A 72,089-nucleotide genomic window follows, 5' to 3' on the forward strand; every position below is an offset into this window, starting at 1 on the left:
GGGAGGGGGCGGGCTGGAGGGCATCTATGGGGGGGAAAAGGAGACATATGTAATATTTTCAACAATAAAGAATTTTTTTTTAAAATTCACTTAATGGAACAGTTAAAAATAACACAACAAATAGGCTTTTCATTATTCCCAACAGCTTCCTTGAGCTCCTTTGTTTACTCCTAGAAGCATTAGCGTGTTGTTTTAAATTTATTTTTATTTATTGATTAGAGAGAGAGAGAGAGAGAAATGGAGAGAAAAAATACACATTGCTTTGTTGTTTCACTCATTTATGCATTCATTGGCTGAATCTTGTATGTGCCCTGACAGGGGATTGAACCCACAACCTTGACCAAGATGATGCTCTAACCAACTGAGCTACTTGGCCAGTGTCTAAGGTTTTATATTTAGGTCTATGATCTATTTGAGTTAATTTTTGTGTGTGATCTAGTTGTTCAAGCATCATTTTTTTCCCAAAACCAATTAATGTTTATAAATGTGGGCAAGTGATACAAGGTATATTTAAATACTTTACCTATAAATCTCAGTAGGATACCTGAGTGAAAGAGCAGTCTAAATAGTAAGAATAATTTCCGTGGTTATAATTCTTTTTTAATCCAATAGTTTATTTAAAATTTTTTCTTTATGTCTATTCCAGAATGAATGGAAAAATTTCCTTTGATTCTAAAACCACATGAATGGTAGCATTCATAGTATAGCAGAAATCATCCTTTCCTTAAAAGTACAGGCTTTCTGGTGAAGAGAAGCCTTACTTAGATATTTGGGTTTGGTAATGTTAACAGATCCCAGATTTTTCTTCAAAGGCAAATACACTCTGAAGTGACAAACGATAAAAATATACACAACTTGATTTTCCTAAAAAATCCAGATCTATGGTATCGATAAAATGACTCTATATTAGGAGTGCCAAGATAAGCCCCTATTTAATTTTTTATAAGGAAATATGAAAAAGAAAACCCAGTGGCTATGAAAACACAGATCTAAACAATTTAATGATTTAAAATAGCTTCTACATACACAATAACAAAGCGAGTATACAGATTGAAGATTTTGGTTTTACAAACATGAAATGTCACCACTTAGAACAAATCTGTCATCTCCTCATGACACATTTACAATGAAATCTTCAAGGACACACTTTTATACTTTTCAAGTGTTGTCGATTTTCAGCAATCCCCTTCCTCCCTACACATTTACTTATCATATCACAATACAACTTTTAATCCTATTTTGGCAGAGCAGAACTTTGAGAAGTACAATAGAGGTTGTTGTGAAAAGCACCTTCTGTGATAAGTTTCACTGATACTGAGATCACACATTCTTCTCTTTCAATCTTGTCCTGTTCCAATGATTTGGTTGTTTAAAACAAGCAAGCTTAATTCTGTTAAAGCATATATTGTAAATAAAAATGTTTTCAAATAGGCTGGAATAAAACCACTAAATAAGAACTGGATTGAAAGACTATAGATAGTGTGCTTCTTTCTTATTTTACATTTTTTATTGATTTGAGAGAGAGGGAAAGAGAGAAATATCAATAAGAAACATTGATCGGCTGCCTTCTGCACTTTCCCCCTCCCCATCTCCCCGTCACTGGGGATCCAGCAGGCAATACAGGCTTGTGCCCTGATCAGAAATTGAACTGGTGACCTCTCAGTGCATGGGATGATACTCAACCAAACTTAGCCACACTAGCCAGGGTGATAGCAGGCTTCTTGACTTGGTAATATGTGAATGCATTTTTTCTCACCAGGCAGGAAGTATTTTATTTGCCCTCTGATGAATCAGGAGGCTTGTGGTGTGTCTGTGCTGTGCCAACACCAGCAGGCGCAAGGGGACAGACTATGGAATGGATGCTGTGCTGAGTGGTGGGCTGTGTATGCAGGATTGTTGTCCAGACAGAGTTGTAAAGATGAAATGGGCTCAGTATAGCTACCCTAAGCATCAAGTCTGCCTTATGGTTTATAGAGGGTGCACTATCAATAAATAAATTCTCTTAGAGTCGGACGTGGCCTAGTGGCTCTAAATTCTGGTGACCAAGGAACTGGCCTGCTTCTCTCAGGCAATGGAGTAGCACCTAAGTGAATGCTGAGAGTCAGAAAGGCCTCTACTTACACCAGCAGACGGAATCATCCTTCTTTTTGTGGATTATTACAGCCTGATGAGTCTTTATCAACTCCTGCTGCAAATAATACGGTTTTTGCAAATCTGAAAACATCATCTAGAAAATCTCACGACAAAATCACTCAAAAACACAGACCATTAAATAGTCCCAAGAAACACGCTCTCTCCTTTTATCGTGCTGTCTTCACAGTGTTGAAACAACCCAATCCTAACTGGGATGTGGCTTCTTACCCCACAGGTCTCTTCCCTCTCCAGCTCCCAGAATATAGGAACTTTGATCACTTTCTGAAACTTTTTCAACCAGAAGTGAGACTGTTTGTAGAAATGTGTCCAAGATAGTCAATTTTGGAAGGGGCTTCAAAAGAAGGAAAAGTTATATCATACCTTGTTATGTGGGAGGGGAGCATTTGCAAATAAACTATCCTTCCCAGACGTGGAAGTGATAGGCTCAAAATAAATTGCTAGTATATGTAGGTATATTACAACCATCTGGTATGTTTTCTAAAAAAAAAATTAAAAAAAATGCAGCATTAGGAGGTGCTTACTAAGGTGCTTCTTAATTCATGTTTGTGAATGGAATGTATCAGACAAACATCTACAAACGAACATGAATACACAGGCACACTCACATGTGTACGTGTTTCTGTACAGTTTATGATCTGGGTGCTTCCATGTTTACACAAGAACCACACACACACACACACACACACACACACACACACACACAAAGTTCCCTCTCTAGCTCCCTGAAGTTCTGAATGTTGTCTAACTCATTAAATGTTAAAATATTTCATTTCCGTATAAAATATATACAAAAATAGATACCATTTACAAAAACCAGATAGTATTTCCAGTTTTCCTTAGGAGCCCACTCAGTCCCCAGGCCCGTCTTTCTTCTCAAAATGTTGCCATCTCCAGCAGAGAGCGCTTGAACTGCAGCGTGTTCTTGGACAAGTCTGTCACCTGGTGCACCATCTCCTGCAAGGCCGTGGTGCTGGGGTAGTTGAGGGCGGCCTTCTTAGTCGCCAAGACTATGGTCTTGAGCTGCTCGCAGAGCTGGTTGCTAGAGTTCATCACTTTATTGCGAATGTCCTGGGCAGCCACCTGCCTGGTCAGCGTGTCTCCGATGAACACCAGTTTGTGCGCGCTCAGGATGACAAACTTGCTGTGCGCCACGAAGATGCGCGGGGGCTGGGCCGAGCTGACGCAGCTGAAGAGCGCGTCGATGGCGTTGAGCAGGGAGATGTAATGGGTCTCGCACTGGTCGTAGTAGAAGCAAAGCAGCTGCCTGTCCTGGGCGCCCACGCTGCTGCTGACGGCGGGGAGGCTCTGCGAGGGCTTCCACTTGGACATGTCGTTTTCCACGGGCTTTGTGATCTCTTGTTCCAACAGCTGGAACTGACTTAGCTGCAAGGAAGACAAAAGCAGATTTCATTGCGGGTAAGGCAGTGTGCTGTAATGGAAATTAACCAAGGTTTGGTGTTCAAAGACAGAGGTTTTAATCCCAGGTGCTTGTTAGATGTGAAGCCTAGGTCAAGTCGCCTTGCTTTCCTAAAGTGTAAAATGTAGAAGCTGAAAAAGGTGATCCCTAAGAAATCCACCAGCTCTGATTTTCTAGGATGGGATGATTGGCCTCCTCTGCCCTTAGACTGAAGGCCGCACAGGGTGGTAAACCCAGCTCTGTTACCTATACCTGTATGAAAGTTCAGTGAGTTAATATTTACAAAGGGCTTAGAATGATGTTTGGCATAGTACAGCCTCTATGTAAATGTTTATAAGTGTTGAGTGGTGCAGGGAAAGCAAAGGTAGGGAATCTCTTTATCAAGTAAATTGCTGACAGGAAAGCCTTGACTCTGTCCTTCAAGATGCTTAGACAAATGACAATCCCTGACCCATTTCTTGGTACAAATGACAACCCATGACCCATTTCTCAGTACATATGATAACTCATGACCCATTGCTAAGATAAATGACACTTCATGACCCACTCCTACTCTTTCTGTCCAGATTTATATATGCCACTTGAGGTTTGATGCATGGATTCGTGCACATTGAAAGGAAATTAATTAGAAGGTGGTCAGCAGGGTGAGACAGGGCGAGATGGGCCAGACACACCCTGGAGCCAACCTCCCGAGGTCCCTCCCTGGCCAGTTGCACCTGGGGCGGTGCAGGAGCTCAAAGGGCATCTGCAGAGTGAGTGGGGTCCCTCTGGCAGGTGGGGCCCCTCAGCCTGGTCTTCGGGGATAGGGCCGAAACTGGCAGTCTGACATTCCCTGAGGGGTCCCAGAGTGTGAGAGGGCACTCTGCAAAGTTGCTGTCACTTGGCAGCTCCTGCATTGAGCATCTGTCCCCTGGTGGTCAGTGTGCACCATACCTACAAGCCAGGGGGCTGGTCGGCCAGTCACTTGTGCTACAGGAAAGACTAATGCACATAACTATATATGTACTATGGAAAAGAACATCTCTAAGAAAATCTGAATGCTAATTGTGCATCATAACAGTTCCACAGAGAGCTGTTGAAAGAAAACGACAGCCACAGAGTCAGACTGAACAAGTGTTAGCTTTCTTCCTTCTCCTATTACAACCCCCAGATGGTGTATTACTTAAGTTGCAGCTATCCCACCGACTCTCAAGAGAGACTGTCTTTTGCAGGTAAGGACTCTCTGTAACCTGAGCTTAGGACTCAGTCAATCTTTCACCAGGAGGTAGAGCAGGGATAACCTCGCCCGCTCCTTCCCCGAGAAACACACAGTGAGCTTTACTTTTCTACAGAATCTGTTTTCTTCTTAGAAATTACTATGGTCTCAATAAGTTACCTAAAGTCCTGCAGTCTTACTTGAATTAATGCCAAAACGAACATAAACAGAAATAGGGTGTTGCTTCAGGATACTGAATTTATGCTTTTGAAAATATGTCTATAAATACATCATCTTGTTAGATAGAGGGCTGAGGGATTTCTCGTTTTATAGAGAAATCACTGAAGTTTAGAGGGATTAAATGACTTGTCTAAGGGCTCGCGGCTGGTTAGTCAGAAAGGAAGGAATAGAACTCCGGTTTCCTGAGTGCAATTGCCATTTCATGTCTCTACATGCCATTCTATTTATTTATTTATTTATTTATTTATTTATTTATTTATTTATTTTTAATGATTTAAGCTGTGTTTACATGTTTATTTACTTTAAAAAATATATTTTATTGATTTTTTACAGAGAGGAAGAGAGAGGGATAGAGAGTTAGAAACATCGATGAGAGAGAATCATCCATCAGCTGCCTCTTGCACACCCCCTACTGGGGATGTGCCCGCAACCAAGGTACATGCCCTTGACCGGAATCGAACCAGGGACCTTTCAGTCCGCAGGCTGACGCTCTATCCACTGAGCCAAACCGGTTTCGGCTACATGCCATTCTATTTAATCTAAAAAGGGGCTTATAAACCCTCAGTTGGTTCCTCTTTATTTTTATGCCCTTGCACTAGCAATACCCATAATTATCTGCCCCACTCAAACTCTACTTTTGAATGACTCTGTCTTGCCCAAAGTCCTTAGTAAATGGACTTGGGCATATTTTGAAAATGTTGGATTCTGCCCTCCTACCCTTTGATTTGAGCAATAGCAGCCAACCCAGAGGCTTGTGTTGTAGGGGAGAGATAGGTAGATAGGGAAATAGATTGATAGACAGACAGACAGACTGATAGACAGAGATAAACTAATCAGATTCTTTTTTTAGGAATTTGATGAAACACAGCAGCAGTCGACTAGGTAAGATGAAAAGCCATTTACAGAAAAAGTTGTGAGTGGCCATTTATGCGTTCTATAAAGTTATAGGGGAGCCAAATGAGCACATAAGAAGGGGAAACTATAAGAAAATATGGAAGAAGGAAGCAAACTTAAATAGAAGCAAAGGAAGTACAAGAAGGAGAAAAAATTTACACTTCCAAATGCAAAGTTATTACAAAGTCTCATTGGACTTGGGCATATATCTTCACTTTCTGTTCCAGAATTTCCCTGACTAGAGAGCCTTTTTGCATGGGCTAGCTTGAGTGGGTCTTGTTCATTGAGATCAACAGCCTTAACCCAAACAGTCCTAATATGTTAGATGTACAGGCTTAGCCTGGAAAAATTGTTGTTTGGATGTAATCCAGGTATACCAGCTGGATTACTAAGAGCATAAACCTTCTCTTTGTTCTTATACCCTATTATATGCCTTGGGGCTTATTTATACTAAAGTGTGCTGGAAGGATCAAAATCCTGATCTTTTGAAGTTATACCTTTCTTATTAAGCAGGAAATCTTTTCAATACCAAGTGGTTTTTGTCCTGATTGAACTTACCTGATGATGTTCCAGCTGCATCTTGTTCTGTTTGATGATATTTTCTTTTTCCAGCAGCTCCTTCTGTTGCCTTTCAAACTCCTCTTTACCCTATTATTTTTCAACATAAAGAAAACATTACATCACCACTATGATTCACTTATGTTAACAATTTCATTGACAAATGCGTAGGTACTGTTTCATTTTCCACTGCCTTGGTAATTTCCCACAAGCCCAATTAGACTCCATGAATCCTAGACAGGGATGATGTGCTTCTCGGCCAGAGCTCCACAGTAACTGTGTTAAGTTAGAGCTACATGTAGGGTGCCACCTTCTCGGTTCCACTTTACCGTTTTCAGAGAGCTATTCATGATCCCCTTCAAATTCCCTTATCCAGTACTATTTCTTAGGTTTCTTTTCTAATAGACTATACTTGAACCCATTAACCTCCTAACCCAGGTTTAAACGTGGTCACGTTGCACTTCTAATTTCTTTGAATCATCTACAACTCTACACCATAATAATATTTCTCACTATGCAGAATTAGAAAACCAGCCCTTTCCTTAGCACTAGGTGTGGCTCAGTGTTTCCTTCCCCAGTATCCTGCACTCAAGGGAATTGTAGCTAAACACTATAGCTCTTAGGAAAATCTTTGGCTCTTAGTCAAATGAAAAGAATGGCAGAGTACGATAGTAGGCTAAATGCTAAATAATGGATCTTGGTAGAATGTTTTAATTCCCCAAAGTGAAAGGGCAAGTTATCAAGACCCCAGGTCAACTTGGTGGGATTTCCACCTGTAGGAGGCAGACTTTGACTGCCCAATTTCCCATATACAGGTTATGTTCTAGATCAACTGGCAAATGCCCAGTGGTCTTCAAGGTAAGTCTGAGATGAGATTAAATTTTCTGTAAGTAATCGCACACACACAGAAGATATTATGGAATCTTAGAAATTCTCTAGTGCAGAGGCTTTCAATTATTTTTTTTTCTTAACAGTTAAACTCCCTGCCCCACCTTTTAAAAAATAAAATATAATATTGAACTATATCATAAAAGGCAAATAGAAATGGTGCTGGTATGATTCTCCAAGGGCCCACTCTCTAGCTAGGGAGTCTCTTCTATCAGTAGAATCAAATACAACCTTGTGCTTCAAATGAGGACAATAAGACCCAGGGAGGTTACATACATTCGTCATACAATTAGTGTCAGCGGAAGGTCTCAAGCCAAGGACTCTAGACTATCAGGCCAGTGTTCTTCCCTATGTACATTGCTTCCAGTTAGTGAACCGTTTGGATTAGCATTAGTCATGTTCTCTCCTCTGGTAGTCTAGACTGCCATCTTCACAGGCCTTACTTCTGGGCTCCCTGAATGTGACTATAGGTAGATAAGGAATCTGGTTGCTTTACCTGTAGGTGGACATAATCATAATCATCCATCCAACTCCTTTCAGAGCCATCACTGCTGCTACAGTCAGCTACGGGCTGATCCTTGCTCAGGTGTGGGGGCAACGCCTTGTTGAGGGTCTGGGCCTTGTGGTCTCCAGGATGCAGCAGCTGCATCTGGGGTCCAGCATGGGGGTACTCAGTGGAGTTCATGATGCTCTCAGGCCCATTCTTCACATGAGAGCTGCCGGGGCCCGGTCTAAAGAGGGCTTCTGCATTGGTGTTGATGGTTGTGGTGAGCTGCTTGGCATCATCAGGCACTGATTTTGCCACCATCACAAAGCGGTCCAGATCATCACACTTGTTTTGGGGCTTGTTGACCGCCAGGATATTCAGGGACCAGCTACATTCATTTAAGTCATGGCTGGTTTGGCTCAGAATCTGGTGGGAGTCTTCCACTCTCTGCAGCTCCCGCTTCATTTTGTTATAGAGGATGAGTTCCGGGAGGCAGGAAGCATTTGCTACAGCGCCCTTGGCAAAATGCAGGTAGTCCCTCAAGAACAACTCCACCTTGTCCACTGCCGTGCGTATCTCATTGATGTGCCGCTCCATGTATCCGTAGCACCTCCAGTCCGTGGTCGTGACCAGCGCCATTAGGCTGGAGACGCCCATCTCCAGGGTCTGCTGGAGCCGATGGAGCCTCTCAATGGCTGTGTCCGGATCCAGTAAGAGCCTTTTGTCCTGAGAGGGGGAGGCTGACAGTGAGGACTCCTTGGAGGTGGTGGAGGACGTGGACATGTTACTCCTGGTGCTGCCTGTGCTGGAGAAGGATAGCCGGTTGATTCCATCCACCACGTCCTGAGCGCTCCTGGCGTCCGCTGGGTTGTGCAGAGGGACATCGTAAACACCATCTCTTTCTTCAGGGTTTGCTTTCTCACTGGTTTCTGCTGGTGGTCCCAGAAACTGTACCCCTCGAGGGACATCATACGCATCGTTCTGAGTGGCCCCTGACGGTCTCAGCTGTGAGGGCGGGTGTTTCAGGGAAATGCTTGGGTGTCTTTGTGCTACCAGTTCTGCAGCTCCCGTAGCATCACAGTTATATTTCATGTGAAGGTCATTCCCCACCAGTTTGGTACTGGCCGGGGGGATGTCATATACACCCTCAGGTCTGACATCTGGCCTTACAGCTTGTCTCATTGGAGGGGGGAAATCATACTCCTTTTCCCTGAGCCCTGCTTCATCTCGGCAAGCAGAGGGTGGAATGGCATATACCTGGAAAGTAAGTAGAAACCGAAGCTAGTATTTGTTGAGCTGGCTCATGTGAACCTGGGGAAACAACTGCATATTAAAATGAAGGCCTGGCCCTGGCCAGTGTTGCTCAGTGGTAGGAGTGTCAGCCCCATGCACCAAATGGTCCAGGTTTGATTCCTGGTCAAGGGCAAGTACCTGGATTGCAGGTTTGATCCTGGGCCCTGGTTGGGGCATGTGTGGTAGACAACCAATCAGTGTTTTTCTCTCATATCAATGTTTCTCTCTCTCTTTCTCTCCTCTCCTTCCCCTCCCCACAAACCCTCCCTTTTAGTTTCTCTAAAAATAAATAGAAAAAATATCCATGAGTTAGGATTAACAACAATAACAACAAAAGAAAAAGGCCTGGATTCTCAGTCCTGTTTACTGCCTCCTCTTTTTCCACCCCCACCCACTAATGAGAGGTATTTCCAAGGCCCCACTCTGCTCCCACTTCCTTCATCCTTCCCCTGGCCCCAGTGCTGCCTGTTACGTGTGCTCTGCTGGCTGAGTTGCTCTCTCTGGGCCCCAGCCTTGGAGGATTCAGGCTGAGGGGCAGATTATGCATGAACACACTGCACTAGGGTGTCCGAAGACCTCAGGTCTCTCCCTGGGTCTACCAGCTGTGTGATACTTCATAAGTCACTGGGGTGTTTTGAGACATATGTCCCTCATCTGTAAAATAAGGACAACTGTACTTCTCGTGTAGGCCTCCTCCTGAGGGTAGCAGAGTGAATCAAATTCATTAACACATATACATGGACACAGTGCGCTGTGACACCTTATCTACATATGAGATATATTAACGGTAATTGCTTGCCAAACTGAATGAATGATTTTACCTTCTTATTGACTCTCCTTATTGACTACCCCATATTTAGTGGGGGCGGGGGGAAGGGGGGAACACACTCTAAATGTGGAATCCATAGGGTTATCCTTAATTATTGCTTTTCCTTCCTCACTTTCTCCTTCTCTCCCATCCTTTCACTCTCTCATAGAGACTAGTTTTTCTTTTGGTTTTCCTTCCTACTTCATTCCAGTAAATAAACACACACACATTTTTGCTGCTCTGTAGGAGCTCACTTACCCCTTTAGTAGGAGGGATGTCATAGACCCCTTGAGGTTTCATCTCTCCCACTGGAATGGAAAACACCTGGCCTTTCACCGATGACGGAGGGATATCATATACCTGAAAATAAATACCTGAGTTTATGGATGTCTTATACTTGTCATTTTTTATGCATTAAGCTTTGAACTGTGGATTTATTTACCAGCTTATGTACATCCTTCATCTTTTACAGCATTCTATGTATCGTGGAGTTAGTGAAAAAATTTTTTAATTTCTTATTTTTTTACTTAGATTGAATGTAAAAATGATCGTAAGTGGAATATCTACACTGTCTGTACTTTAAAGTGTATTGATATTATATACTTCCTGAAATAAAATGATAAGCAATAAAAGCTTTGTCAGATAAAAGCCTAGGATTTCCTGATAAAGCAAATCCAGAAAATATAATTTAATAAATGTTGGCTCCTGAATAGGCAAATCAAGCTTCATATGAAATGTACATAATTTGTAATTTTCCTTTCCCATGTAGTGCTGAAGGAATGCCACCCGCAGTGCTCCTGTCCCACGGGGACCATGGGCCGGTACGTACCCCTTGAGCGGCATGGGAAGGAGGGATGTCGTAGATGTCCTTTTGGTATCTGGATGGGTACTCGTACACATAGCCATGGCCTGTCCTCACCGGGGTTACCACCTGTGGGCGAGAAGACACAGAAGTGTAAGATTCCAGGCCCAGGTCCTAAGTGAACCTCCCAGCCTCCTCATCGGACACTCTTCCCTCATTGCCCCCATCAAAAGGAAGGAAAGAAGGAAGGAAGGAAGGCAGGCCCCAAAGAAACAGAAAAGAGAGAAAAGGAAGGAGACAAGGGGACATGAGGCCAATAAACTTCAATTCCTCTTGAATCCCCATGAAGAACAAGTCCCTGAAATATCTCTTTCCCCCTTCCCCATGGTAACAAAATCATCTCAAAGCTGGTCAGATAAAGACTCAATTCCCAAAATGTGCTTGAAGGGAGAATCACTTTTAAGTTACGAATCTAGGGCCTAGATTATTGCTTTGGAGCCTCAGAAGCAGGGCATAGTGGAAAAAAAAAGAAAAATTAAGGCTCTGAAACTATTTGTAAAATGAATAATGCAAATTGAGTTCAGCCACTTAAAATTCCTCTCATGCCTTCCCCGGGACGCCTCTTCATCTGCCATTATTATGATTATAACTAAAATTCCACAGGTCACTAGAGTACTTTCACGAAACCAATGCTCACACAGAGCTGCCTTTAGAAGCCTCCAGTAGCCTTCAATCTAATGTGGGAAACAAATTAAATACTGAGTCGGGGAGTCCTAGGAGCAGAGCGCGGGTCTGTAATCATTTCCCCATTTCCATCAGGGAGGCAAATACCGCAGACAGTATCCAAGCCCACGGGCCGGCAGAAGTCAACTCCACTCATCACAAACCCGGCACCGGGAGCCGATGTCAGTCACACCAATTGCACCCAACAGGCTTGTGTTTTCATATCTACATACTTCATTGTGTCCTAAGTACAGACAGAGAAATTATTTGAACTCAAACTTGTTTTGAAATGCATTTAATCCTCCAAAGGCTTCTAAATTGCTAGGGTCTTATTTCTGCCTAACCTCTTCCCCCGAATGACTAACGGCGCCCATCTCGCTATTGCCCATGGAATTTTTGAGAACAGATCTTGCAAACTAGGAGGAGTTGATTGTTCCCTAAGAGATCGTCATCTTTTATCCTCTCTCTAATATGAAAACTCTGGCGTCAGGCTGCCTGCAAGCGATGTGAAAAATGCTCATGTCTGTCTTGTGCTGGAAAGGGTGGAACTCAGCCAAATGCACCAACACTCTTCTCCCCAGCGGCTCTAAAATGCCCCGGTTCAGTTTGGTTTTAAATCCCTGATGCTTGAGGCTGATTGCTTCTTGCAATGAAGGTAAATGAGATTAGAATGCAGTCACCACTCCATCAAATCTCTCCACTGCCTTCAGTTAAAAAAAAAAAAAAAAAAAAAAGAACCTGTTGCTTTAAGGTTTGTTGGCACAGAGCACACAGAACCATTCTATCGAGTAGCCACTGTGTTGTGCAGAGTAAACCTTTTTAAAGCAGGATGCCCTTTGCTCAAGAAAAACACACTGTTCCCAATGCCTATATATATATATATATATATATATATATATATATATCACTGTTGTTGATGAGAGGAATAAAGTATCTTCTCTTTGTCCTTTTTCATCAGCTCCTCTATTTATAGCTCTCTATTTTGGCTGTATAGTAGCACACGCTCACAACGCAGCCTTTGTTCATTCTAAAAGTTTCTAATAGTAGATTCTATCCAAGGCTGCCAAGTCAGCCATGCTGCTAATAGAAAACCAAGGCCGGTTATGCGGAACAGCTTCATCTTCGGGTTAAGAAGGGAGAGGGGTGGGTGGTGTTGGGATCTGAAAATAACGCTTGGAGAAATGTAAACACAGGGCATGACCTCAGGAAGGCGGGGCATGGACAAGGCTTTTCCTTGCCTTTGTGGAGCTTCCCTGGCAAAGCATTAATGCTTCCCAGTATTTAACAGCTCGCTTCCTGACAAATGTCACGGAACCCCAGCCTCTCTCATTCTCATTTAGAGGATGCCTGTGGTCATCTGTTTTTTTTTTGAAAAACTTTGTACTCCAAACCAGCCATTTTTCTTGTTTATGCCTTAAAAGAAACAGATGGTGCAAACCACAGGGGGATAAAGCCAACAAAATACAACCTCCCCGTTTCCAGCATTCCCGACGACGTTACCATCTAATTCACATTGGCCCACAAATGGCTTTTACATGGGACCGGCGTTTGCATCTGGTCAGACACAGCCAGGGAGCACAGCAGTGCACTCTGACGCCTGAAAGAACGTGGAGCTGGAAATGGACTTGTGGGCACTCTCCACCCCTGACCATCGCTTGGGCCGCTTTCCTGCCAATTGATTGTGTGTTCTCTCCTCAGGGGAAAGTGCTGACTGTTCTGTACCTTACAAAGTACCCAGTTTTGTGGTCCACCAGGCCTCTTCTTCCTGCTTGACGTAGTACACAAAAACCTTCCTACTGTCCCCAAGTTACTGAACCCAGCCTACGAGGAACACCACGGTCTAGCAAGAGGGACAGAGGTTTTGGAAGAATTCTCCAGAGCCATTGCCAGCCAGGTTCTGGTGGAACTGCCACACAAAGGGCATTTTAAGCTAGTTTTTTCAATGAAACCCAGTTATGTTTTCATTCCCTCACCCCCTCCCTTGCCCCGTTCTTCCTTTCTGCATTCCTTTCCTTCTATGTATTTATTTATAATTACAAGAGCTCAGACTTAGAAATGACCAAACTGACCTCCCGGTTCATTAGTGTTGCCACCAAAGGGCTAAGTTGTGGGATTCCCGGGCTCTATGGCTGACGCCACTGCAACTGCTTTCCTGATCACCCTGGAAGAGGACTGGCATTTCCCAAGGGTGGGTTTCCTGTCCCGATGAGGAACCTGACCTTCCTCAGAGGTCAGTACCATTCTCATCAGCTATCGAAGGAGTCTGAGGGAGGACACTGAGGAGAGCTATGAGGCAGAGAAGAAGGGCTGACCATAGACATTTAGAACAGGGGGAGTCCGTTTAATAAATCTCCACCCTCCCTGGCAGGGCAGGATTAACAGCTCAAAGACTCGGTTGTGTCAGCTTTCTCACTAATTGGCTTGCCTAAAAACAAGCAACCAGGCAGGCCCCACACTTTGATGTGTTTTATTTATACAATTTTGGGCCTCAGATCCTGGGCAGCACGAGCTTTTTTTAGAGATGCTTTAAATTCTTCCACACCTCCTAATTTTGAGAGCTGTGCATGCTGAAAATTTAAAGGAGTTATCTTTGGGGTAGCAGCCAGATGTAGGGAACCCTGGAAACTAACCCATGTGGGAATCAGTGAGTTGGAATAGAGGCGCTAGGGGTCTGTCATTCATGTCTCCACATGTGGTTCAGCTGCGCTTGCACCTGGCCTGCTGCTTAGACACCTGTGGGACTGAGCAGATAGAGTGAAGGGAGAAGCAAGCTGAGATTCTGTGCAGGGGAGATAGGCGTGACACCTACGGAAAAGAGGCAGCTATTCCTTAGTTCCAGTCAACTGCCATCCTGAGAAAATACCACCTGTGTTCCCAGAGCTTGCAAGTTCCAGAAGAAACCAGAAATCTGGGTTTTTAGGTGAAATCTGATTTTAGAAATTGGCTCAAATATTTCAAACAGCACCTTGGCCAAGCTAAGCATACCTCTGACCCCCTAGCCTTCACTGGTGTGTTGCTGCCCTTCTCCTTCAGCACCTTGAGAGCCACTGAGGACAGGTGGACAGCTCTTCACTGAGTCCTTGCCTCGGCAAGACTCTGCTTTTAATACACATCCTGCCTTCACACCTCTGCGCCTTTACTCATGCTGTGTTTTTGTCCAAGATGCTCTTCTTCCTATTCTCAGATTCAAATTTCATGCAATTTTCAAGACCAGGTTGGGTGTCTCTCTCCCATGAAGCCTTTCCCAGACAGATACAGTAAGTATCTCCCTCTGGCACTCCAGGAGCATGTCATCCATGCATATCTGATGGTACTTATCACTTGTGGCTTGACTGTTTTAGTGCCTCACCTCAGCATTGTGGGGACAGAGATCATTCTTCTTCATTTTTTAAAAGAAGGTTTTTGAGTTTTTTTTAAATTGATTTTTAGAGAGAGTGGAAGGGAGAAGGAGAGAGAACCATCTAGGTGAGAGTGGAACATAGACTGGCTACCTCTTACATGGGCCCTGCCAAGGATCAAGCCCGCAACCCGGGCATATGTACTGATTGAGAACTGAACCAGCAACACCCAGGTGCAGGGGATTGTGCCCAAGCAAGCACTGAGCAACACCAGCCAGGCCATTCTTATTTAATTTATTGATTTTTAAGAGAAAGAGCGAGGAAAATGGAAGAGAGAAAGAAACATTGATTTGTTGTTCTACTTAATTATGTATTCATTGGTTGATTCTTATATGTGCCCTGACTAGGGATTGAGTCACAACCTTGATATATCAGGACAACGCTCTAACCAGCCTGGGCCTCTTCTTCATTTGTATATAAACAGCAGGGCCCTGCACTGTGTCTTGAATATAGCAGATCTTAAGTAACGTACTGACTGAATGTATTAACTTTTCTTAGCAAGATGATACAGATCTAGAGAGGATACTAAGCAAGGTCTGCCTGTATAGGATAAGACTGGTTTCCAGATAAGTTAAGCTTTAGGTTGGTGGGGTCCAAGGGACAAAGGGGTAGAACTGTGTCTTATCAGCCATGCATGGCAGCTTCAGCAAGTGAGGGAGTGGAGTGACTGTTAGATAAAGCTGAGAAATCAGAACCCATGGGAAAATGATCACCTGCATGCACTGCATCTGGTGCAAACCACTATTAGAGGCCAACTCGGGCCACTAGGTGGTTTCTTTTTCCCAAATTTAGAGCTGCATGTGACACAAACACCTGTGTTCCTTTCAGCCACAAGCCAGAAACATATGGGGGAGCTGTGCAAAAGAGAAACAAAAACAAACTCTGCTTTTTACCTTAACATCAGAAGGAAAATACAATAGAAAGGAATAGGAGTCAAACTTTCTCTAGTTGTGAGAATATGCGACAGGCCTGTGCCATGGGAAGCTGTGCAGCAGGGGCCATGGCCCCATTGGGCCTTTAGCTCATCAAAAGGAGTAGGTCTGACTAGGGGAGTGATTGAGAACATCAGCTGGACTCAGACAGAGCTGGATATAAACCCTTTCTCTACCACTTACTAGCTATGAGGACATGACCAAGGTATTTGTTCATTCTAAGCTATTTCCTCATTATCAGTAAAATGATAATAAAATACTTATAGAATATTATGAGCATTAAATGAGATCAAGTCCATAAAGTACTCAGCATAGAGTAAACCCTTAAGCTTTAGTTCTTTTTAATATAATTATTATCTAGACTGACCTATTTTTACCTATGGACTTAAAACTGTGAACTAGATAATTTAGGTCAAACATTCTAAAGGAGATAGCTTAAGAAAATGAGAAAAAGATATTAAAAATCTTCCTAATAGCATCAAAGAGTTAAGAGATAGTAAAGAATTACCGGGTCCAAATTTGGAAGTAGAGAAGGAATTCATAGAGGTAAGCCCAAATTTTGAGGTTGCATTTTCCTTGAGGAAATCTGCTGACCTGAAACTGCGGTCTCCGATGCTACATTGTGTTTTTTATAGCTGGGTGAGGGGGGTATGAATGTTAGGTAGTGGCTTACCAAGGTAGAGACCTCGATAACCATGCCCCACTTTGGATTGGGAACTTAGGGCTGCATATCAAAGTAAAGATTAACTGAACTTGCCCTTGCATAGGCTGAGACTAAGTTTTAATCATGAGGGTTGGCAAGAATATCTCAATGTCTGAAATTAGAAATTCGTACGCCCATGAGGCTGAAAAAGGGAAATAAAATCCATCCTCAAAGTAGAGAATATCTTTATAAGATTTCTTAAATGATTTCTGTAAATATCTAAAAAAAATACAATGTCTAACACATAGTCAAAGATAGCCAGGAATGCAGGAGACAAGACTGAGAAACAAGACAAACAACAGCCTATTCTTGCTTTCTTCCTAATATGATGAGGATGTTGTTTGTGTCTTAGTGATAGATTTGAAGACCATTTGCTTCAAAATGTTTCATGATTAAACCATGGGAGAAAAAATTTAGTTGTTCTTAAATTTAAGTGAGATAGAAAGAAATTAATCTTCACAAATGCATGAAGTGTTCTTAGTGAGGTCTTCAAGACAATGGGAATTTTAAATCAAAGCAAAAAATGATGAGACTTTGGCCTTTGATAACCATCAGTAGCTTTACTTGGGTTACTGTTTTACTTGGTCATATCAGTGTTGCCATTGTCACATTTATCACCATACCAGCCTAAGACACTCCAGTGGAAAACCCCAGGAGAAAACATGCTTTATAAGGCTTAGAGATAAAGATGTTTATCCAAGAGAAAGATGGCAAGGTCCAAAACCCAGGGCACTTTATTGAATTTCTCTTCAGATAAGGCCTTTTCAATGGAAGATCACAAGCTGGCTTTGTCAAGAGAATCTCACCAAGAAGTAGGGCACGTACCTATCTGAATATCTAAAAGCAAGGTACTTACCATGAGATACCTTGTGATCACGTGGGATCACTTGTACCAAGTCGTCTTAGGGGCTCCTTTCCTTGGGCATCACCCTGCCTCCTTAAAGAAGACTGGTGGGGGTCTGGGATTGGGGCACCTCAGCAGCAAAGGCCCTGAGTTTAGGAGATCTTCAGCTTCTCAACTGCATGCTGACAATTCAGTGGAGCGCTGAGGGAAGTGGGAAGGGAGCAGGTATGCCATTCATGAAGTCAGATCCCCCTTGCCCCCCCAAATGCTGCAAAAGCTCATTCTTAGGGTTTCTGGTCCAGCCATGTCTGCTGTGCGTTTTTCTGATGCCAGCCTACTTATCACAACTTCTTATTTCTCCCCTCCAATACTTATCAGAGAGAGAGAGAGAGAGAGAGAGAGAGAGAGAGAGAGAGAGAGATCAAGCCTTGATAATTGACCAAGGAAGTGTTCCCATGAATGTGTGTGACTAGTTCCTGGTGTTTGGCCCCCAGGATACTCAAGAGCTAGGCAACCCAGGTGGTGCTCAGGAAATATAATGAATAATTGATGACAAGTTAAAAAGTGCCACTGTGCCATACTGATCACAGTACATATTTATAACCTTACCATTAACAACAGTACTTAAAATTGTCAGAATTCAAAGTGGGCTTCACTGGCTAGCAGAATCTATTTGCATTTTTCTTGGCATATGTAGAAAGTAAAATTAGATTGCTTCCTGTCTATCTCTAATCCCCCCCACATTCCCTGTTTTACTTAGAATTTTATACTTTATTTATTTATTTTTATCTCTGAGTTTCATGCATTAATAAGAGTATTTAGACTTCTAAAACTGCCTGTTGGAAAGGACTCATTTCTCTTAAATGCCCTTAAAAAGCATTAACAGAACCACACAATATAATAACCTCTTTGTCTTCAAGCCCAAGAACGATGTGACCCTTTCCCTTTAAAGAAAACCATAGGAAAATAAACATCCCTATTATCACTGCCTGCTCATTAGAACTTGGATCCAATATTCAGAAACTGCAAAGTTATAGAAGGTTGTCTATTTAAAATCCAAGATTACTAGTTGCTTTTTCTATGACCAGAGAAAAAGCCACATGTTTCCTACACTGGATTTATTAATTCTTTGTAAACTCTCCCTGCCCAGCCTGGGTGTAGCAGTGAGCTCATTTATTTACTTGCATAGCAACAATATAATGAAAACTGGGTCTGGCCACCTTCACGGGCCATGGCCATGGTTAACCCTTCCTAATGCTTATCTTGTACTCATCAAGATTTTTCTCTCTGTTTTGGGGAAGCAATTTACTTTACTTTAAAGACATTTTAACGTTTGGGTTTATGCTAGAACTATGCCTTTTGCTAGACACATCTAAATTACAGTCAATCTCTTTTTCAAACGAGGAAAAGTAACAACTGAAAGCTCAAAAGTGGAACGGGGCTATTGGGTCACTTTCATTTGACACAGCATTTGGGCTGCGAACCACTCAATGGAAACAGTGCCCTGATTGTTAAGGCCCTAGCACGTCTCCCCTGCTGCTTTCAGGAAGCTCTTTGTGTAGTGAGTGCTAAAGCAATATTTAGTTATGGAGTGACCAAGCGCCAAAGAGCAGTTAGAAGCTCTTTAATGTGAAAGGACGTGATGGGAAATGACGTCTGGGTTCCTAAGTAGTTAGGTCTTTCTCTGGACAAAGCCTAATACAGCCCGTGACAGTTGGATATATTAAAGCTGTTTTTTAAATATCCCATGAACCAGAATGTTCTTTGAATGAAAACTAGAAAAGGCAAAAGCATCTGGGTTCTTTTGATGTCCAAATAAATTCAACAGGACACTAAACACTAAATCTAGATTTTTGAAGTGGATTTTAAAGAGATGCCCTAAAGGGGATATAATTATGGAAAGAAATCAAGGAATGAAAATGTCTGAACCCAAATGCCCATGGGTATTGTTCCTTCCTTAAATAGGAGACCCCCCCATGGCTCAACTGGGAGGAAAGACAGGCTGGCTGATGGAGCAAACTGACCACGTGGCAGAGTTCGGTGCCAGTTGTGAAGGGGGCTGACCCAGGGTTGTTGCTTCAAGAAACATCAGACCCACCAAGCGCTTCTGCCAAGCCAAGAGGATTAAAGAGGAAAATGGGCAGAAAATAATGAGTTCCAGTATGAAGTACTCTCTTAGCTTTTTGTAACAAAGAAGAGAGAAGCCGGTCTGCCAACTCTTCTCCCTGGCTTAGCATACCCGAGGCTCCCTCTCTATGTTCCTGCTCCTTACTGAAATGGTTCTGTCTTCAAAAGGAGACTGTGGTTTCTAGGAAGGTGGATTGAATCCTAAAGGAAGAGTAAGGAGGATTTGCCAACACTTTGGGGTCAACTGAAATTTACATCAACACCTGAGTGTCTTTTGTTTAAAAATCTTGAGTCCAGGTAATTCCATTAAACTTTTCAAACAACTCTGTGAAAGAATCAGATAAGGATATTTGGATCATAAAATTTTAGCAAAGACCATTAAAGACAACCCAGCCTTATCCCCCATTTCACAGTTGAGGGAGCTAAGGTTCAGAGAGGTTATTCAGCTCATTAATGACAGAGGAGGGAATGAGAACCTTGGTTAGCTGGGCCCACAGAATGTCCTGTTGCTTACACTCATAAGACATGTTAAAAATTTACTACTCTTCTAATTTCATAAACACTCCCAAAGAAAGTTACTTCCTTATATGAGAAAAACTTAAGATCTGGGTATCTTATTTTTGGGGGTGCCCCCTTTACTGGCAAGCCCATTCTGGGAGATTTAACTATGCCTGGTTAAATGAAGTTTCCATTTGAAGCAATCTGAAGTTATTTGAAAAGACTATTTTCAGTGGCAGAGAAAGCCAACATAGCAACAGTGTCAGCCATGTACCACGGACTTTCCATCAGCTTCATGGCTGCTCAGGACTTCTGGATCAGCCTGCCACGAAACTGACCACTGCAGCGGGGAGATGGGCATTTCTTCATCTCTTACTCAGATTCCTTTAACACTGAGGTGCCTGCCTCTAAGCATCTGAGGTGGGAGCCTTCTGGAGTGACTTGAATTCTTCCTGGCCAACAGGATGCTAGTTAGCACCCAGAATTCTGGTGAGCTGGATTTGCTAATGAAGTGTCTAAATATGCCATCTTATTTTAGGGCTTGGCAACATCAACCATTAGCTGGGATGTAAAAATCATTAGTTTCAGAGTCAGACAGATGCAGGCTCAAATATCAATCCTGCCGCTTACTAGAATTATGTCCTTTAGCAAGTTAACTTACTCCTCAGACATCAGCTCCCTCCCTGTAAAGTAAGAAACACCTTATGAGGCTATTGAGAGGATTAAATGAGATTATGGATATAAGGTCCCTAACATGGAGCCAAAGCTCAAAGGCACCATTGAGTCATGCCCACGTTAGATCCAAAACTATCAAAAAAATGAGTAACTTAATAACATTCTAAATGCTGCATAGTTGATTGGTGGTAAGTCTGAAGACAAATAATTATTCTGATAAATAACTGGTTTCAGCACCAGGCTGTATGAAACAAATATTATAAAAATTATCCAAATAAATCAGATGTGATTATGGCATTGCTATAAAGGAGCCTTTGCTTCAAAAACTGATTGACTCTGGGGTCCCTTGAAAGAGAGGACTCCCTTGTACTCTTTAAATATTCCTGGGGGTTAATACTTTTAAGAAAGACACATCTCTCTAGAAGTGAACCTTGACAACCGGGTTTGTGGCACAGCTATTTAGAACCCAGTGTGTTTCTGATGGTATCCCTCTCTGCATTTTGCACAATGTATTCAAACAAGTCAGCTTTCAAAGATGAGTGCAAGCAGTACTAAGTTTGCATTTCACCATCCAATCAAATAAATAAATGTATTCTTTTCTTCTCCCTCACAAATAGTGTTTAACCACTTAGCCTGACATCATACTACACACAATGTCTGACCTATTCACTCTGATAAGCACAGTCACTTAGCAAGAAATCATTAAAAAAGGAAGATTACCTTTGTGCGCTTTGGTGTGGGTTTATAAGAAGTTACTAATGCACTCTTAGAAATATGCATTATCTCTGAGCTTTATAACAAATTGCAACTGAGTTTGAAGGCCTTGGCATTTATCAAACAAAAAGGACCTTGGTTCATTTTTAGGAGATATAAAGTTTGCTCATTCTACTGGCGTGGGTGACTCTACTGAGAAGAGATACTTCTCATTTTTAAAGTGAGCTCATCAAGTCCTGCCCTTGAATTGCTCAAGAACTTCAAATTTTTTGTATGATTTAAAATTTATCTTGATTTTTGAGGGTAGAGATATTAGATGAAAGTTCACTTCTCTGCATAGCCACAAAAGCCACACATTGAAGAAATAAATTTATTTAAACTAGTACGATTTTTATACAAAAATGTATGATTCTGGGACATGGTTGTACTTGATTGAATTTATAAGTGAAGAAACTAGAGGTACCTTCTGTTCTGTCAAAACCTGCTATTTTTCAGGGTGTGCATGTGGTTGGTGTGTGTGTGTGTGTGTAGGAAGGAACAAAAGAAAGTGAGGTGAAGTCAGAGTTTATTTTCTCTGGGAGCTTTCATTTCCTCTAAATCTATTTTTACTTGTTGGTGGACAAATCATACAGCTAATATATAGCAGCTAGTTGGCTAGTAACCGAGTGTTGCTCTGGGCAACCAGATTTCACAATGCTTCCAATCCCAATAAGGGAAGGTCTCTGTTTTTAACCAATCAATGGCTATGGGTGTGTATGTGTGTGTACGTGTGTGTACGTGTGTGTGTGTGTGTGTAATTTATGATGACTCAGTGTCTAAGAAGGTACGAACATTGTAGTTAATCTATTTCTGGTTCTTATATTACCTTTCGGGAATGGGCTTCGAAGACCTGGCTAACATCTTTGAATCACTTCCTGCCAACATATGGCTGTGTCCCATTTTGGAAGGTCAGAAATGTAATGGGGTCTAGATAAATTTTAATATTACTTGAGTTTTCTGAGGGCCACCCCTGAAGCAGTATTTGTCCCAGCCCAGGCCATTACACACATGATAATGGCAGACTACTCAGTTTAAATGAGCCATGAGCTTGAGATTAGGAGAAATGTATAACATATTGGGGGGCCATAGTGGAGGTAGACTCTGCTGGGGTACAGAGAGAAAGCTTCACAGTGGAGATGAACATTAAAATGGGTTTTAAAGTATGAAGGAGTTTACAGACAGAATAGAGGAAAGGCATTCTAGGGAAATAATAGCATACCCAAAGGAAGCTCTGCCCCTCAGTAGAAAAAGTATACTTTTCCTTTTTAGGTTACTATAGAAGAGTTAACTAATATTATTGTCTAAACTGGGCAAAATGCATAAAAGTGAGGTCCTCAGACAAGCTGAATTGTACATCAATCATGCTCTGGATGCTCATTTGTTGTGAATAGATAGTTATTATTACAGAAAACAGATGGTGACATTCTCCAAGGCCCTTCTGGGGGAAAACTACCATGTACAATCTGACATATGTCATAACAGAATGTAATGAGCTGACCCATGGGATTTGAACAGTGTGTGATGGGGAATGGGTGATAACATCAGAACCACTTTTCAGTTTATTTAAAGGTCAATTCAAATTAAATGCTTTAATTCTTGCTTTGGCCTTGCTCATCGCGTGTTATCTGTGTGCTGATATTTTGCTGGGAGCTTGGCCTATAGCAGTAAAGAGGCAGCCATGGCCCCCGCCTGCCTCAATGAGTTTTTAATTTAGCCCGTACTCATCTTCAGAAGGACTCAAAGCAAAGCTAATTCTACCAGTTAGAATAAAAGCAACATGTCCAAACATAATCAGAGAAACACATGTAATTCCCTGTGAAGATCAAGCACAAAAGGGATGAACTTAGGGGGCAGTTTCACTGATCTTTGAAGGAGAGAACTGAGGCTATGTTAGACCTTCGTAGACCTTGGGCTTCGTATGTTTGGGGGCTCCACTCCAAACCACACTCCCGTATTAAGTAGAATTTTTGCTTTTAAAAACTCAGCTTTCTAAATTACTGGACTATGAATAACTCGTTTAATTTAGAATTGCCTCTGAGATCTTGGAAATCACAAGGCCTATTTAGAAATCTTTTCAAAGTGAGAAAAATCAAACCTACAATTTGTTTTTAAATATAACCAATTAGTTATGAGCCCTAAAGGTAACAATGAGATTGACACGATATTGTTTCCTATACATCTGTCTGCAGAATGGAAAGTAATAAACACTTACATTTGTCTAAGTATTTATTAATTTCTATTTTGCAGTTTTCACCTTTCATATTTTGGAGCTAAACTTTTCATTCAGCTCTCAAACATTCTTGTAGACCCTGGGCATTCTGCCCGCAATGCCTAATGGATAAAATGGTCTTGCACACAGAACCCAGAGTGAAATGACCAATGAAATTAAGTAAAGGTGTCAGTGTATATGGTTTCCAGATAACTTTGGGAGCTCTTTTCCACTATGTGCAAATTCTTATAGAAGCAAAAAGAGAGGCACAAACTGAAAGGGAGCAGTCTGTGTTAGCAATAAAGTATTTGCATAGCCCATCCGATGTTGCTCAATGGTTGAGCATCAAACCAGGAGGTAATGGTTTGACTCCTGGTTAGAGCACATGTCCAGGTTGCAGGTTCACCCCCCAGTAGGGGGCATGCAGGAGGCAGCTGATCAATGATTCTCATAATTGATGTTTCTATCTCTCTCTCACTCTCCCTTCCTCTCTGAAATCAATAAAAAAATATTTTAAAAAGTATTTGCATATTTGGTGTAGAGTGAGAAACACAAGCAGGGCTGATGCAGTTCAAAATAAACTGTGAAAGGAAAGGACAAGGCGAGGGGAACTAATTCTTTTAAGCCCTTGCTATGTTAAGCACTGTGCCAGGTCCTTTCTATGTATTGCTTCATTTAAGTCTCATAGCAACCCTATGATCATTCCCATTGTACAGACGAAGAGAGCAAGACCTAAAGAAGTTTGGAGACCTGCCAAGGAATAATAGCTATGAAGAAACAGAACCAGGAGTGGCCAACCTCCAAAGCCCAAGCTTTTTCACAATACTCATGTGTCTTCTTGTTTCACGAAAGGGTGGGGATCATATTATATGATTATCTTTCCCTAACCGCTGATTTAACGAGTGATGAATGAATGTCTTTTCATGTGGATGGGATGTAAGAATGGGGTAGAGGCTGAAGTTTCCCAGAGAGCAAAGTTGAAGTGATAGAAGGCAGAAGGCAGAATTCACTGCCTTTTTTTTTTTTTTTTTTCCCTCCCTCAGCGATTCATTAGTAGAAAAAACTGTGGTGGATACATTTCTGAAGCCCACAGTCTGTTTGCAACATCAAGGGAATCTTTAACCATGGAAAGTCCCAATTCACAATCGGACTGGAACATGCCCAATACCCTACATGGTCCGCCCCTTTACAATACTTCTCAGAGTGCAGTCCTGGCCTACCTCCCCCCAAACAGCCAAGGAGTTTACTAAAATGCATATTCTCAGGTCTGGGTTTGGAGAGGAAGGGAGAAATTCTGCTATGTAGTAACAGCAAATAAAATGGGAATAAGTCTGAGGTTTTAGAATTTTCAGACTTGGAACGAAAAAGGTTGAGTCTAAAAAAGAAAACATGTCACCTTCCTGCCAAAGTAAACTGTGATGAAAGTTTAGGCCCCACCACCTCTCAGCCAAGCATTTCCTGTTCTGGTCTCCCCTGTCTGCCTCGCACAGGCTCAGATGGAGGAAGAGCTATTTTTAAGGTGCAAACAACCAGCGCTAAGAATGAGAGAAGTTATTTATTTATAGTTACACCTTTCAACTGTTCTTGTTCTCCTCTGGAGACAGAGCTTGGTTTGGCTTTCCCTTCGAATCTGACAACCATGGGGTAATAACTCTGAAAGGTCATGGCCAGTCTATCCTCTGCAGACAGGAATCATTGTCTTGGGCAACCCTAGTCAGAAAGCTGTTTCCTACTTCTTGAGGAATTCCTCCTAATGTACACCCACCACCCGTGGGGCTTAGTCAACACGTGGTCTTGAGAAATATTTTGTAATACATACTTTATGTGTAGAAGGTGATTAGGATTCATTTGTGGCTTTGTCATTTAAAAAACCCAACAGTAAAACTCCCCCCCTCTATTTTTTTCAACAGAGGATTCCATTATCATGCAAATAGATATTCTCTAATTTATATGGATTTGTAAATTCAAACTTTGAATTAGATTTTCTTGAGGCAGGACACCTGAGACTGTAGTGTTCTTTTTGGCATAGAGAGCTGTGTCTTTCCTCTTGTAATTCACAGGTCTTTTCTTATTCCGTTAGATTTGCCCATTCTTAATACCAACCTCACTGAACCCCCTGCAGACTTTTGGAATTCGCCAGTAAACAAAAGAGAAAAGTCCTCCCTCTAGCACGTAGGCAGCAGCAGCATCTTGGTGTTGGCTGTTACCCCCATCAGCTCACTGACATTATTTTCTTCCCAGCACTGACAGTAAGTACAGTGTCTGCTTATGTCACACACCACAATGTAAGCATTGTGAAGGTTTGGCTCACTTTTTAATTGGTCAATGCATCATAAAAACAGAAATTATACTAGATGCTTACAAGTCATTCAGTTAACAATTTTCTATTTATCTCAAATTGTTATGACATTGGAATTATATATATAAAGTGCTGAAGAGGGCATTCCTTCCCTTTCTTTTCTTTTCTTTTTAGCATGATGCCTTTCTACATATCCTAGCTCCACTCTTTTGACCCACTGGCTCAGGTATTATTATAGGGATTACTTGAAAGATAAGAGGATGACTCCTTTCTAAATATAAGTATCGCTGTGTTTTAAATGAATCAAACTATAAGCCAGTAACTCTGCAGAACAAGTTGGTTGGCATGACCCACTCCCAGCTTCCTTGCTTACCCTACTTCTAGTGGGCTCTTTGTGTGCCAGGCCAATGGGGTTGTGACCCAGCTTTTGGTGAAAGGAGGGTCCTTGCTGCCTCACTGTGCTTGGACAAAATTTGGTGCCTTGTACTATTAGGGAAGAAACAGAAAGATTGGAAACTACTTGAGTGCAGAACCTAGGTCTAAAAGCAGATCTATCAGAAAGATGGAAATGACTTAATGATCCAGTATGCCCTGGAATGGCACAGGAATCCAAGATGCCTTTGGATCAACAATAGTTGGCACACAAGTAGGAATTCAAGGAAGTTTTGCTGACCAATGGATGAAAAAAATGGTGCAAAAATAATGCTGAGCTAGGGTAGTTAGATATACTTACCTCTTGGGAGATCAAGTTCTTATTTTGGGAACATTTCTATTGCTCAAGTGCAATGGAAAAAATAAATTGGAATAAAAATCCAGTCAGTTGCTCACTTACCTTTTTACTAAACTGGGGACCATTAGCCCCTCCAATGCCTCTTTGCATGGATGGTGGTACTTGATACACATCTTGTTCCTGGGTACCATGGCCAGTGGGTACTTGATAAATTCCCTGATTTTGGTAGGAAGGTGGTACTTGGTAGATGATATCTCGAGGAGCACCCTGTGGGTTTGGCACTTGATAGAGCTTCTGTTGGCCAAAGGCCTGGTGCATCAATCCAGCAGTAGGCTGGTCCTGACTGGAGGAGGTCTCCTGTATGGGCCCGATGAGAAGCTTCACCCGGTTGCCTGGGACAATCCCTTGCCGACCGTGTAAGGAGCAGAGCCACCATCCTTCCAGTCCTCCGGTGTTCTGCTCTATGACAGTCAGAATGTCTCCCTTGCGGAAGGCCAGTTCCTCAGCACACTCTGGGACATTGTCATATAAGGCTTTTGCCATAAGATTCTAGGGAGGAAAGAACAGAGGGAAATCGTGTTAGAATATTAGCTTAGTCCCTTTAACACCTAAAGCCCATGCTCCTATGGAGAGGCACACCTCCTGGAAAGAAGAGAAGAATAAATCTAAACGATCGCCTGTAAGGAGAAAAACAGATGGTGCAGACAAAAGACAGATACATACATTCTGCGTCTGCCACCAATGACATCAGACTGCCTCCTTGGACAGGCTCAGAACACCACAAGAGTTCTTTCCTCTCGCAGCCGATGCCGTGCCAAGGAATTATGAGCAGCACTGCTAAAGAGTCAGAAAATGGTTGCCTATACAAAACATTTTTCTTCCTCTCCTAAAGCCAGCTTAGGATATAAAATATTCCAAGATATTCAGATGTACGACAACTGACATTTCTCAAAAAAAATTTTTTTTATAAAGAGTTAAATAACATCCCTAAAAACAAACAGTATGAATGGCATTTATATTCTGAGCTAAAATGGAAACAAAAGTACTTATACATGCCTTGGCAGGGCTTACAAATTCTTATTCTCAGTTGATCACAAGGTCCTTGGATACGGGAGAATCTCCAAGCAAGCACTTTTCCACAATCCATCAAGCATGGAGCAGTGTGACAGTTTTTGCATCTCCAGATTAGATGGTGGAGAGCTACAAAGAATGTCTCACACGTAGGTAGATACCATTCCTTTCTCTTTTGGTCTTTTATTCATACCTTTCCTGAAGGCCCCTCCTCACCCTGCCACTATTTCCTGAGTCTTGTCATTCACATCAGAAAGGCTGTGCCTTTCCCTTTCAGGGGCCCCAAAACACTTTCTCTCTTTGTATGAAGGCCTGTCTGGTACATTCAGTACTAAGCAGACAGCCAAAGTAGGCATTCAGCAGAGAGTGGGCAGGCAGTACGTGCTGACATTCTTGGAAGCCTTTCAAAGGCTCCAAAGATTTCATTTCTTGGCGTTAGTAATGCTTCTCGGCATGATGGCAGCCATCACCGCATGCCTGCTCCTTCCCAGCACACAGAGGAGCCGGGAGCGTTGTAAATTCACTACGTATCAGCACTCAGACAACTAAAAGTGATCCCTCTAGAGCTCCACTAAAATGTCTGGATGCACTAGAAATTGCTGCGATGATGACCATTTGTGGGAGGAAGGGCTGCCGATGGGATGGAACATGTTTGTGACTTTGCACAATCGTGGAATTTAAGGTTGCTGTTTGGACTTCTGTGCCCTGTTTTCTTCTCTAGAAATGTGGACTTGATCTTTGAGCTTCATGCTTTGCATTCCTTTATAACTGACACACATTAATCATCTCCCCCCGTACTGTGCCCCATAGCTGCGGGCCTTGCTCTGTAAGGGATCTCTCCTCTGGTCGGTGGTTGGGATGGGGTCCTACTTTTACTCTGTTCACCAAATTCCTCTTAATTAGTACAACTACTTAACCTAAAGAAAGGAAATAAGGCCATAGTGGTCCGAACCAGGAAGCCTAGTGATGCTCTTTAAGGATAAGGTTAAAGTCTGTTCCTGAAAGTTTTGAGCTCCAGGAAGTCAATGTACCCAGGTGAGCAGTGAGGGAAGCCAAAGGGAAACTAAGGGGTTTGCGTTCCAGGTAAACGCTTTACTTAGTATTTATATTCTAGGAAGCTTTGGGTTCCTTTCAACAATTAAAAGTTCACATAATAAAGTAGGATCATGCATCATTTTATTCTGCTTTGAGGAGCCATTTAAGAATGTGCCCTAATCTTAATATCTCTTCAGTTTCTCTTCTTCCATCTTTTGGATATTATGTAGTTTAAAAGAAAAGTCATAGATTACAGAAGATAGGATTCTGGTTGTTTGTACCTAAATGATTCGAGGAAAACTAATTCCTCAGAGTGTACTGAAATTATAGAACAGGGAGAGAGCTGACCCTGAGTCTCTGCTCCTTTTTCTAGGACCCATTCAGCAACTGGGAATGGCTGGTAAGGAGGCCCAAGATGAAATCAGAAGTGATAAAGAGTAGGGACCAGTTCTATGGAAACTGAGGGTGGATAGCTGTGCAATTATATTGGCTTCAAAGTAAAGAAAGAAAAGAAGCAGAAAACAGTATAAAGGCAGAAGACTACAGACTTAATCAGCATGAATAAGTAAGTAAGTTGAGGCTTCGAGAGTTGGCCCTGCCATGGGATTCCCTTGCTCACAGTTACATTTAGGAGAACCATCTCTCAAAACAATGATGCTTTGAATTAATAGTGAGTTCTAGGCATTGCAACCTCTTGTTGAGTATCTGCCTACAAGCAGCAATAATTCTTGTTGATTTCAGGAGATCTTCTAAGGCAAAATACTAATACAAATACTAATGATATTACTGGGCAAATTTTGAATAAGTATTATTAGATTGTAGCAGAGTACAACCCCTCAAAAGGGGAGGGAACATGGATAAGGACTTGGCTTTTGAAAATACTTGGTGTGCTAGGGCAGGAGTTCAGTAAGATGATAACAGCAAAATTAACTTCGGCTGGAATACAAATTACCTCATTCAAAAGAGCACATATTAGTAAATAGGTGAATTAAGAGTTAATTCTGCTACTTAGGTGAAGGTGGGGGAACTCTCTCCTTCAGTGCAAAGGTATGAGTCCTTAAGACCACAGAGTCAGAAGTGGTTATCTGAGGATCTTAGAAAAACCCGGAAAGACAGATCTCTTTCTCACCCCCTCCCGCACCCATATTTATCTCCATGGCAGGCAAGGTCAACACAGAAACAAACCAAGGAGAGATAAGAGAGCTATATAATTCCCTATCTAGTTGGATGGTCAGCCTCCAGAGACGGGCGGTTAGCAGTGCAGCCAGAGCTTGGCAGAGCACCAAGCAGTTGGGCACAGAACTTGAAAGCCAAAGGAGCTTTTAAACAATTATAGTCAAACTCTGTCACTCTATAAATGAGAAAAATAAAGCTCAAGAAGTCAATGATTTGCCAAAGTCACCTGGCAAGAAGGTCATGGAGCTGGGACAACAATTCAGGCTTTCTGTCTCCAGCTCCAGAATTAAGACAGTATTTAATCAAGTCAAATACATAAGCTACAGACGTTGTGGCTCTAATCAGGATTCTAATTGTCCTTTAGGGTCACAAATGCTACTTGAGGGGACCCTAATTGTAGCAGCCTCTCACACGGATCCCCATCCCAATATTTCTTGAAACTACTCTGGCTTCTATGTTACCACTTTCTACTTCTCTCTCTTCTTTTGTTCTCATGACCACTCATCTTCCTTTTCATTCAAAGACTAAAAAAAATTGACTCATTCCTTAAGTGATTATGTTCCAAAGGGATGTCTCCTTGGCACTTGTCTTGCCCCCTATAGGCAATCTCATCCATGGTGGTGGTATCTAAACATAGATAGCACTCAGACTCAGAGTTCCAGCCCAGATATTTGTTCTGCATGCCAATCCCACATTTTCAATTGTCTAATGGGTTCTTTATTTCAAAAGTAACAAGTGCAAAAGTCCATTTTGCCTGCTTTCCCTGTCTCAGTTAACATTATGCACGAAGCTGCCAGGATAATGGTCTCAGAGGTTTTCTGAGCGTCTTCACAACCTGACACCCAATCAGCTTGGGCCCTCTTCCCCCCCCTCACTGCCACTCCCAGTTCAGGCCCTCAGCAACATCTGGGGGGAGTAAGGCAATTGCTTCCCAATGGTTTTCTTGCATTTGAGGTGGTCTTCCCACCTCATGTCTATCTTCCACAGAACCATGTGGAAGTTATCTTGACAAAATCTATCTAATCGCATCTCTTGCCAGTTTTCTGGAATGGCCGTTCTTACTGTATAACTTGTATTAACCCATTCAAGATTGGGAGCTCCTTAATGTTCAGGGAGACTGTCTTATTGCTTTGTCATTTTCAGAACTTTAAAGCCCAGTGTCTGAAACAAAATACATACTCATTAGATGTCAAAATTGAAATTGATTCTGGACTCAGATTTCTTGGTTCTCTACAGAAAGGTTAAAATTCTTTTCTAGAGAAATCAGCATGATATTTGGTCAAAAGTTTCATATGAACGTGGGAAGGTAAACTAATGGGTCAGAGAGGTAAGTGGTGTGTCCAAGTCACCAAGCCTCACAGCCAGAGAATGTGGGAGACAGCAAGCAGGAAATTGCCTGCCCCTCCCTATTAAAACAGGATAATGAAGTAGATGGGGAGCCTGAATCTAGTGTCCACAACCACTGAACAAACAGGAAGGCGAAGAGGAACTGACCATCCCAGCCAGATCAAATACAATGTTTTCTGTAAGAGCCTTTCTCCCTTAAATGTAGCAACCCACATCTGGCAGCAGGTGACTGAGCACATTCATACTTTGCCAGAACATTTAGTTTCTGCTGTTCCTGGTTCCCAAGCTATGCCTAAGGAGTGGGAAGAAAATACTATACAACTAGCCAGAACAGCGAGTACAGAGAGCTGTAGGTCACATGGTAACTCCCACATCATCCCTGCCTCTTCCCTGCCCCGCCCCCCCCCCCCCCCCACCTCCCGCTATCGAAATGTCAAGAAAGCTTATTACTCCTACTGCCAGGGAAATTATCTGCTATTCCAAATACAGAGAGGTGTGACTAATAATTTCCATGGCCATTCATGCTGTTCTTTGAAGAGAAATTAGACACAATGACTGGTGTGTCACCCCACTAGCACTGATAGCATCATTAATGGCCCAACTTCCTCTTATTATTTTTACTTTATTCTATATTTATCATACAGGAGCTCCTGCCTCAGCCTCAGGGCTTTCACATTCTCAACAACACGACTTTCCTGTACCCAACCCCCTAAACTTTAGCCTTGGGATCTGGCATGGCATGCAACACACACACACACACACACACACACACACACACACACACACACACACTTTGTGCAGGCCAGATCGTGAGAAACAGACATAGTACAGAAGGAAATGGCCATCGTCAAGGAAATCAGTTCTAAAGGAAGTGGCTGAAGGATGAGCATCAAGGTTAGTTTGAGGACACAGGGGAAGAGAATGGTTTGTGCGCTTTTGTGCCTGCTGACAAAAGTCAGCTTCAGGCTGAGGGTCCTCAAACTACTTCCTCCCACCATCACCTTTAGGGTATGGGGCGGGGGTGGGGGGGATTTCCTAAAAGAAGGAAACAGCCATGATCAGAACCTATGGATAGCTACAAGTGTCTTGATTTCGCTTCTTGGAATATTTGGTTTACACCTGGGTTCTTTCATTGGATGATCTGGGATGTCAAATTACCAATTTTCTTGACACTGTTAATTAGTAGACACAAAGCTTTCAAGTTGAAGAGTTAGAAGATGTGATACACAGCACATCCAAGTGGTTACTCAGCAATATTTATCAACTGCAATTTGACACACTTTCATCATGTGATCTGAACTAGTCACAGAAAGGCAGCAGCAGAATCCTTTTTGGCCCCATGAGTCCCTTGTGCTGCTGATCACGTGAGGAGCATCCAATACTGCCACCAAAGACAGTTCTGGCACCTAGACCACATTTCAGTCAATGGTTTTAATTTTCTAAATTGCTATGATGTATACAAAGTTTATCTGAGTACCTTGGACCCTCTCTGATTCTTCATGTCATTTACTCTGCCACAAGTCCTTAAGTTTTCTTAGATTTTCCAGCCTTATGAACTGTATCCATAGCATTTTCTTTGTGCATTTTTGAGTGGGAGATACTTTAAGAATGTGACATCAGACAGTTGCCTCTCCAAAATACTTTCATATGCAGCAGCCCCCACACGCACGGACGGAGTGTGCCCTGTGTGTGGTGGCCCCGAAGGCTCCCAGGTTTGGGAATCTAACATTTCTTCCATATTGATCTATTTCTCTTCAATGAGGGATCATTCAGAACCCAGCATTACTTTGGTGGTTCATATGCCCAAGTGACACTGCTTCTTAAAGAGTTGGTGAGAAGACCTGATGTTCTTTGTAAATTTAGATATTTAGATCTCAGAAATATCTGTCTGGCCAGATTTGGTAATATGATATGAACAACATAGATGTGAGATTTAAAAAGTGTTTCTTCAAATGCTGGGTTCCTTTCTTTTCCCGCCCGGGAACTAATGTCATCTATTCTCCCTTGATTTAAGGTTGATACAGGACAGAAACATTTATATGCTGAGTTTTGTTTATCAGGATGCCAACAAAAGCCCTGAGCAAATTCTCTCTTTCATATAAAAACAATGACAAATGGACTGGTAGGTCGGTATGCATGTGTGAGTGTATATGTGTGACGTCATAGTCCCCTTCTATTATTTCTTGGTCAGTCATGGAGGATGAATTTGATTAATGAAAGTATTTGGGAAAAATAAATTAGCATTTTCATAACAAGTCTAATGATCATAAATGATGTATATGTCTTTAAGAGTTCAATTTCCCACTCTTCTGTGGTCTTTGCGATTGATCTAAGCAACTTCTGAGTGTCTTAAAGAAGGTGGACAGATACTGAGGTTTCTGTGAGTATTAGAACCAGAAGTTACCCACAACTTGACCAGAACGAACTAGACTAGAATTTCAGACTAAGAAGGAACCTTAGAGATCATTTTAACCCAATCTTCTTGTTTTACAACCCAGAGGGTCTTCTATTAGATTAGCTGCCAGAAATAGCATCTGGGTCCCCTCTTAACCTAGGATTTTTTCTACTGGATCAGGATGTGCTTCTTGAGAACCTTTTCCATCTTAGAATTTAGTTCTGTTGCTAGTAAGCCTTGGAATTTATAAGCATTTGTCCTGGATTGCCTGGTTTTGATAGATTTAAGCATAGCTTATTGGCAAAGGATCAAAAACATGGGGCAGGCACAAACTCTTTTCAGGGTTCTGTCCCTAGATAAATCTGACAGGCGCCATATAATGATGAAGGCCTGACACCCACTCACCCAAAAGATAGGTTTTATTAACAATAAAACAACCATCTGGATTTCAGCCAACATGACAGTGTTGGCACCAGATCACATCTATCTGCCTGTCTAGACAAATCCCTCCAACCTCCAGGTACTTAGGGAAGCAAAATGAGAATTGTATAAAGGAATAGGAGACTCCATTCCATCATAGTAGAGTGTATTTACAAAACTCACATCATTTCTCAAAAGTCAAAACATACAAGTTATAACACCTAATAAAGTATTTGCACCAAGGTATGCAGCCCCCAATGTCTTAATTTATATCTAAATACTAGCGGCTCAGTGCACAAAACTGTGTGCAAGTAGGATCCCTAGGCCTAGCCTGCAATCAGGGCCATGTCTGATGTCCCCCCCACCCCCATGCCCCATGACCCACACCACAGTGCTCTGCGATGCTCGCTGCCCTGCCACCCTGAGACGCTCCACGATACTCTGATGTTCTCTCGTTGCCACTCAATAGTCCCGCCCTGCTGCCACCCCCCACTCCTCTGTTTGCCATGCTGGAATCGGGGAGGAGAGGGGTAGGATGGGGGAGGGACAGAGAGGTGGTCAATGCACCTCCAGGTGACTGGTCAAGTGGTTGTTCTGGTCATTACACTTATGGTCCTGGCCTTTTATTATATAGGATAATATGATACAGTAGCAATATCTAAATACAATACCAGTACAAATACATACAATTCCTGGCAACCATTACCTGTCTCCCAGCCAGAACCCAACTGATGTAACTTGGATGCCAAGGCTCATTGGAACTCTTTTAGATTCCCTTGATCTAGATTTGGAGCCTGATTGCTAGTATCCCACTTGTGAGGTCCTCAGAGTTTTAAAACATGGATCAGCACATGTGGCTAAGAGGGTGTTGCAATCACATGCTGTCACCATTGCAATTGCACAGGTGTTTCAAGAAAGATCTTTAGATACTGCAGCTTTTCGACTACAAAAGAGAGAAAGATGATAGGAGCAAATGGAATAAGAAAAACCTCCAAATGCATTGCTCAATGGCTAGGTATACAGATAAGCTCCCATAAGTAGATAAACACCAGTTCATGATAATAAAATAGTTTTCTTTAAGGTTCACTTCTAAATGCATTATGTAGACAACTATATATATATATATATCAGACTGTCTCTGTGGCAAACTTAATTCTCTGAACTCTGTCTTCCTGTGGCCTGATGGTTTTACATGTGACCTGAGGGAAACCTCCTGCTTCTTAATATTTTGTGGTATTTGCTCAACAAATTGGTGCTAAGCATATAAGGGGAAGTTTCTTTTTGGTTAGATCCTGTTACATAAAGCTCAGCCTGGGTCATGATCAAATTATGGCAAACAGTTCTGCAATTGTATTTTTGTGCTTCTATCACATCAAACCAGTAAGACAACTATTTTTAAGCAGACGAAAGTTGGGAGATTAGGCCAGTGATTCTTAACTAGAAGGGATTTTGTCTTCCCAGGTGACATTTGGCAATGTTAGGAGACATTTTTGGGGTGTGTGTGTGTGTGATAGCTAGTGGGCAGAGGCCAGGGACACTGGCACATACCCTGCAAGACACAGGACAGCCCCCCACAACAAAGGCTTATCCAGCCCCAAATGTCCCTGATGCGAAACCCTGGACAGAGGAATGGACACTAAACTGAATTAACAGAGCTAAGTAGTGGTCCTCATATTGGAAGACTAATGACAACAAAATTACACTGCCTTTTGTGCCTCTGTTTCCCCATCTTCAAAATGGGGATAATGAACATGTTCTTTATAATGATATTAGGAGGAGACATGAAATTATATATGCAAAACACTCTGATTTCTTCATAAGGGTCTCTATAAAATCACAGCACAGTTATTACTGCACTATTATGAGCTCATGAAATTGTCTTAAGAACTGTACTCCTCCTCCTCAAAAAAAATTCCTCCAGGAGGAGAAAATAAAACAGCAGTGATCTCATCATGATTACACCTGCCACACCAAAAAACAGACACAGTTCAGAGAAACTAAATTCTTTCCCTCCAGCAATGAAGTAAGCTGCGTCTGTAATTAAGATCTTAATAAGGGAGCAGGAGGCTTGGTCAGACGCTGCAGGCTATGAGGCTCAGAGCTACCTCGCCAGGTTTGAAACAAGAACAACTGAAATACAATCCCCCGCTGCTTAATGCTCTCAGGTGCTCTCTGCACCAGCCCACACTGCAAAGCAGGCTTCCCATCATTTCCAGCGATGCCTATTTCTGCAAGGAAAAAGAAAAGGACCACCTTGTTACTTACGAGTAAAGGTAAAAAATTTGCTTGCATCCACTTTTTAAAAAAGCTTCTTAGATAAAAGAAGCTGTCAAGAGGCTAACATAAGGGAAAAGAGATAACACGCTTGACAGTGACTAATGGCCAGAGCAGCTCATGTTGATGGTCTAGAGTGACCATGTGTTCCTCAACTTCCCAAGACTGTCCCAGTTTCAAATATCCTTCCCATTGTCAGACCATATGTCCCATTTTTAGGGTTTTTGAGACATGGATACAAACCCACAGAAATTACATATGTTTTAAAAGAAAAAGAAAAGATAGGTGTTTAAGTACATCTCTTACTAACAGGTCTGACTTGGTTGAATTTAGGATTTGAGAGCAAAAAAGATAGGTACTGATAAGAGTCTTTGATTCAGTCAATCGACACGTTCTCTAAATGACAAGATGATCTTTACAAGGAAACGAGATATATTCCAAAAGCATGTGGGCCTCTCAAAGACTGTGTACAATCCCAGCTTCACAGTGAATGGGGTTATTAAGAGAAGGACTGCTGTTGGGCTAACTGTATTCCTATTGTTGTCTCTCCTGACCCCCATTCAAGGGTGTGTTCATCACAGTTAGCTCTGAGTGAGAAGGTTGGAGAATGAAAAAATAACATGTAAGTTCTATCCTAGGGGAGCACTCAAGGGAAAGAGGACCTCAAAATGCTTCTATGTCAATAATGTTGTGGTAGCACTGAAATCCTGCTGGTCCATCAATTCATTTCTTGCCAAACTCTAAGTTACACCACAAAAGTTTAGTAACACACACACACACACACACACACACACACACGTGCGCGCGCGCACCCCCCCCCAAACACACACACACACACACACACACACACACACACACAAAACAACTCATTGACAGATTACTAACAGATTACTGTTAGATACTAAAGACTCTGAATGCCAAGAAGCCTGGAGCGTCTGGAAGTCCACTTTACCACCTTCCCAGACTGCTTCTTATGAATATTGGGGATTGGGAGCTGGTGGCCTGGGGTATCCAAGCTCATTCTTTCAGTGTAGTGCAGTCTGGGGACAGAAAAGCCTACAGGATTCAGCCACATCTCTTGGGGATGGGATGGGGTGAAATACTAAGTTTCAAACTGACTACCACAAATCAATGAGATTAAGGCTAATTCACAAAAGAGATAGCATAGGGTTTCCACATAACTAAAAGAAATTGAGGAAAAATGAATGACACATCATCTGGCCTAAATACTTATTGCTTTTATAAATAGAAAGATCTGGTTCAAATCTTAACCTTATATGCCTTTTGGTTGCTGCAACTTTCTATTAAGTTTCACAAATAATCCTCCCCCCACACACATGAAGAGTAAAGAAAGGAATTAAACTCAAAAGGAGCTATCAAACGCTTTTGTGCAATGCTTGCACTTTTACATATTCATGGTTGCTCAATCTTTATTTCTGGTAAGCATAAACATCAACATTCCACATAAGGAACCTTTTTGGTAACATAACAATGACCTTGACATATTAGAACTATCAGGAGGAGTTCTCATTTGCAGCATATAAACCAAGATTTACAAAGAAATAAGACACCCCCAAATCAAGGGCCCCAGTCTTTGAATTAAGGATTATGAATCACCTACTTCAACACTATTTAGCACCATTAATGGTTGGGAAGGTAGGAGGGGGGAAGGGACTAGCTCTTTTTAAAGAATAAAGTGGCGTTTAGCAGCCAATGGTGGGGCCTGGGCATATACTGAAAACATTCCTCTGGCAATTTCAATATCTCCATAATCAGCTGCCCTACCCCCTACCTTAACCAGGAAAAACCACTGTCATTCTCCATCACATTTTCTAGAGTGCCTGTTCTGTCTTCCTTAAAGTCCAGGCCTCAGTCTACCTGGATCAATTGCCCTCTACAACTACGTTCTAGTGGAGGTTGGAAAAGGTCACCAACAAGGCCCATTTATCTAGAAATGAAGATTCCGGGGGAAGATAGACTTGTGGGGAGGCTGTCATGTTCCCCAGGCATGCAGAGTCCTCATTAACCAGCACGAATTACCGCAGGGAGATGACTGGAATGTTCAAAGTAAATAAGATGGAGGGGGTGTTGTTGACAAAGTATAAACAGTTTTTTGGGGGGAGGGGTCCCCTTTCAAAGCTCATTGTTTTTGCAATCATCCATTGCCTAGGAAACCAGCAGCTCTTCTCTGGCATTTTAAGTTGGAAATGTAGTATTTCTTCCCAGTGGCCCTGTTTGTTTATCTTGGCAACGAGGCTTGATAATTAAGTCTATATGTTACTGCAGAGCAATGCTATGGTCCTAGTGACTGGCATTTGAAACCAATTTGTTCAGGTTTCTTTCTAACCCTAAAAGGGATCTAAAAATAGATAACCAAGACCTTTTACTTTCCATAAACTCATACTAGTTGACTGTGATAGGATAAGGGATATAGTTTACCATGAATTTCTGTAGCCAGCAACTCACCACCTTTGCATTTCACCTTTGATTTTTTTTTTAAGTGATTATTGTTTCTTTTGCTCACTAGTATTTTTGTTTTGGGAAAACAATCCTTGTGATGTTTCCTCTTAAAATTTTATCTATATAATGCTTGTATATCTATATATCTGTATATATATATCTTATAATGCACCATAATAGCTACTATTTTAAAATGCCTACTATGTGATAAAAGCTGAAAAAGATTTTCATATCTCATTTCCTTACAGCTATCTGATAAGACATGTATTTGATAAATCCCATATTTATAAATGAAGAAACAGAGGCTGAAGTAGCTTGCCTGTATATTGTTAGAAAGTAACCAAAGTGGTATTTGCAATAAGTCCATGTTCTTTCCATTATGCCATACAGCATTAAGACATTTTTAGTGGCTATTTGTATAAGTATTTTATGTAATTCAATATTTGCTGAATATGTACTATGATCAAGGTCCTGTAATTACAGGAAGACCAAATGTTATTAATAGCAGTGAAGATACCAAGTCATTAATATATTAGTAAGAGGGTGCATAAGTGGACTGATAATTTTCTATGTGTGGCATTTGTGTTTCTACCCTACACATCCAAGCCAATGGAATACTCAACAATACTCAACCATCTTAACCTAGTAACTGGGATTTGACATAATTCTTTTCCCAAGTCTTGAGTCCACACTATTCTTTCAACATCTATTGAACATCTACTGTATGAGGAGAGCTGGAGTCGACTGGCATTGTCTACATACTACATGCCAGGAGTCATAGTATTTTATATTTATATATTCTCTTGTTTAGGCCTTGGAACAATAGAATGAGGCAGCTAAAATCTCTATTTTTAGATAAGAAAACCGAGGCTCAGAGAGCTTAACTTGCCCAAGGTACAGAGTATTAAATCACAAGAAGTAATGTCTTCCCTCAAAGCCCACACTCTAGTCTTTACTACAAGAATATATAAGACCAAGGCCCTGCTGCCTCAAGGCAACAGATCCTAGATCATACTTTTTATTCAGCGACTTGTTTATCATCCTGCCTCTACATACAAATAAGGTCACCCTTTATTTCTTGTGTTCAATGGGGTTTACTTAAAGCTGGACAGTCCCCTACACCTGAAACTAAAAATAACACTGAATGTTAAAAAAAAGAAAAAGCTGACGCTGGCCAGTGTGGTTCAGTTGGTTGAGCGCTATCCTGTGCACTGAAAGGTCACTGGTTTGATTCCCAGTTAGGATAAAAAAAAAAAAAGCTGGACGGATAGCTCCAGTGGTAAACCATGTGAGTTACAGGTATCATTTAGATAGTAATTTGATGGAAAGGGGTTAATAAGTTAGGTAGTGCTAACAAGGTAGGATAGAGGTGAAAAAGCCCATTGTGGGGATTATAAGGCAGTCAAGGAGAGAAAGGTTTGGGCTTTTGATTGCTTCATAGAGAGGAGGATGGATGAGGATACTTGACCTGTGGGAAGTGACAGACCAACAAAGTCACAGAGATGGAAAGGAGACAGGGCAAATGAATCAGGGAACAGCAGGAAACCAGGATTTCCCAAACCAGAGTCAAAAGAGGATGCACTTTGACAATGTCACGTCTGCATGTAGGAGGAAGGCAACCCCTACAGAAGTCAGCTATTAGGAAAGCATAAGAAATGACTGAATGAAAAAATGAGAGCCAATGAGGGCAAAGAGGGGAGGGAATTTGCAAAGGAGATTTAAGAGGAAGTTGTTTTTAGAAGTCTCGGGGGGAGGGGTGCAGACAGGAAGCCACTGATGAATTCTGAGAAGACAACCAATGTATATCCCAGCAAGAAAAAGATGCTAAAGGCATCTTGGTATGTTCCAACTGTTATCAGAACATCTTCAGCTCTACAAAGACTTTCATCTCTGTGTAGGTAAGTCATTTAGCTCCAAAATGGTTTGCTCAATAAATAAATAAGACCAATAATTAAGTGAGGATTTTTCAAAGCATTTTTTAGTGCTCTTAAATTTATTTCACATAAGATTTAAAAATGTGTGTATGGGAGGGAATTTCTAATTTGAATTGGGTACAATGAGTCATCTAGAAGAGAATAAAGAAATGAAAACCAAAATGTCAAAGCAAGGAAAGAACTGGGAATCATAAATGACCATATTGACTAAATCGAAGACCCTCAATTATTTTTTTTCTCTAACTTCAGTCCAAACACTTAAGAATTAATTTTTTGAATGATAGATTAGATAAATTATTTGGAATTTTAATGGAGGCACATAAGTGTTCAAAAATTTGGCAAAGCCACAAAAGCTGCTCAGCCATTGGAGTTCATACCAACAGTGCCTGCTGAGAGCACTGACCAGGCCTGGGCCTGCACAGAATGGGCTGCTCTCCAGCCTCTGCTCAAACACAGCTGAGCACTGGCCCTTCAATCATTTCCTGGCAGACAGCAGCCACATTCACCTCCACCTCCAGACCCTCAGGAGGAAAGCCTTCCCTGAGCAAGCCACAGCCCCTCCCCCCACTCCAGAACATGCTCTATATTCAGAGGGGCTTGTGGAAAACTCTTAGTAACATCCCCCTCCCCCATAATTTATCATCAGAACCTCAGACTGAATCCTTTAAGATAAATGGAATATTGAGTATGTACCGTCTTCCTAAGAACAAATAAAAAGCACGTAATTAAATAAAAATAGACTAGGTAGGTGCTAACCAAAAATGTTTACCAAAGTAATAGCTTACATTCCACAATTTCAAGATTATTGTAAACACATAGCTGGCTGACTGGAGCTGTATGTAAGTGCAAAATGACTGCAGGTTTGGTTGTTGTCCAGTTAAGACCGATCCCTGAAGTAGCCAAACCAGATAATCTAGTTTAACAAAATTTTATAGCAGCTGGATTACAAATCTCCCAGTGACCATTTTTAAGTCTGTGCTAAACTTACAGTGTGTAGCACAACACAGTGTTTAAAAGATAATTTCTGAATCCAGGAATTTACACTAATAATTATCTGGCTTTTTATTACCTACGTGGATCAAATTAAACAAGTAACTATGAAACAAAAACAAATCCACCACCAACAACAAAGACTCTAACCTGCTGGAATAGTTTCTAAGAAACAGTCTGAAATTTCCTGGGAGAAGAAAACAGCAGTCGCAGAGGATACTTTAGAGAAGTCACAGATGGTTCTTTTCTCTAGATTTTAAGACACAAGTTCTGGGACCAAATAGACTTGGTTCAAATCTCAGCTCCATCACTTTTTTTTTTTTTTTTTTTTTTTTTTTTTAGCTGTGTGGCTTTGGATAAATTACTTAGCCTCTCTATACCATAATTTCACATTTGAAAATGAGTATAATCATACCCACATCATAGAGTTATTGGGAGAATTAAAGATGACAATGTATTAAAGACACCGTGTATTGTCACGGTGTCTTAAGAAATGTTATTTATAACTCCTCCACCTTTGTGTCATCTCCTACTTAAAATTACAAAACCTCTCCTTAAAGTTGTCTCTTATTAACTAGAGAAAAAACAGGCTGATAAGAAAAGGAAAGTCGATTGCTTCAGCTATTGGCTCATTTCGTAGTCACTGCAAGGTGTCAATCTGTCATTTGGTCAGTGGGAGAAGTCAGTATTTTTATCTGGTGAAAGTGTCCACAACCTAATAAAAATCGTGTATTTACCTCACTTGGCAGGGAATTCAACACTAGTAAGACCCGGTTGAGAGGCAGGGTTTCTCCCTGAATGCCAATCATAACTTACATCATCTGTTGCTATGATGTTTTCTTTCCGTTCCGTCAGAGTAAAGCAAAATATGAGGAGGTCACTGAATGAATAAAAGTGACTTTAGACTTTGTCACTTTTAGATCGCAGCGCTCATTCTTAATCGCAGTCATTTATACTTTCCAATAATAAATATACAAACATATTTTCTCTTTTTTCCCTGCAAGCCAATTTTTATGAACTAAAGCTCAGCAACAGGGAGAGGGGGGGCAGACTCACTGCTGGCTAAGCACTGTCTAGTCCTCTCATTGGTCTGAATAAGGAAACTGTGGCGGGAAGGGGAGGGGGGGGCAGGACGATGACAACATTAAGAGAACTTTCCTGTCAGATGGAAGGGTTTGTTTCTGGTTGCATCTCGAAGTCAAATATTAAGATTATCCATTCCTCTAATCTTTCCTATTGAAGCAGATATTGGAAAGCTGATAGTAGAGTGATAACTGATACCTGTGTCTCCAAATTTCAAGAACTGAAACTCGGATTTTATAAGCAAAGGCATTCACCACTTAGATTTAGAGCTTTGAGTAAGATTTATAACTTTTGAACAAAACATTGATCACTGAGGTTAGCTAGTGGCTATTAGCCAGATCCAAGTATTTACAACATCACATTAAAAAAGGATGGGCCCGAAGCTACATAACTTAGAGGGAAAGCAAAGTAGCTCCCAGCTTGCACAGTCCTGAAGGTCAGGCAGGTAGTACACACTGTCAGTCCAAAAGCACAGCCACCAAGCCAGAGTTCATTTTAATAATAGCACTTAAAAAAAAAAAGTACTAGGAGTTGTATCTATTCTAGAATAGGAATATTTATACTCCACGGAAAATTCACACCCTATTCATTGCAATCTGCTGTGGTACAGTGTCCCTGGGAGCTGCTTGCCTCCTAAACGGGGGTTGACTTAAAATGGGATACGCTGAGCAAGTTATAATCCTTTTGCCAAGAATAAACACACAAAACTGGCGTAAATGCATGGGGCGGAAATGCTGCCAAAGGGTTATGGCACTCTGCAAACTTCAGGGACAACAAACTGACCTCAGCCTTCAGACCCTCAGTCCATTCAAATGCCAACAAAAAGTGTTTTCAAGACATGGCAAACGCCCATTTGTTCTTATAACCAACATCATTTAAGGATGTCAATCAAAATTCTTCACCATCAGCTGTTACAGTAGTACCTGGGGCTTTTCATCTCTCCCACCAAAAGTACACAAGACAAACTGCTTCCCAGACCAAGCGCTTTTAAACACAGGCTGAAAACCGCTTCAGGAGCCTGAGACTCAGCAGGGCTGACTCCTCTCTCATTCCATCTCCCAGGCGGGCTCCCCCAGACAGCGGGGGCCGGGCCTGGGGGAGCTGGGAGACCTGAGCCAATGCGTGCCCCGCGGTAAGCCAGGCACCCTCTGCCCTACGCCCTACTGTTCTACGGCTCTCAGACCGAGTCTCCAGCGTTTTCAGAGGAGATGGATTCGGGGGTACAGTGAACTCCCTCCGGGAGTGGATCTGAGCCTGGGTCCTGCCCGCTGGCTTGTATGTCAACCTCAGTGACTGAGACCCATCTCAGAACCCTCTCGGGCACACAGGGGGGTACTCTGCAGAGTTGTCACAGTAGGAAACACACACACATACACACACACACACACATCCTATGTAAAAGGCACACTCTTACCTTATACTTCATCTCGGCGGCGGTGAGTTGAGCCGTTCTCCTACACACTAGTTAGTCTGCATGAAGCAGGAGGCCGCCCCGCCATGGAGTGCAGCGCTAACGGAAAGGGAGCCGCCGGGCCGGGCCGGTGTGTCAGCCGCAGCGGAGCTCAGCCCCAGAGCTTCTGAGCTCGCTGTTTTGACCGAGGCGGGCCTAGCACGGACTTCATTTGCATACCGCCCCGCCATTGGCTAGTGGGCCAAGGTAATGAGATGCCCCGCCCACTTCTTATGAAAATTCCTGACAAAGAACTTGTAATGTGATCATGTCTTCTTACATATGAAAAGAAAGGGTGGAAATAAAAGAGCGTGGGGAACCGTTCCCAACGTTACTCCAACGCCCCCCAAAAATAAACGGGGGGAAAAGGAGATACATTCTTAAGATTAACCTAAGTTTTAAAGAAATCGAATTCACAGAGCAGTCTGAAAGTCGTGCTTCCTGTGACCTAGCAACTCCTTCATAAACCCATTTCATCTGAAAGCTATTCACCTCACAATCTCTACATGAAACGAACTCTGGGGAACAAAAGGTTTTCTGTCTCCGGGCCCCTTTTTACTAACTACCCCTGCTGATATCTCTCTAGCTCTCCTCTCCTCCCTCCCTCCCTTTTTTTGTGTGGCTGTTTGCTTTTTTTGTTCTTTTCAGTGTTCAAAGTACTTGCGACGTCAGCCTGCAAGGAGCCAGAATACAATTCTCCCTCAGTGAAAGGAACTCCCCAGCCCAGGCACCAGGATTTCCCTGGCCAGCTTCTCATGAGGGCCTCACAGAATGAAGTGTCAGCCCCATTCAGCGACCGTCTCTGACTTTGCTGAGGATAAAGGTTAGCTGTGACCCCTCAGATGGGGCTGGCCAGTGCACGCCCTATAGATCATCACTGTCTATTGAGTACTATGCTCTTTGATGGTTGGCATTTCTCGCTCCAGCTCTAACACTGCAATTTTTCCTTCTGACCTCTCTCCTGAAGATGGCCCATTAACCCAACAACGCTTATTATCTGGGGGACAACAACAACAACAAAATGCTGTTTGATGAGCCTGGTTAAAGAGACCAGTCTCTCTCCAGTGAAGCACAGAACATTTGGTTCAGCTTCATGATTTCTGTAGAGAAAGCCATTACGCAGGAAAAGACAGAAACGGTCACCTTCGGCAACTTTTCTGAAGGACAGAGAGGTGAGGGACAATTCCTCTCCAGTGGGCCTCAGGATTCAGACATGCTGAGTGCAGACAAACAGCTGTCCCTGAGTGGGACGGACACCAACCAGAGTACACGCTTGGGATGGAAAACGCAGTCCTTATTTTTTTTCCTGGCCAAGTTGGACCAGAATCTGTTTGATTTGTCTCCCTTAGCCCTCTGAAATTCTCAATGGATCAACATTACTTTTATAATCTAAGCAAAAAGCACAGGAGAACAGCTGCCCCACAAAAGTGGTTTCCAGATCCAGGGCTCACAGTTCAGTTCAAAATTTAATGTGGTACCTGTTCTCTGGACAGGCAGTCATAATACTGGTTCTGGCACCCACCAGGCCTCGATTTTCCTAATTTAGCCTTGAGTGAAAATGAGCCCGAGTGACTTTTCAAGGTCTTTCAGAACACTAATTAAGCATGCATCATAGGCATTGCGAAGATTTTCTGAGCAGTTCCACAGACCCATGGGAGAGTCGTTATTTTGCAGGAAACTTTTCCGAGTCTGCCTGGATTAGACAAAGGCCGTCCCATCTGTAAGATGAGTCTCTCGACCTCCAGGAGATCTAGATAACATTCCTCTGGTTTCCTACACAGTAAAATTGAACCCTCCTTCTGTTTTGTTTGATGAGTACCATTGAGTAGTGTCTCACCCCATTTTACTGCTTTCAAATAGTGTCCCAAAGCATCTCTTAGGGCCTTTTGTCATCTAATTCTCTAGTTGGAAAGTTTAATTCATACCAAGTGGTCCTCCCACTTTCCTGTTTCTGTCTGTTCAGTAAGACACTTAAAAGTCTACCTGAAATTCATTTCAAGATGGTTTGGGTCACTGGAATTTTAATTATATAAAGTGAAGCACAAGGGTATTGGAGGCAGATAAAGTTGTGTTAGAACATTAACAGATTTCTTAAATTCTGATTTTGGTGTCCTGAAATATACATTGAGAAACTAATAATATCTACCTGCTAGGGTTATCATGAGGATTAAATGAGATAATGTGGATAGAAGTTGATAGTACTTGGCACATAGCAAGACCTAAATAAATGGCTGTTTATGATCATTACCATTATTAATAATAATTTTAATATTACACTTTACTTTATTAACACATTACATCACATTGTTAAATATAGTATGTAAATAATATAAATATTTAATTAGCTTATTAATTGGAATATGATTACCACTAGACTTATAGACACATGTGGTAGGCATTAGGAAAAAGGGGGTGGATCCCCTCATCTGTGTGCCCCTCCTTTCACAGGGCAGCTTTCTCACTTAACAAATACCAACTGAGCACTGCCCTGTGCCGGGTGCTGGTCCCTGTGGGGAGAACACTCAGCAGCTCAGATGGGTTCTTCCCTGCATGGAGCTTACAGTCTAGTGGGAGTGGAAGACAATAATTAAATGAATCTACAGTATTGTTTTGGGGAAATAAATGAAGGAAAATTGAGGGAAAATTGCTAGAGAAAAACAGCCCATGTTTTACTTTAGAGAGAATGATCAGATAAGTCTCTCTTAGGAGGTAATATTACATCAGAAATCTGAATAACACGAGGGATCCACTCAAAGACCAGGGAAAAGAACATTCTAGACAGAGGGCATGACCCTTGGTTAGGGCTTGAGGAGGAAAGAGCTTGGTGTGTTTGAGAACAGCAAGCAGTCCAGGTGCCCGAGGGGGGCACTCAGGAGAGGCCCGGAGAGGGCAAGCTCAGAGAGGTAGGTGGTGGCAGTTCGAATTTTCTCCTGAGTGTGACTGGGGCTTTGTGAGTCACTGGAGCCTTGTGAGTGAGAATGCTGTGATCTGTTTCTCTGTTTTATCCTTTGCTTAAACACTTAAGGACTGCAGCCTATTAGTTAAAACACTGTGTTCCGGTCTTCATGCAGTTCATATCATGCAGGTAGTTTTACTTCATTAACGTCATCTAGAATTTTTTTTCTTCAAGATCCTTTGAGGAAACACAAAATCTCTCAATGAATAGAGAAACAACATTTCCTCCATTGATTACCTGAGATTTTGGGGGCAAAAATACTGTTTAAATCATGCTATATCAGTGCTGTTGATCGGTTTATGGAATCACCCCAGTACTCCCCGTGGGCTAAAATGGGCTCACCAGCACTCTCTCCGCCCTCAGCCTTGCCACCTGCCTGCTTGTCTGCCAAGGACTCTGTCTCCCAAAACGCTCATGTGTAGGCAGGAGCAAGGGCAATGGCATCGAATGCTGTCCAAACGATTTTCCAGCTGCCACTAGCACGGATACAGCAAAAAAAAAGAGAGGATGCTAAAGGGAAGAGATTCTCCGGTCCACCCCTTGGGAGGGGCCTGTGTGGCGGATCTCTAAGAGAAAAGGGCAGAGTCAGAGCATGTGAGGGCAGGGAAGCGACCTCAGAAGCCATTCGGTTCAGCTCTCATACGGAGGATAAAGTCGTTGCTCTGAGGGTGGGCACCTTATACCAGCCCCCACGTGCATCAGGACCACAATCAGTGCTTTCCGGCAGTCCTCTGTGTCTCCTTTGCTTTAGTACAGTCGTTCCTTGTAATTTTCCTGCCTGAAATCTCTCCCTGCTCCCACACTGCTACCTGTTTAATTTCTAGAGTTACAGAGCAGATCACATTACTACTATGTTTAAAAACCTCCAGGAGACACTTTAGTGCCTTAAAGCACAAAATCTGCACACTGCACTGTGGATTGTAATCTGAGCCCACCCTCCCATTTTGGACTCATCTCCCACTATATCTTTCCACCCACATCCCACACTCTAGCCACATGGGGAAGGGGTGGGAGAGGACTCATTGAATCCAAGACATGCGTGTGCCGGCCTGACTTTGCATAGACGGTGCCTCTGCTGAGGATGTCCTCCCTTCTCTCCTCTGCTGTCCAGCTGAGCTGACACTGACTCTTTTGTGCTTCCTTGTCCACACCCCCCACCCTGTCCACCTCCGCCTTTCAGAACCAATTCCTCCTTCCCTTTACTATGTACTTGGAACCTGGCCTATTATCACATTGTACCATAATGATTTTTTAAAATAGTTTTTTACTGATTTTAGAGAGAGGAAGGGAGAGAGAGAGAGAAACATGTGAGAGAGAAACTTTGATCAGCTGCCTCCCACATGTACCCCAACGGGGGACTGAACCCAAAACCTAGGTATGTGCCCTGACAAGGAATCGAACCAGCCTCTCTTTGGTGCACAGGATGACACTCAATCAACTGAGCCACACCAGCCAGGCCATAATGATTTGTTGATGTTTGCTTCTCTAGTTTTAGGGTGAACCCCAAAGGGACCAGGTGCTGTCTTATTTAACACTGTGCAGGCTTATACCTTATAGGTGCTTAAATTATCGCTGAATGAATAAATAAGAGGATAAATGTAACTTCAAAGGAAGTGTGTTGTCTGGAGGTTCTGCATGGAGCCCAGGAAAGGAAGCCATGTTTAAGGCAGCAGTGCAGTGTACATGTATTAGAAGTGGAGCTAACATGCACCTTTTCAGAACCAACTGGAGGCACGTGCCAGTTCCGCCTCTTGGACAGGGGTCAGTTAGAAAACTATGGTTTGCAGATGCCTATTTTCCTATGACCTATGAGCAAAGAACAGATTTTACATTTTTAAATGGTTGGGGAAAAATCAAAAGAACACTATTTCATGAGATGCGAAAAATATGTGAAATTCAAATTTCAGTGTTTTTAAAGTTTCATTGCAACACAGGCACCTATTCATTTACCTTTGTCTTGAACTGCAATGACAAACTTGTGTGAGTTGAATCAGATGTGTAGACTGCACAGCCAAAAAATTAATGATGAGAGAGAATCATTGATCAGTGCCTCCTGCATACCCCCTATTGAGATTGAGCCCACAACCCGGGCATGTGCCTTAACCTGGAATTGAACCATGATCTCCTGGTTCATAGGTTGATGCTCAACCACTGAGCAACACTGGCTGGGCTTGATACTGGTTTGTAAAAAAGTCTACATAGACCAAAGTTCTTTTAAAAAATAAAATGAGGCAGCAACTACTTAATTCTACAAAGCTCAATAAACCTCCTCAAACAAAGATAAGCCCTTGAGAGTTTTCTTCTTCAACCCACTGGGCCCTGGCTTATTCAGCCTTGATTGAAACTCTCCCCGGTGCCAGGTCCTGGGCTAGATATTCACAAATATCAGTTTTTAAGTATTCATTTAATACAACAACCCTCTGAGGTAAATTTTACATGTCACAAAACTACACCCGGCACAAAGTAACAGGCAGGGGAATGGCAGGTCTGACCTGTGAGCACAGGCTTTCTGGCTTCTGAGCGCGTGGTCTGCTGTATGCCCCAGGCTTCCTCTGGATGCCTTGGTTGTCCAAGTCAGTTCAGTAAGGTAGCGTCTTCACCCCAGTGGGACTAAGACTAACTGAGGAACAGGTATTGTTCCTGTGTGGTGACTAGAGCTAACAGGGTGCATACAGTCACACACCCCCTTACTCCCTGGCACTTTGAAGGCTATCTGTGTGGAGTCCTTCTTGCCTAGACTGCCCTCCTTTCATGGGTCCGCTTAGCTATATCACATCTTGGCACCCCTTTGAACTTCATCTTCTTCATCAATTATCTCCTAGAAAAATCTCTCCATTGTTGATGTTCTCCCAACCACCTTCTATGTCTCTCATCACCTAAGACCACAGCGCTTCCCAAATCTGACCTCCCTTAAAAAGCAACCTTGAATGCTCAGACTTCTCCCCATTCAGTTGGATTCAGTTGGTCTGGTGTGAGGTTTTGGAATCTACACATTAAAAGGAATCCTATAATTCTGCATACAATTTTACATGTGTAGCATATCATTTAGTGCTTAATTATTGCCTTGTACTATTTCACCGGGAGAATTCCTTTCCACAAGGAGATTTAAGCAACGTGTAGAAATGGATTCTGTCTTTTCTTCAGTTGTATCCCCCTCTGCACCTATATAGGTAACTGAATTTCATCTAATGTCTTCTCAAAGCCCCGTTTCTTGTCCATGTGCCCAGCCTTCCCTGATGTCAACGTGGGAAACATAAGTGACTCTCAGATGTAGGGGCAACAACACCTCTCACTCCAGGCAACAGCGCCCTTTTATCTGTTGAGCTGGTCACGATCTTGGTCTGAATGAACGTCTATTATTAGAAAGAAGCTTCGAGAACAGCCTCTGGTGCTTGCTTCTTTGTGCCATGGAATGGAGTTTTCATTGATGTTTCCTTCCACTAACATTTTGGCACAAGAGACCCCAGGAAGTCCACTCAACCACACTCCCTCCCTGTTTTTAAGCAACAGAGAAACAGGGTCCTAGGAAGAAACTCTGTTTTCTGAAAGAGCTGTTTAAAGGAATTGTTTTAAAATATGTGTTCCTGCAGGGGGTGTTTACTACAAAGGCTTGTTGACTCATGATTTCCAAATTAATTCTGATTTGGTTCCTCCCTGATTTATTTCTTATTCTCACTCAATGGGGAGCCACCTGGGGTTGGGTGTGGCTCTCACCAACAGAGATTAGAAATGATTCCTCTGGCTTTCTCTTTCCTGCATGATGTAGTGGGTTCCCACACTGGGAAGACTTTACTAGGTCTCACTGACCCTTTTCACTCAGGCAACAGTGTGTCATTGTTACTGCCCTTTAAAAAACTACCACCTCCTTCCCTCACCCCGCTTCCCACTGCTTTATGCCTTCCATCCCAACTCTCTCAGGTTGCTTTTCGTCAAAGCGAGGGTGAAGTGCTCATATTGAGTGTTGTAGGCCCCTCTCAGTCCTTGATTAACCATGAAATAATGCATGTAATACTGTGTCACTCATGTAGATCCCTATAAATGGGGTGATTGTGGGCAATACCTTAACTTGATTTCAGAAAAACTGTGAACTTCTTGATGTTATAAATATACTAGTACATATAAAATAGTGTTATTATAACTTTGGAAGACTTAATCACCACCTTTCCCCCCAAAGAACTAAACAGTGTAACAGATCAAATTGTACGTTCTGTAAACTCAACTCCCCTGAAATATGACAAGCAATTGTGAGGCTCTGCTTTAACATTTAGTATTTGAGGGAGTTAATTTAGAGGTAAAATTATGTGAAAAATTAGAAGCTCATGATAAAGATTTAGGTTTATTTATCTTCATAAATGTGCAAAGACTGAGATTTCTACTATTTATATGTATGCAGCTGGGCCAAGGAATGAAGTTCAGTGGAATAAAAGGAGTTTAATAATAAAATTGTGCAGACTGCCTGGCAAAGGCTCTCTCCTGTTTTCTCTAGCCATGAAACACTAGTAGGGCTCCCAAATCTGCTCTGCTATTGCGTGCTTTAGTTTGTCCAAGTAAACAATTCGTTACATGAAACCGACATGGAAATCTCTTCTGCTGGTAGAAACTTTAGACTGGATTTTTACAAAGGTCAACATGATCCGCTATGACCAAATAAACAGGATTCTATGACTGGATGGAGGATGGCCCTCTACTCTTTCTAAAGACACTGCCCAACACAATAAATGTGCTATATAATATGTATGAAGTAAGAAGGGGCAAAGACAGCACATTTCCTTCTTGCTAACTTCTGTTCTTCCTTTATATGGTCTCAAATTTGAAATGTCTTCCAGACTCTTCCTCACATACCTAGTATGATCAAATATATGCTGTGACATGATAGCATGACCTAATGAGCTAGAACTTTGCAGCCCCTTCCCACACTCCGCTTTTTGCTACAGTCTAAGTGGAATAAGCAGAGAACTGTGTGTCCAAAGTTCCTGGATGGGGCTGTCTGCTCTGTTTCCCATCTACTATTGAGCTTTAGCATTCTGCAGACACACTGGCCATTGAAAATCACCTTCCACATCCTGCATCCGTATCCCTCCTGGGTGGAGGTGGGATGGGAAAGAATAGGGGAGCACGGGGTGGGTGTTTTAGATAGCAAAATACCCCTTTCCTGGAGGCACTGGGTAAACCATTTCTTTGTTTTTTGGCCATGTTATTCCCCCTGGGGCCCTAAAAGAGGCTAGCTGACCCAGTTCTCCAAGAAAGGCTGCCTCCTGTCCCTCACAGCTCTCATCAGCTGAGGCCAGCCAATGACCAGCAGGCTCTGTCCCAGGGCATCTGGACTGTCTGGCCAGCCCAGGCGGCCGCCAGCTGGCGCTGATGAGGCAAAGGAATCTGAGTAATGCAGGGCCTGGGGTGGGGGTTGGGGGCGGCAGGATGAAAGGAATGTATTGTGGGGACACAGCACAACCCACACTGTTCAATCCAAGCTCGTACAGAGTTTGGTTCATTTTAAAGAGCAAACAAAGTGCTCCAGCTCTCAGCAACCTTTTATTTTGTCTGCTGGAGGAATGCTTCTCCAGCGTGGGCCTGGGCGTGGGCGGTGGTGCATACGCCAGCATCCACCCTGGACTTTCTGTGTGGAGTGCGGAGAGCGCATTCCGTTCTGCCCACTGAAACGGAGAAATAAAGAGTGGTTCCCTCCTGTATAAGAGAAGCCGAAGGGAAGCCCTGCTAATGAGCGTGCACCAAACTCTCGGGCCAACTCACTCACACCACTGAGGCTTACAGATGTTAAGTATAAGTTCCCTTAATTTGCTTAAGTCCTGGAACCCTGTGATTTCAGACTAGAGGATGTAGACAAGGGGGTGTTGCAAGGGCTATCTTGAACTTCATCGCCTGTGGCTCTCATGACTCATGCTCTAACTAGTCTTTGGAGCTTTGGGTCTCCGGGTGGGTGGAGAGTTGGGAGAAGAAACGAGGCTTTTGCTCTTCCTGCCCTAAGAAGACAGGGGCCACATGTTCCCCAGCTTTCGATTTGCCATCTCAGAATCACTCCACATCTCCAAAAGCCATCTCCTGTGAAGCTCTGGTCAGCCAGAAAAACTCTTCCCTCCGTACCCAGCAGCAATGTGTTTTTTATTCTTCCCGCTCCAGCCCATGCTGAGATTCAGCCACCCAACTCTCCCTTCTCTCATTTGCACCCTTAATCTTTCACATCCTGCTCTCTACAAGTACATTCACATCTAAATACCGATACACAGTTTCTTGTTCAAAAACCTGGAGGCCAGATGAGTTGTGGAATTCAGAATATTTCAGATTTTAGAAACTGATTTAGCATCCACACCACATACTACAAAACTCCCTGTGGACCCCAGCCAGCATCTCATATGCAAACTCATTCATATTTTGGCTGTTGGATGCACCAGTAGGGTACATATCAAGTGGGGTAAGTAAAGACTATGCATCACCTCAGGCCAATCCAGGTCAGGCTTTGCTGCCAAATGATTCGGAAAGAACTCGAGACTTTCCTAGTTTATTATGTGGGTGAGTGAGCATGGTCCATCAATGCACTCTCTAGTCCTTCAGGGCCTTCCCTTTGCCACCTCTCCTTCTCCCAACATCAGACCAAGTGGTCTCCTTTCAAATGCCAGGATCAGAAGGTGGACAGTCCGGCCTCACACTCAAACCTCTTTGCCTCTGGTCCTGCCATCCATTCCATCGATCACCATCCAGGCCAGTGATCTCAAGTTCTCCACCATAAAGTACAATGTTTTCCATTCCCAATTCATGGCATACTGGTTTCCCCCACTATCCGAAAGCAGAGTGGTCCTATGAAACAGAAATGGCATACAGTGAAGAAGTGATTGCTAACAGGTGCACAAATAAATGGAGAGAAAGCCCAGAGTTCACAGACAGTTTGGAGCTCTAAGTGCCATTCCCAGGCCGGAGCTGGCATCACCACTCTCCTGGCTCAGGGTGCTCACTGCCTCTGTAACAGCTCATGCAGAACACACGCTGAATGCTACTTGAGCCTTTTCCCTGAATTCATAAAAGTGAAAACTTCTGCATATTTCCTTAGGTTAGTGAAAACAGGTACTAATATAGGTCTTTTGTAAAAGTGAAGTGGTGGAATGAAAACTGTCAAAATGTAGCTAAAAAAATGAAATAAAAAACAAGCTTTGTTTGTTGTTACTATTACACAGTTCAACTGATGTAAAATGAGTCCTGTCTAATTGCTGTCAGAGCTGTGAAGGGCTCCCTCCCAGTGTCGCTCTCATAGTGGCCTATGCGGGGGTGTGGCCTGTGCAAGAGTGTGGCCTATGCGGGGGTGTGGCCTGTGCAGGTGTGACTTGTGTCGGGGTGTGGCCTGTGCAGGTGTGACTTGTGTGGGGTGTGAGCAGAGCAGGTCCCATATGGAGGAGCACAGCTTCAGACCCCCCAATCCAGGAAGGAGTGGGGGCCTCTTGTGTCCCCCTCATCTTCTCACTCTGGGCATTTTCCACCACCCCTGTCTAGAAACAGTCTCTTCTTCGGCTCCCTCCTTGGGTTCTCTCTTCTATTCTCATCAATATTCCTCTGTCTTCTTCTCAGGTAGACTCTCCCCAAGGTTCTACCCACAGCCCTTTCCCTTCCGGATTCTCTCCTTTTTCTGATTGTCTTCCATGACTTCTCTTCTCATTTCTATGTGATGACGATCACATTTCCTGACCTATGGTTTGAATTCCAAACTCTCAGTTTCTCCTGCACTGAAATACTCTAGAGTCTTCTCAGAAACTCCGCATATGTACAAATTGTGACAGTTAATTATATGTCAATTGAGCTAGGCCAATGTACCCAGATAGTGGGTTAAATACGAGTGTAGATGTTATTGTGAAGATATATTTTTAGCTAAGAACAGCTAAAAAGTCAGAGACTTTGAGTAAAGCAAATTACCCTCTAACATGTGGATGGGCCTCATTTAATCAGGTGAAAGCGTAAAGAGGAAACAGCAGTCTGTTTCTCTAGGACAGTGTTTCCCAAACTTTTGACATATGTGTACCCCTTCTATAATTTTTGTAACGCTGAGTAACCCTCATAGAATTAGGCGCAGAACGTATAATTAGGTGCAGCTAAGCACGGTGCAGTGCATACTCCCACCAAACTCTTCCCATACCCCTGGGGGTACGCGTACCACACTTTGGGAATCACTGCTCTAGGAGGAGAAAACTGCTCCAGAGAGCCTTTGTGTTCAAGTTACAACATCAACTCCTCCCTGGGTCTCCAGCTTGACAGCTGCTCTGCACATTTTGGACTTGTCAGCTTCCACAATCATGTGAGCCAATTCCTTAAAGTCAACCTCTCTCTCTCTCTCTCTCTCTCTCTCTCTCTCTCTCTCTCTCTCTCTCTCTCTCTCTCTCTCTCTCTCTCATATCCTATTGGTCTATTGTTTCTGTTTCTCCGAAGAACCCTGGCCATTACACATAAAAAATTCCCAATGAAACAGTATCTACCATTAACTATTATGTTTCTATTTATGATGCCAATTTCACATATGAACTTTCCAATGAAACACTGTCTACTTTTAACTATTTCTTTTTATGATGCCACCATTGTCCTAGGTACCTAGAATCAAAAGTTCAGGTTATTTTTTGTTTCTTTCTTCTTCTTTTCCCCCCTACTTCCCACATGCCATGTCAATTTTAGACCCTCAATATTTATGACACAAATATCCTCCTTTCTATTCATCCACTAATGGAGATCCCCAAACACCACTCAGGGTTGGTCTGTCACATCTGATAGGACATGAATGTATAATCTTGTCCACAGTGAGTGGTCCAAGAAATCAGCGTGGGACTCAAAAGGAGGCAGTGTGAGATTTTGTAAATAAAGGTTGTGATGGACAGGGCTTCTTTTTCTTTGGATCATAAACTATAAATCTAAGCTTGGCAGTAAATATCTTTTTTTTTTCTCTTTGTGGGGAGTGTCTAAAGTAAGAGAGAATGAGTCCACATGCAAAAAGAAGCAAAGCTAGCTGGCATGGCAAAAGCCCTGATCCTATTGTCTGTGCTTTTGGACCCAACCATTTTGGAAGTTTGTTCTAAGACAGCCCACTTCCTAAGGCAACAAACATGCTTGTTTTCAGGAACCTAGATGAACCAGAGCTTCTAGTACTTGCAAAAAGAGTGTCCTTACTAACCCTCTGCAGAAAGTATTCTCCTTGGGGAGATTTGCACCTCTGTGGCACCTTATTTAGGATCTTCTCAGTTGACGCGTTACACTGAATTTTCCAGATTATGCTTAAGGTAGGTATCAGCTACATTGTAAAATTGTGTGTGGGAGGGGAGGGGGAAATGACAAAAGGTGTTTTCTATGGGTCCTATGATAGCAGAAATGGAACGCAAACTTATGCCTTAGGAAAATTCCAGAGTGATGGTCATTGGAGGCATGGTAACTCAGTGAGAAGCAGATACACACTCTTATTTCAAATTCATTGATTTACATACACATTTTTTAACAATGAAAAAAAGAGCAAGGCAGTTTTACTATTAAGGGTGGGGCAGCAGTGTTTTGTCTACCTGTAGATCCATATAAATATTTATATTACATTTCCTTGCCAACTAACTTGTACTTGTTAATTGCTGCTTAGATTTCATTCATCTGTCCACCAATACTTACTAATTGCCCAATAGAATGTGAGGCACCATGGGAGTTACAAAGATGAATAATACCCAGATGCTGCCCTCACTTGTTAAATACCTATTCAGTAGCAGCCAAGGGGACTTCATGAAGATAAACTTGTTGAAAAAAAAAAAAATCACACCGTAAAGTTGTGTAAGTTTCTATTTTAAAATCATCTGGTTCTAATTTACTAAATTTAATGCTTTAGAGTCAATGCCAAAGTGCTACATTTGATTTATGGGAATACTTTAGCACATTTTTTCCATCGCACTCTTGTACAATATATTTACCGCCCTTTTGTTATGGTTAGAGAGATTATGGACCTTAAAAAAAAAAAAGCTCTCTTTATGAGCTTGCTGATATTTTATTATAAAATGCCATAAAATGGACTAAGAAGTCTAGTAAACAATCATATTCACTTAGGAGCATTCCACATGGATTAGCTGTGTGTGTGTGTGTGTGTGTGTGTATGTGTGTGAACATTTAACAGAGAGGTCCATCTGGAAAGTGGATGTTAAAAAACTTTCACTTTACCCCAAACCACTATTTTTCAGAGCAGATAATTTCTTTAGGGGAGGGAATGTGTATGAGAAATGGGGACTGGGAATATTTAAATAGCAGCCATACCACGTTATACTGCTAACAAAATAATGACGTTAATACCAAGAGATAAAAGAATGTCATAGACCCAGACTTCCGTCATCCCAGAAGGAGCTTACAAGATATTCCAGTAAAATGGGATACAAGACTGTGGACATAAGTCCCACCTGTCAGTGGCTCAGGGCCTGGGCATCCATGGGCAGGGCAGTGGCACAATCTGCCTCAGGTTGGGGAAAAGCCAGGATGATCCCACTTTATCCACTCTCTTGACATGCTCATCCACTGGTGTCCTGATTGCACTGAAGAGGCCCAGGTAGATCTGTCCCAGGTCCTAGGAATGAACCACATCTACATGGCCTTTGGGCTCTGGGCTTGACCACCTTCCTTGGCATGGCAGTTTGGTATTTTACAGAAACATCAAGACCTCTTGCCAACCTTTTCACTGAAGCCTCCCAGACGGCTGTGGTTTAGCCAACAAAGCCCGCCCTGGATTTCAAAGTGGTGTTTAAAGTTTGCGTGCATACTCATTTTGTTCCTGCTTCACAGGCCTTCCCTGGGCTTACAAAAATGAGAGGTTTTTCACTTCACACCCACATAAAATAAGATGGCCGCCTGGGAATTCCCCTCTGCTTCAAAGAAATATATATATATATTTATATATGACTGGCCAAATTATTATGATCTCTGAATGCATAATAATCTGGCCACTCAGTGTATATCCTATATAATAAAAAGGCTAATATGCAAATTGTCCCCTTGACCAGGAGTTTGAGCAACAGGCAGCCTGGCCAACCGCCCATGTCCCCTCCCCTGGCCAGGCTGGCCAGACCCCACCCATGCACGAATTCATGCACCAGGCCTCTAATTCACACACACACACACACACACACACACACTGAGTGGCCAGATTATTATACGTTCAGATATCATAATAATCTGGCCATTCAGTGTGTGTGTGTGTGTGTGTGTGTGTGTGTGTGTGTATTAAAGAAAACTAGTTTCCCTCAAACAGAGTTCAGATGACTCTTATAAATAAAAAAAAATGATAAAGGTCAGCCCAGTCAAAATGTTTTCTTTCCAACAGGCTGTCTTTCCAGCATGTTCTATGATGTAGGATACAAGAGTTCAAATGCAACAGAATGAATGGTGAGTGACTGTCTGGCTAAGCTCAAGGGCCTCAAGGAATGAAGTCTTGCATCCTCGCACATTGAGACAAGGCCCAACCGTCAAGAAACTGTCTAATATTGCTCGTCTCTGTCTAGCCATAATTTATTTTCCCAACTTCTTTGCCCTGGAGACCAGTCTTCCCATCTCATCTTGAAATCACTGTAATAAAAAATGAAATTAAAAATACAACAACAACAACAAAGTACAGAGATGTCCACCATGATCTCTCCCTCATGATTCTTCCTTGTTATATCTCTGACTTCACTTCCCCAAGTTCAAGTATTCCCCTCTGATCCTCAGCTCAAGTCTTCCCCTTGAAATGTACTTCAGCCTCTACTGATGAGCCATTTTCCTGAACTGTGCTATGCTCACAGCCCTTTCCACTCCGGCTAGCATTGGCATTGTGGAGCCATTGTGGATCACTTGTGAATCCCTAATTATGCCTTATCTGATGGTGAGTGTCTCATGCTTGAGTAACAGTTGATTTGGAAGTTGGCAATCCCCTATTTGACCCAGGCAATAGCTATTTGTTTTCATCAGCATACAACCCACCATTTTAAAGTGTACTACTCAGTAGTTTTTAATATATCCACAGTGTTGTACCACCATTGTTATCATCTAATTCCAGAACATTTCATCACCCTCCAAAAAATCCATGGCCATCAGCAGTCACTCCCCATTTCTCTTCCCCCCACCCTTAGGCCCAACCCCCTGGCAACCACAATCACCAACCTAATTTCTGTCTGGCAAGAAAAAGTTATAACTGACTTCATGCATTTTATTTCCAGCATAGTTCCAAAGGCTGACACAAACATGAGACTGACCATTAAAATTTTTGTATGTATTTAAAAGGAATTTTTTTGGTTGTATGAACACATATATACCTTTAATACTTGCTAGGGAATGTGGAGTGATAACCAAAATACGGTAATTAAATATAGAAAGGGAAAGCAAAAGTTGGTGGGTGAAACCTTTAGAAAGAGGAGAAAGAAGGTCTTGTCATAGAGACAGAAAGATTATTATCTTTGTATTTACCACGTAGAGGTCTTATCATGTGCCAGATACAGCAAAACACATTATCTAATCTGTGTAACAACCAACCAGTAGTAGGAATCCTGCTCTAGACAAGTTACCTGATGACTAGAGAGGTAATGCCTTGTCCAGGATCACACAGTGAGGGTTCAACCGAGGCTTGTCTGGCTTCAGATCTCATGATCTCACTACCCTTATTATTTCCTTTGAACACTGTGGCTCTATAGATCCTTCAACTGGTCCCCAAAAGTACCCTGGTATGGAAATCACTATTCTATGGTAAACAGCAAAAAAACAGGGACTGGTATTACAAACGTTTCCCCAGTCTGCACAGAAAAGAACCTCGTTTATTGTGTTAGGTCTCTCAGGTTCCCGGAGTCTGTGGCTTTCACAGAAGCTCACAGAACCTCTGGCCTATCAAATCCTTAAGGCGAGTCTTATCCAGAAGCAGTTTCAACCAGGCTCTCTGGTTGGCAGTAAGCCTCCTGAATACCAGAGCTGCTCTGCCTTTCTCCAGTGTTGGTAACTTACTTAATGGGAGACAGAGAACCCATCTTGCTCCTGGGTGGCCCTGCTACCTGCACATGGCTCTCCCTGAAGGCTCATCTCTAAGGACTCAGCCAAGTGTCTTTCTCATCTCTTGCCATCTACTTGCTATAATATCTCCTCTTCCTCATCATTAAATAGTGATGCTCCCCGTGGCTCTCCCTTTGTCCTCTATCTCCGAGCAATACAACCCACTAGCAATGTTTTCATTGTCACCCATCCACATGCCAATGACTCCCCAGTTTTCATTTCTGTGATAGTTAATTTTGTATGTTAACTTGGATGGGCAACTGTGCCCAGATATTTGGACAAGCATTATTCTGGGTGTTTCTGTGAGGGAGTTTGGATGAGATTACCATTGAAATGGATGGATTTTGGGTAAAGCAGATTTCCTTCCTTTTGTGTGTGGTTAATCAGATGAAGGCCTGAGAAGGCCAGAAGGCTAAACTTCCCTGAGCAAGAGGAAATTCTGAAAATTTCCTTTGGACTTCATCAGCAACACCAATTCTTCCTGTTTCATTGAACTTAAATTGCAACTCTTTCCTGGCCATGATTTGTAAGGCCAAAATCTCCATCAAATTTTGGCCTTACCAACACTGTAAAAATAAACGAGCCACTTTTATTTTAAAAATTTCTCTTTTTCCACATATATGTGCATCCACTTATGTTTTCAATGCATTCTTTTCACTGAAAAACTTCAAGAAAAGGCAAATCTAATTAGGTTCCTTCTAGGCTTAAAGGGCTTATCCAAATTTTCTCAAAAAAAAAAAAAAAAAAAGTAACAAAATGAAATAAAACAAAACAAATCAGAAATCCCTAATGTGGCCTGACCTGTACTAGCACTTTTCCTATGTGCACCAATTTCCTGGGGATTTTACTAAAATGCAGCCTGGTTCCATAGCCTGGGGGGAGCCAGGAGTCTGCATGTCCAGCAAGCTCCTGGGGAATGATGGAGCTGCTGGTCCCTGGACCACTCTTTGAGTGTCCTTGGCATAGAAGACCCAGAATGACTGGGCCTCTGCATGCCTCTTTGCTTTTTTCCCTTGAGACTTGCCTCAAATGCAATGTTGCAGCCACTGGCCTTTTAGTTCCTCCAGTGCAACACGCTGCCTTTCACCTCAGAGCTGACAGCACGCCACCTCCTGACTCGTTCAGTGTTCAGGATTCACCTGAAACTTCACTCTGTTATTGTGGTGGAGCTCCTGGTTGTATGTCGTCTTTGCACACCACCCTTCCCATGAAGTTTATCACATTTGTTATTTCTTGTCCAAAATCCAGCTTTTGTATGAGGCTGCAAGTGCATGAGAGCAGGAAGCATGTTTATGTCATTTACTGCCTCATTACTGTGTATGATTTAGACAAAATGCTGAGTACCTAGAATTGCATTCACTCATTTAAAAAAAAAATGTTTTTATTGATTTTAGAGAGTGGAAGAAAGAGAGAGATAGAAATATCAATGATTAGAGAAAATCATTAACTGGCTGCCTCCTGCACACCCCCTACTGGATATTGAACCTGTGACCCAGGCATGTGCCCTGACTAGGAATCAAACAGAGACTTCCTGGTTCATGGGTGGACACACAACCACTGAGTCATGCTGGCCAGGATGTATTCATTCATTTTTAATTTAGTCCCAATAAGTCAGTCAGTTTGCTTGACAAATATTTATTGAGTACTACAGAGTTAGGTTTGACTATGAGTGACAGAAAAATTGTACAAGAACAGGCTTAACCAAGGCAGAAGTTCATTTCCTTCTCACTTATTAGAAGTCTAGAGGAAAGCAGTGTAGAGCTGATTGAGGGCTTCATGAAGTCTGCAGTGACCCAAGTTCCTCCTCTCTCATGCTTTTCCCACTTCAACAAAAGGTTCAAGGCTGCACAAGCTATAGCCATCACATTGGCATTCCAATAAGCGGAAGGAAGAAGGGGGAGAAAAAATGTGTTCATGAAGGTGCTCATGGACCCCTGCTCACATCCTGTTAGCCAGATCATGGTAACATAAGCACAACTAGCTACAAGGTAAACTGGGAAATGTAGAGTTTACTCTAGGTGGTCAGAATTCCATGACTAAGGAAGAGGAGAATGGGTGCTAGAGGAAGACTATTAGTGTCAGCCACAAGTACTTACTGTGTACATGGGTATACTACCGTGTTTCCCCGAAAATAAGACATCCTCCAAAAATAAGACCTACTTACAGGTTTCCTTCTGAGTGAAATATAAGGCATCCCCCGAAAATAAGGCCCCCCTAGGCTAAACATGAGAGATTTGGTCCACTGATTCTGAAAGAAATGGAGTCACAAGAAATTCACCAGGAAATTCAGGAATTGGATTGTTATGATGATGTTCCAGAAGATGATGACATGATTGTCATTAAATAAATGAGTAAATTCTTGATACTGTAGGATTCACAGTTTGTCTGGTTTGTGTTGACAACTACCGTACTATTGTAAATTTCCTTTATTTTCATTTAACAATAAATGTGTAGTGTATTCTTCTTCATGGAAAAATAAGGCATCCCCTGAAAATAAGACCTAGCACATCTTTGGGAGCAAAAATTAATATAAGACACTGTTTTATTTTCGGGGAAACAGGGTAGTAGTAGGTGCTCGATAAACTATTTGCTGAATGTGTACACACCAGGCTTTGTCTGGCTGTCAGGATAGCCTTCTGCTCATGGCAGATAGTCACATGGGACCAGTAGTTCATATGTTGCATTTTCTTCCCCTGCTGAGAGGTTATGCTCTGACTGCTAGTGTAGACTTTTTCCCAGCTCCAGACCCTGGTTTGCCCTCTTGGTCCAGTGTTGTGAGTGTAGAAGTTATGGTTGAAGAAGCTCCCAGAGGCTCCAGCTAGGACCGGGTCCCTCCCAGCTTCCTCCAACCCACAGAAGTGCCTGTGCCGTGACTGCTGGGTACCGAAATGGGTGATGAGCCTATCTTGTTCTTAACATATCATACAAAGAGATGTACAGATGGATGGGTGTGGCCAAAGCGTAGCCAAACATCAACCCAGCTTGTGAATGAGAGAGAGGGAAAGCTGGGACTAGGAGAGGAAAGAGACCCTCCTGGTCTTTCTCCCAACTGGCCATTGTCCTTGGAGGTCAAAGACGGTGTGAAGTCGTAAAATTTTGTGAAATGTTGGCTCTGGATGAGAGTTAGAGTCCCACAACAAATTTAGGAGCCAAAACCCAAATTTAATTTGCCACACCATAAAAATGAGACAACTGTACCTAGCCTTGCTGAAATACCCACATCACTCTCCATCAGTTTTCCTCTCAGGTGGCTTCTAACATCTCTCCTTATCCTCGGCATCATCAATGCTAAGGGGAAACATCACTGGGTACCTTACCACATGAGGAGGAAAGAGGCGGCTAAGTGCCCAGAATCTGAATCTGCTGAGGACTGAACCTACCGAAGTTCTCCGGCCCCTGCTCCAGCATGCCAACATTCATTCAGTAGGGTTCCCTCCTTTCAGATCAGAGAGAGACCTGTTAGCTGAGTCCAGAGGCAGTTTTTGAGTTTGACAATGATTGTTCCTTGGGGTAAGTCTGTTGGAAATGCACTGTGACTTTAGCTCTGAGATTCCAGAAGTGGGCACAGCCCCTACCCCACTCCTCTGAGCACAAAGGGCCATGAACTTCACCATGCTCTGAGGTTTTCAAGTTCTCATTTGCAAGTCAATTTAACAAGGCCCCAGGCTAAACCTCCTGGTTAACAACATTAAAATGGTACTTCTCACTAGATTGGGGAATAAAACCGCACACCTGCACATTTCTCACTATCTTTAGCTTTCATCTCTAACTGCTTTAATTTATCTAGGCGCTGTGCCTGGATCTTCCACCTGTGGGAAGCTCTCAGAATTTTGCTGCTATAAGGAGACTTAAAGCCGACCATGGGTTTTGTGATAAGTGACTGTTTACTTTGTGTTTTAAGGAAATACAACCTATAGTGGCAAGAATAAATGCAATCCCATAAAAAATAAAGCCATATGAAAACTGTTATTTCATTCTCAATCTTAACTCTCTCAACATGGAACATTAATTCAAACTTACCTAATATAGAAAACCTGATGCTAACATTTCAGAAAAGATAAAGGTTTTTGAGACCAATAGAGGTGTTTTGTTGTTTTGGTTGTGGTTGTTTTGTTTAAATCACCTTTCTTGGTCTCTTGCTGTTAATGGGGTATCAGTGATGGGGACACGTCATAGGCAGGAGTTAAGCAGGTTAGGGTAGTTAGCTGAGGAGCTCAAATCCACACCACAGAGGCAACTAATAACATTTTTTGTGGAAAAGCCATGTCCAGAAGCACCCTCAGCTCTCAGGGTTATCTCTTCCTCTAAAGTGGGGGGGACCCATATTGGGGCCCAGTTTTGGAGGTGAAAATGCTGAGGTCTGCTCATTTTCCGTAAAAGTCATTTGTCCAGCCTGCAGAGCCAGTTCAGCCCCAATCCAGGATTCTGCATTTGGGTCCAGTTCCCTCCCACTCACTAGCTACCATGAAAGTTTCAAGTCTCAGAGGCAGGCGCTCAACCACAGTGCCACAGGGGAAACAAAGCAAAACTGGGAAGATGCATGGCTTAACTGAAGAATATGGTCCCTTATCAGGTGTTTCTACAAAGAAATGACCTTTATACTCTAGTTGCCCCAGAATGTTTGACTAATTTCTCTGTGGATCAATTCCAGGAGTATATTTGCTGTGAGTCCCATGCTGCTTCATGCCTCAGCATGAGTTTGTGTGTGTTTGTGAGTGCATGCATTTCTTTGTATGTATATACACGTATGTGTGTGTGTGTGTGGGGGGGGGGAGGATAAAGTGCAAAATTCTTCTCTTACCTCCTGCTTTTTAAAAATCCTCACACAAGTATACTTTTTTTATTGATTTTAGAGGGAGAGGGAGGGAGGGAGAGAGGGAGGGAGGGAGAGAGAGAGAGAGAGAGAGAGAGAGAGAGAAACATCTTGTCACCTATATGCACCCTAATCAGGGAACCAGCAACCTGGGTATGTGCCCTAACTGGGAATCAAACCTGCAACCTTTGGTGCAGGATAGGATGCTCTAACCACTGAGAACACCAGCCAGGTATTACCTCCTGCTTTAATTTCACACAAATGCCTGTCCTATACTATGTGCCTTTGCTCTGCCCCATGGTTTGAGGCTGGGTTATTGATTCCTGTCCATCACAGATTGTATTTTGCTCTCCCCACTCAAATCAGAGGCTGATCTTCTATCACCACATGAAGCACCGCTTCTGCTAGACTTTCATGTCAGCTCTGTCCTAAGGGACTCCTAGCAGCAGCAGTGGAGGCATCTAGAGACAACTGGTATTCTCATTTTCTACCAGCCTGAGCATGTCGTGAACTGTCTGGCCCACTGGAAGCTGAGAATATGGATGAATACAAAAATCAAAATAGGGCTTAGGAGGCTCTAAGAGGTGCCAATCAAGTGAAGGAGCAGTAGGTGCCTTTTGAAATATCCAAACCAGCTCTCATGTCCTTACTTCATTTATCTCTGCTTATTCAGAATGCCTCGGCAAAATGTCTCAGCACAAAATCTGCGCTGATATTCTCTGTGAGTCTGAGTGAGCCCTTCCCTTTCTTTAAAGAGAGTAAAACAAATTAACACATGCACACAGTCACACCCTACCCCACCCAACACACACACACAATCACAGACACACACTAAACACGATTCACTGCAAATTGGCGTTAAAGACCCTAGAAGTTATGGTTGACCTTTTCCCAGGCCTCCTGGAAACACCCCCCTTTCATGGTGGAAGGAACATTATAGAGATCAGAAAGGAGCCGCTAGGAAATCGACATTTTGTTTCATGGACTTACACGGATCCATTATGTAGACAGAGCCTTCTGCACATGCAAACAAAGCATTACTTTCTTAACATGCAAAGTTGGAAATGACAACTATAGAGAAACTAATTCCTAGCCGAGTGTAGTTCTCTTTTCCCAGATAAAGCTCTAGCTCTCAAACATATGGCTTGTTTGTGTGTAAATTGGTTTTGTACTCCAGGGTCAACATATCCTTAAGCAAATAAAATAAAATGAGAGATAGAAGTGATAGTACAGCCCCTTTTGTTCCCCCTCCCCAATTTTAACACAGAAATCATTCTTCTGGAAAAATGGGCTTGAGCTTGATATTTTTAATGCTTACTGATGGTTGCCTAGAAACAAAACATTATCTTCTGGGGGAAAGTAGGGGCATAAGAATGTTTAAGTTTGTCTTAATAAGCAAAGATTCTTGCAAAACAGCTGAGTCCTGAGGAAACCAGGACATGTTCTTTCAAGAACCTCTAGATAAGGATCAGATTATGGGCAAAAGAAAATATATTAGACTTTAGTCCTAAGACTAGGGTTCCCATTCGTTTCTCATGTCCTATTTTAATTTTGCACACTCACACATGGGTACAGTCATTCACTTCACAAAAACTTGTCAAATTGAGCTTTAATTTTTGTTAATAATAATAAAAAGTGTTCACCTTGTAGGATTTTAAGGGAGGAAAAGATATAATGACATCAAACAAAGCCTCCCAGTTACAGAAATCTGGCCGCCCCCGTTGGGGTGTAGGGAGTAAGTGCGTGGAGCAGTTGGCACTGCTGAAGAGAAAATTTGATCAGGGTATACACCTCATTCCTCACTTTGATTTCCTGATTCTCAGAAAGTCATAGATCTCCAGGAAAACTGCTGGAGAATATATGTGATTTCCTTCCCTGCACAACCTCATGCCCTGGGACAAATTCACATTTGATTGTGAGCTCAATTCTGAACTTTCATGTTATCTTACTTAAAATGTTCCAAATTGGTTTACACTTTTCTATTTTTTTTAATGTAAAATTTTATGTATGGAAAACCATGGCATCATTTGGGAATTTAACTCTAAATCTTCTATGTGATCATTATAAAAACTATCACCAAAGTCTACTCCTCTTTCTTGAATATAAGAGGCAAAAACACAAGTATGCATATGTGAATGCAAGAACATCCTAAGGATTCTACACAAATAATAAAATAGATCCAGCACTCACCCTTTCAGACAATGATGATTTGGGCAGGGATGTGATAACCATATAGACAAGTGAATAAGCATTGAGAAAGAATGGTTTATCTGATAATTTTATACTGGTGTTCATTTTTTTTTTTTTTTTTTTTTTGTGGTTTGTCATTTGGAGCCATCAGTTAATATCATGGCATCTCCAAACATGTTATTAAGTTTGTTAGATAAAATACAAAATGATCAGTTACATTTGAATTTCAGATAAACTATGAATACTTTTTTAATAAGTATATTCTGTGACATATTTGGGACATATCTATACAATAAAATATTTGTTGTTTATCTGAAATTCAAATTTAATCAATTTTATTTGTATTTTATTTGCTAAATCTGACAACCTTATATGCAGAGAAACGGTATTACTGCCATGACAGCCATCTGGAACAAGATGAGCAATCACACCAGGCCCAGAGATGGCAGTAACTTCCTGTTCATTTGGAGACACTTACTATGCACCTCGCTTCTCTCTCCCCATAGAGAGAGCACCTCTTAACATCTCCATCCTACATTCTCTCTTAGAAGCTCAGATAGGTGGAATGTCACTGGTGTTAGTGCTGTCTTACAGTTGTTACTTGAGCTTTAGTAAATGGCATTTCAGTTTAACAAACATTTATTAAGCATATACAACTTTATAGAACAGTAGCTACTCTTTTCTCCAGGAGTTTATAGTACAAAAAAGAAGACTAACTCTACAAATGGTGCTAATTCAATGGTGAACAGATACAAATAAAGTACTACAGGATCACAGAGCAAGATGAGTAAGTTCTGTGAGGAATAAGAGATGAGAGAAGTTGTGGAAGAGAGAGTGGGTGAGCTGGGCTTGGCAGGGAAGGAAGGCTCTTGATAGGGAAAGATACAAATCAATAATTTCTCATGCTGAAAGGAGAAACCAAATAGCAATGCGTGCCAGAGAGGGTCTCTCTTCCACCCCAGGAGAGAATGATTCACTTATTTGCTCAGTAGATATTTATTGAACACCAATGCATACATTAATGGAAAATTTCTATTGCGGAAAGAGCTGCGAATGATGAGTAGTATATGAGGAATGATCTGGTAACAGAGGTTGGACAAGTCCTTTGAGTATAGTTCTGAAGGGAGAATTTACTTAACCAGATAACAGGGTGGTGATGGCTTTGGAGGAATAGAATGTAAGCCAGATGAAACATGAGCAAATGACAGAAGGGAGCAGGAGGCATTCAAGGAACTGAAAGGAAGCCAGTGTTAGAAGCACAGAGGTGGGGATATTATGCTTGAGAAGAAAGTAGCAGTGGATCCATGTAAGGCCATTGGGATCTGTTAAAGATTTTTTTTTTTTTTTTTTAATCTCCAGAGCACTATGGAGCCATTCTATGTCTTTAAGTAGGAGAGTCACATAATTAGCTTTGAGTGTGAAAGAATCACTCTGGCTGCAGTGGAATAAAGAGATTGAAGAAAAACCAGATAGGGTGAGGAGTTCATTTAGGAGACCACTTCAGCAATTTGGGCAGGATTTGTGCAAAACCTTATTCTCCATCTCTCCTGATGATTTTTTTGCCACATATCTGGAGGGATCTGGTAATAACACCACTAAGTCTCCAATCAGCACACCGACAGAGCATCTGGGTCTTGATGGCCCAGCAAAGTGGGAAGACTTTCACAAGTCATTATGTGGGGTTATTGCTGACTACCTGTAGGGAACTGAGTGTTATAACTGAACAGTGGTAGCTCAACAGAGTCCCAGGGGATATTTCAGGCCTCAAGGAGACAGGGGAATGCAGGCTCGAAAGCCAACTGCCTTGGCTCGTTAGAACCACCTTTCCTCTGCCAAGCACCTGACAAGGTAGAGCCCCAATTGCTTAAGCTAAAGTCTTCCTGTGGAGCCGTTAGGGCATTAGCATTTTTCTTCTTTTATTGATTTCTTTCCTGTCAGGTGTACCTGTGGCAGAGGGCAGAGGTCTACAACTCTTGACAACTTTTAGAACCTCTTTAGCCCACTCCAAAACCACAGAAACATGCACCTCTGCTCTTGATGGTTACCAAGAAGTGTGGGTGGCATCTGCTTCATAGCATTATTTGATATTTAATCCTTATATTATATACTCATTACAAACTCTGTGGATTCAGAAGAGCCCTGCAGGAGCTTTAAAGAGTATGAATTGATTGAGGTGACATTATATGTTGTGCAAACTCAGAGCAGTCCCAATGAAAATGGCATATTTGTTGACTTTTATGCATCTTCCAACTTAACTGCAGGTCAAACTTCCCTTTGGTTACATTGGTCAGCCTCTGAGTTTGTTAGACATGTGATCAGAAATGCCCAAAAAACAAGGTAAAATTTATTTGTAAGTATAATGGGTCATATTGACTCTCAGGCCCTTGAAAAAATGCAAAGTATGGCTGGTGGACTTCTGGTTCCAGACCAATCCTTTTTTTTTTTGGGGGGGGGGCATCAACCACATGGATATTATTAATACTTAATAGACCCTCAAATGGAACAGCCAGTCATTTTCAACTTTGGCACTAATGAAATTCTTCTTTGTTGTGGGTGTTGTTCCGTGCGCTTTAGGATGTTCAGCAGCATCCCTGGCCTCTACATACTAGATGCCAGGAGCATCCTCCGCTGTCCAGTTGTGGCGACCAAAAATATCTGCTGCCATGGCAAATGTCCCCTAAGGGAGGAAATTGCCCAGGTTTAAAATCCCTGGTGTCCTCTACCCTGCTCGTTTATCTAACAGAAAAACTGGGACCCGGAGAAGAAAGAATGCCTCCTGAGGGCCCACCACCCGTGGACACAGCCCTGGAGGTAGCCTTTGGGTCATTGGAGCCCTGGTTTGTGTCTGTTTCTAAAACAGACCATTTTTCTGAACTTTGCTTCTTCCTGTCAATGTCCCCACTCAAGACACTGCTACTTACCCCTTCTCTTTTATTCTAATTTTATTCTTTCCTGGGTCCTTTTGCCCCGAAGTTTTGTCTTGAATTATTAACAGATTTGCAAAGTCAAATTCCAATCCAACAGAAGAGTTGCTCTCAGGCAAAACTCTAAACAGGATGAGAACTGAAGCGCAGAGAGACAACGTAAGCGTTTTGTGAGTGAGTGAGTGTGTGTGTGTGTGTGTGTGTGTGTGGAGTAGCATATAGGTTCTCTCTCTCTTTAATCCTCACCCAAGGATATATATTTTTTTCATTGATTCTTATAGAGAGTGGAAGGAAAGGGGGATAAAGAGCCGAACAATGATGTGAAAGAAAAACATAGATAGGTTGCCTCTCACATGTATTCCTGACCAGGCTGGGATCCAACCTGTAACCTAGGTATGCGCCCTTGACTGAGAATCAAACCTGAGACCCTTTGGTGCGAGGCAGACACTCTAACCAATGAGAAACCCCGACCAGAGCCAAGGTTATCTTTGTGATTAGTCCCTTGCTCCTGGACAAGTTTATGTTTATCTGTTGCTTTATTTTTACATTTAAAAAATCCTCACCAGAGGATATGTTTTTTTATTGATTTTAGAGAGCAAGGAAGGGAGGGAATGGGGGGGGGGAAGAGAGAGGGAGGGAAGGAGGAAGAGAGAGAGAGAGAGAGAGAGAGAGAGAGAGAGAGAGAGAGAGAGAGAGAAATATTGATGTGAGAAAGATTGATCAGTTTCCTCCCAGAGATGCCCCTACTGGGGATCAAACCCACAACCTAGGTATACGTACTAACCAGAAACCAGTCCGGCATCCTTTTGGTGTAGGGGAGGGTGCTCCAACTAACTCAGCCTCCTGCCAGGGCCCACCTGCTGCTTTAAAACTGACTCTTCACAGCCTTTATTTACACCAAGATATAAATAATGGATCACAACCTCAAATGATAATTTTCTACAGACTGGGCACATCCTGAAAGAGGCAAAGGCCAGACGGAAGAGGCTCTGTGGCAGCTATGTAACTCTGGAACTTATTCTAAATGAATCATCTAAAACCAAAGTCCAAAACGAATGCAGACAGACTCAAGTTTTATCACAGCATGCGGTAGCATACACAACAATTTCCTGGTGTAGCTACATTATTACCGGATTCAGAGCACTAAAGTATGGAAGGCCCCACGATGGCCTGTGCCTATCCGGAGGCTCAGAGGCTTCAGGAGGCCAGCATGCCTGTGAGCCTTTTCCTGGCAGAGGACTTGTGAGAGCCGCCCACCCCTCAGATGGGCCCTGCCTAGAAGGTGTGAATGCTGTTCTCTGAACTTAGCTTACAGCAAGCCTCGCTTTAATGATCTAACATGTTCGCTCTCAAGAATTTGAAGGGAAGTGGTTTTGTGGGTTTTAATGCATTTTTTACATTTAAGTTTCAGGTCTGAAGAAGCATTTTTGCTATTTGACATGCTTTAAAAGCCAGCTCATCATCTCCATTCTTCCTCTGGAACATGGACCACAAGTTCCAGGTTCCCCACTCCCCCCGCCCCCCCCTCCACGCACGTGGTGACACTGCACTGATGCCTGTGCTGTACATCCCCCCCTAAAGAGAGTGTGAAGCTGAGAGAGGTCATTAAAGTCTCTGATGGGGTAATGTCTATACAGTCGGAGGACACAAAGTCATAAATTTTTCAGGGCTGCTTGTGCCGCAAAGCAGGGTAAAAGCTGGCAGATGTCTGGGGAGAAAGCTTATTTATTACTTCATAGGCTCCTGGCATTGCAGATGTTATTTCTGTCGTAAGAGGAGCTAGAAAAAGCTGCAACATGAAACTAGAAAAAGCACACCTCATTTCTCTCTGCTGCCGGTGTTTTTCTTGGGGTCCGGTGGAGTCTCTCTGTGTAGGATTGAGGGGGACCTGGAAACAAGACCCAGCTCTGGGCAGTTCAGGTGAAGG

General features: G+C 42.4%; 1 protein-coding gene across 1 annotated transcript; it reads right to left on the bottom strand.

Moving 5' to 3' along the window:
• Positions 1–981: 981 nt before the first annotated feature.
• Positions 982–44,391, bottom strand: NEDD9 (neural precursor cell expressed, developmentally down-regulated 9). The gene is made up of 7 exons (XM_084872693.1): positions 44,227–44,391; positions 26,730–27,176; positions 10,764–10,865; positions 10,193–10,294; positions 7,843–9,090; positions 6,459–6,548; positions 982–3,537 (listed from the first exon to the last, which is right to left on the bottom strand). The coding sequence occupies exons 1-7, from the start codon at positions 44,236–44,238 to the stop codon at positions 3,028–3,030; spliced, it is 2,511 nt and encodes an 836-aa protein (XP_084728819.1). The 5' UTR covers positions 44,239–44,391; the 3' UTR covers positions 982–3,027.
• Between the last annotated feature and the right edge of the window lie 27,698 nt (positions 44,392–72,089).

Source organism: Pipistrellus hanaki (assembly GCF_964339955.1).
Source record: "Pipistrellus hanaki genome assembly, chromosome: 2".
NCBI classification, from domain to species: domain Eukaryota; kingdom Metazoa; phylum Chordata; class Mammalia; order Chiroptera; family Vespertilionidae; genus Pipistrellus; species Pipistrellus hanaki.

Excerpts from the sequence above, each read along its gene's own strand:
- NEDD9 (XM_084872693.1), bottom strand. Across the intron at positions 10,295-10,763 it reads CTTCCCATGCCGCTCAAGGG|GTATATGATATCCCTCCGTC; the intron begins GTACGTACCGGC and ends ATTTATTTTCAG. Across the intron at positions 9,091-10,192 it reads ACATCCCTCCTACTAAAGGG|GTATATGCCATTCCACCCTC; the intron begins GTAAGTGAGCTC and ends CTTACTTTCCAG.